Source organism: Lycium barbarum, chromosome 2 (assembly GCF_019175385.1).
Source record: "Lycium barbarum isolate Lr01 chromosome 2, ASM1917538v2, whole genome shotgun sequence".
Lineage (NCBI taxonomy): Eukaryota > Viridiplantae > Streptophyta > Magnoliopsida > Solanales > Solanaceae > Lycium > Lycium barbarum.
In genome coordinates this window covers 131,378,907-131,450,995 of record NC_083338.1, presented here as the reverse complement: position 1 = coordinate 131,450,995, position 72,089 = coordinate 131,378,907, and the positions used below count along the sequence as shown (strand labels likewise).

The 72,089-nt window shown below is 37.0% G+C and overlaps 3 protein-coding genes across 9 annotated transcripts; 2 read left to right on the top strand and 1 right to left on the bottom strand.

The window, feature by feature from the left end:
• Positions 1–10,993: 10,993 nt before the first annotated feature.
• On the top strand, positions 10,994–13,293 carry LOC132622380 (L-type lectin-domain containing receptor kinase S.6). The gene has a single exon (XM_060336991.1). The coding sequence runs from the start codon at positions 11,020–11,022 to the stop codon at positions 13,030–13,032; it is 2,013 nt and encodes a 670-aa protein (XP_060192974.1). The 5' UTR covers positions 10,994–11,019; the 3' UTR covers positions 13,033–13,293.
• Positions 13,294–14,953: 1,660 nt separating this feature from the next.
• LOC132627284 (protein PARALOG OF AIPP2-like) lies at positions 14,954–25,448 on the top strand. 5 transcript variants are annotated; one of them, XR_009577825.1, is made up of 9 exons: positions 14,954–15,090; positions 16,031–16,169; positions 16,693–16,908; positions 16,990–17,114; positions 17,193–17,369; positions 19,722–20,015; positions 23,600–23,899; positions 24,545–24,915; positions 25,040–25,448. XR_009577825.1 is itself a non-coding variant. In XM_060342538.1 (8 exons), the coding sequence occupies exons 2-8, from the start codon at positions 16,135–16,137 to the stop codon at positions 24,778–24,780; spliced, it is 1,383 nt and encodes a 460-aa protein (XP_060198521.1). In that variant the 5' UTR covers positions 14,954–15,090; positions 16,031–16,134; the 3' UTR covers positions 24,781–25,136. The 5 variants fall into 5 exon arrangements, 4 of the variants coding, with proteins under 4 accessions (XP_060198521.1, XP_060198524.1, XP_060198522.1 ...); XM_060342538.1 differs by having other exon boundaries at positions 24,545–25,136; XM_060342541.1 differs by having other exon boundaries at positions 14,958–15,090; positions 23,603–23,899; positions 24,545–25,136.
• A 2,128-nt stretch (positions 25,449–27,576) lies between these two features.
• LOC132627283 (cycloartenol Synthase-like) lies at positions 27,577–40,771 on the bottom strand. Of its 3 annotated transcripts, none has more exons than XM_060342537.1 (19): positions 40,631–40,771; positions 39,787–39,999; positions 38,652–38,837; positions 38,434–38,523; positions 38,102–38,296; positions 37,909–37,993; positions 36,934–37,100; positions 35,472–35,660; positions 35,000–35,113; positions 34,763–34,885; positions 34,533–34,655; positions 34,361–34,459; positions 33,209–33,265; positions 30,830–30,876; positions 30,578–30,721; positions 30,265–30,442; positions 29,857–29,937; positions 29,055–29,138; positions 27,577–27,856 (listed from the first exon to the last, which is right to left on the bottom strand). In XM_060342537.1, the coding sequence occupies exons 2-19, from the start codon at positions 39,982–39,984 to the stop codon at positions 27,746–27,748; spliced, it is 2,271 nt and encodes a 756-aa protein (XP_060198520.1). In that variant the 5' UTR covers positions 39,985–39,999; positions 40,631–40,771; the 3' UTR covers positions 27,577–27,745. The 3 variants fall into 3 exon arrangements, with proteins under 3 accessions (XP_060198520.1, XP_060198519.1, XP_060198517.1); XM_060342536.1 differs by lacking the exon at positions 40,631–40,771 and adding an exon at positions 40,233–40,391; XM_060342534.1 differs by lacking the exon at positions 40,631–40,771 and having other exon boundaries at positions 39,787–40,176.
• Positions 40,772–72,089: the final 31,318 nt, after the last annotated feature.

Here is a 72,089-nt window from a genome sequence, read left to right as displayed (position 1 = left end):
TTACGGGAATCATTATCGAATCTCCGAAGACAACTGGAGATGTCATATCATCAAGTCTCCGAAGACAACCGGGGGCATCATTCGGCTCTACAGCCTCACATGCATAAGCCATACGGCTACACTTTGACTTTACTCTCTACTTTATCATTTACTTTACCAACTTTAACAACTTTACCCTGAACTTTACAGGAATTATCATCAAGTCTCCGAAGACAACCGGAGACATCATCCACGTTACAACTTTATCCTGGACTTTACGGGAATCAACATCAAATCTCCGAAGACAACCGGAGAGATATCATCAAGTCTTCGAAGACAACCGGAGACATCGCATGGCCACACGGCCTCATACGCATAAGCCAGACGGCTATACTTTGACTTTACTCTCTACTTTATCATTTACTTTACCAACTTTAACAACTTTACCCTGAACTTTACAGGAATTATCATTGAGCCTCCGAAGACAACCGGAGACATCGTTTGACTATACAGCCTCATCAGCATATCATTGAGTCCCGACAACCATCGGAGACATCACCCGGCTGCACGGCCTCACGCGCATAAGCCAAACGGCTATACACTTATTTTACTCCTTACTTCATTCCTTTATTTCATCATCTACCTTACCACTTTAATGAATTTACCTTAAAATTCGCAGATATCATTTATCATCAAGTCCCGGAAGACAGCCGGAGACCTTATCACTATCATCTGCAAATGCAACTAGAAATATTATCACATCTTCAGCATACGCATCACGCATTCATTCAAGTCGCTGAAGACAATCAGAGACAACATTAGCCACACGGATTCACTTTCATTCCCACACTCATATTTACTATCATTTTACACTCTTTACAATTTTACACTTTCAACTCTATTACTAATTTTGGACATGAATTTCAGTTTTGGCAGAAAACACAACCTGCAGGGACGCAACACAACGTGGAACTTTATCTTACGCAGTGAACTGGGGCAAACATGCTGAAGAGGAATACCAAACTCACAAGCAAAGGTCACGGATCTATTCTCGAACTCGATTCCGCCTATGTCCACAAACACGTGATACATAGGTTAATTTCTTTTTCACATCCTCCGCTAAAACTCTACTGAATCTACTCTTTTTACAATCTCATATTCCTTCCTACATCCCCAGTGTCTCCATAACTCAACACTGGGGCATCTTTGAAGAATTTACATAGTGCCTAGTAGAGTCCTACTTATGAGAATGTTGTGCACCACATTTATAATTAGGAGGCTATAAGCATATGTTCCATTCTCGTCACCTGTCTACAACCCCCGCAAGATTATGAACTCACAAAAACTTTCGAACTACACATGGCCTGATTCTCGTGCAGCCCGAGATATGTAGGCAACTCGAAACTGAGATTCGGCCATAATTTCCCATAATTCCTTCGGTCCTCGTAATATTTCCCATCAATTTTCCTAAACCGTACTTTCTTACAAACCCATATTCGTCGGTCCAAACAAAATTGGCTACTACGTCAACTTCTTCGCCCAAAGATTCTTACATCATCTCCGGTCGAAGAGGGGCATCTGTTGACACCCAATTTTGTCCCTCCTTAATCTTATTCACTCGGGCGTCTAAATTTATTAACGAGCTAAATACTTTATTTTCACTATTATTATTTTCGCTACTTTTTTTTTATTAGGAGCATTACTTTATCATAAATTTTAAACAGTTAGTCATCGTTTCGTTTTCAGGTTCGGATTCGTTAAATTAATTACTAGACAACACTTTCTAAAATCCTTATTTTTCTACATATTAATTACTATTTATCTTCACATAACAAATATTGTACTAGTTACTAAATTAGAAGCCTGAAAATAATTAAAATAGCGGAGGAAGGACCAACAATTTTCAGCCAAATTAATGGCCCAAAATACCAATACAATATTATTCCCTACCCAAATAAACAACCCACATTATATTTCCCACATAACCAGCCCACTTGATTAAAGTATCCAGTCCATTACCCCTAAACTTTCGGACCAGCCCAATATTCACAACCAATATTCCAGCCCAATTAATTCCTACCCGACCAGCCCATACCCGTTTTGACCCGGCCCAACCCCTACACTTCAACTTCTAAACCCTATCCCTTTTCTCCTCTTTCTCTTTTCATCTTCTAGACCCGCCTCCCTCTTCTCTTATCCCCTTCTCCTCTCTCGTCTCCTTCCTCCGTCGCTCACCCCTCTCCCTGTCTCCCTCACGTGCTCCCTCTGCACATCCACTTACCCCCGCTCCCCACGTGCTCTGCCACCTCCACTCACCTTGCCCCCCACGCTCTGTCCCGCCTCCTCTCTCTCTCTCTTCATATTTTTCTATAAAAACAACGAAATTACTCAACATTGGGGGCAGAGGATCGTTTGAGAAAGGGGGGAAAAGAACCGAGCATTTCTTTAGAAAAGGGGAATTTTTGATATTTTAGGGATTTTTTTTTTCAGTATTTTTAGGGGATATGTCAGGTTTTTGATTCAATTTTTGGAGGGACAAATCATATTCCAAACTTAATTTCCCTTTTCCGGTGAACTATAGCCATAATCAACAATTACTCTATCTTTATTTTTTCGTTTTGAAACTTTAGCTACTTTAATCGGGATCGTTCGAGTTCGAGCATAAATCCGAGACCTCGACGCCTCAGTTCACTGCGCCAACAAAAGGTCAGTGCGTTTTCTCTTTTATTTCGAATTTGAAGTTTCTGATGTGTGCCTGTTTTATTATGTGTTTGGGAGCTGTTAGGATAGGATATTAATTGCTAAAATGAATTTGGAAGACGTATACTGTAGTTAGGATGCTTAGACTGAATTCCCAGGATTTAGAACCTATTTAAAACCGAACATACATATGATATACAATGGGTTACCAAGATAAGAAGAAGATATACATTCGATATACATCTGATATACATATCGTGGTGCATATATTTTAGGTATCATGTTTGTACTCTGTTGAATCTTATAATATTGTTTGAAGTCACCTGTTGATGAAATCTTTAGTCATGTGCCGTATGATTTAGACGTGATTCTGTATGTTTATTTCATTACATGTATATTTGTTTGCTTCTGTTCATGTCCGTTTAGCTGGAACTGATGTGTAGACTTTATGGGATTGAATAAATCTGAATGCTGTCTGATCTCAGTTCAGTAAAAGAACTTTCTGTAAGAACCTATGTGAAAAAGAAAGTTAGTCTCAAACATCCATTTCATCTTGTTTGATATTTAATCTTTGTTTTGTGTTCGTATGATTGGCTTAGCTCATTTGGTAGATGTTGTCTAGTTTGGCATGAAGTGTGGATCTATATGACTATAATAACATCTATTTCGCTTGTTCAAAAAATCTGATTTGAATTCTTGGGTTTAAGCTGGTAATTGTCCCTACACCATTCCTTGGCTATGTAACTCATATATCTCTGATTCTGCCCTGCTACATCAGAGTATAGTGTAATACCAAGCAAACACTATAAAAAATGTTTACTGACTGAGATATAAATAATATATCTCTGTGTATGATGTCTTATTGTTGAGGTGTCTGACTTAATGAAGAAAACACTATATTCAAATCACTTTGAGAATCTGGGTTGATTAACTTTGAGAAGGTTGACCTCTTCCTCAGTTTCTCTATTAATAAGTTGAGGTTTGCTTGACTTTATTCATATGTTGTTATCCTGGAAACTGAACTTGCTCTGTTCTTTTGGGTCGCTTGAATGTCTTGAACACAATTTAGATCTGAACCTGTTTTCCTCTAACTATTTTGTTGGTAGTGGGCCTTACTGCCCATTTCGCTATAAATCTTAGTGTTTTGCATTGTCAATATGATGAATATGAACTGAAAATGTGTGCCTGAACACCACAATATTCCCCTGGACTGCTGTAGTGTTTTAGTCGCTGTTGTGTTTAGTTTAGGAAATCCTGGATACTATTTGCTGTGTTGTTTGGTTCATTTGGTGCTTCATGTGTTTAAGCATTTGGATGCCTATTTCTCGCTCGGTATAGCATCATGTTGTTAGTCATGGCAGTTTAGTTCCTGCTTCTTGTTAGATGAGTTTATCGTGTTTAGGTGTGGCTTTAGATTTCTTGCTTTCTGTTTATAGGAAAATCGAGCATGTTCAGTCATAATGTTTCTTCCTATATTTGCCCTTTCATGTGATCTGCATATTTCTTTTGATAGCCTTTTTTTTCTAGAAAAAGAAAGAGTAGTTTCCAGTTTGTTAACTCCCTATTGTGGTTGTGGGTCTAGACTTTAACTCTTAATTTTAGGAAAAAGAAAAGAGTAGTTTCCCGTGGCTAGAGTTTTCTGTGTTCCTTCACAGTAAGAATTTTCATGAACCTTGCACAGGTACATGTTTCTAGTGTGGTTTAATGTATGTTTAGAGGCAGTTGGTTGTTCAATTTGCCTCATTTAACTGTTGCTTTCACTTAAAAGGAACAAATCTTTGTATTTGACTAAGGAATGGTTGCGGGTTAACATATGATACTACAAAAAATTTGTTATCTTCAAGGGGAGTTGGTTGCTGACTTTTGAAAGAGCTGGTTGCTCTTAGTTTAATGGCTCATAACTGGTTGTTGAACTGTTGCATTGTTGCTTCGTCTGCGGGGGTGAATTAAGTCGTATCCTCGAAACATTTTGGAGCAAGAAGTACTGCAATTACTGCAGATATGTGGTTGTAGTTTTGAGCCAATTTGCTATGGTGTTTCGAGAAATAATCTGCCATATTTTAGGCAGATTTGATTCTAAAATAACTGCAGAATTTTGGGTCATTTGTTGTTATGTCAGGGACAATCTTTCTTTTGTTTAAAGGCAAATACCTTCTATGTTTGTCTTACTTCTTTCTTATTGCTTGTTTGGGAATCATTAAGATATTAGTCACGGGCAGACCCTGTTTAGTCAAAAGCTATTGACTTGTTTCGCATTTGCATTTTATTTGTTTAGCTTTATTTATGGGTCATTTACTAATCCTTTCTTTTGTTTATGCATGACCATCGCGTGCGAGTCTCGGACTCGTCATCTCCCGCATTCAATGTTGGGCTAAGAGCCCAACATAATTTCTCTATCGAGTCAGCTACATAGCAGCAGCCAATCCGCAGCCAAACAGAAAAAAATAAAAATCTGGGCCGAAGCCCAATAGGCCCGACAACTGTAGCAGCAGTCCTAAATAAATGGGTCAAACCCATTTACTCTTTTACTCTTTTCCTTATTTTTATTGTTGTGTATATTTTTTATTTGCTTTGTATGACTAACATCTCATCTTATTTTATTAACTTAGATAAACTCTAGCGACATTAAGGGTTTAGTTTAGTAATGGGTAGTTAGTTCCATAAATTACATTCACTTCTATTTTTAAAACTATTTATAGTATCTATAACATTTATTTGAGTAATTGATTTTCAAAATAGCACGACTATATCTTTTGGCTAAGGGAATCATAATTTATGTTTACTACCTTAGAAGTTTAAAATGTCACAAATCTTACACTAACGTTAGCTTATCCTAAGAAATAAAAAGCAAATTAGTTTCAACGGATAACTTTTTCACTTTAGTTTCCTTTCCAACACTTGAAACAACCTTCGCACAACATACATTAAAATTAATAGTCTTTCTATGAAACTTTTAAAATTTATTTAACATTAATGTTACAATAACTCTTTCGATTTGTGAGTCGGCATAACTCACTTTTCCTTCAAATACATATCACATGTCCTGCTTCTTTTAGTTTATTTTAAACTCTTTATGCAACTATTATTTTCCTACAAGTTTTTTACTTTAAATAACTTAAGGAATATTTACAAGATATTTTCTTAAACATTTAAAACATTACATTTACACTTAGCCTAATTAAATTTTAGTCCGGTCGGTTAACCATTGTTAATGGGTCTTAAAGGGTGCCTAATACCTTCCCTTTAGACTAATTGAACCCTTACCTAGAATCTTAAGTTTCGCAGACCTTAAACAGAGCTAACTTTAAAAAATAACTTTAATAAACTTTAGGTGTCCTAATTCACCATAAATAATTAGGTGGCGACTCCTTAAAACAAACACAAAACAGGAATCACCAATACGTCGTACCTCTACATTAACCTCCGGGTAAAAAATGGGGTGTGACAAAGACTTTGCATGAGCTAACAACCAAAATAAAGAACTAAAAAAATCACAGCACTTTATAGGATTAAAAAGGAAAATTACTAACAAAACGAAATTTGTTATACTTAGTGTTACTAAAATTTCCTTAAATAGGTGTGCGCGTGTGCACGCTTGTGCGTGTCACGTGTGTGTGAAGGAGAAGTAGGGAAGAAGATAAGAAATATATTATTCTTATAAACGACAAAACAAAGATATGCAGTGAGTACGCAATAAAATAAATGCAGATCAAGCATTTTGCACGAACGACACTGACAACAAATCAGTGTATCCCCACAAGTGGGGTCTGGGTAGGTAGAGTACGCAGATGTTATCCTACCTTGTGGAGATAGAGAAGTTATTTCCGAAAGACCTTAGGCTCAAATGACACCATTTTGCACGAGCATGTGACAAAAATAAATAATTAAAGAAAAATGTGTAGCTTTCCCGACAAAAATGAAGATTATGTAGTTTATCCGCAAAATAAAGATTTGTAGCAAGTACACGATACAACAAAATAAATAGGTAAATGCAGAACAATTACTCAACAAAATTGAAGATTTTGCACTAACGTGAGACCAATATAAAGAATGATAATTCGAACAAGTGCTCAATCGTTAGTGCAAAATCTTCAATTTTATCGCGTAATTGTTCTACATTTATATATTTATTCCATTTTATTGTGTACTCGTTACAAATATTTATTTTTGCGGATAAGCTACAAAATCTTCATTTTTGTCGGGTAAGCTACACATTTTTTTCTTTAATTCTTTATTTTTTTTTCACATGTTCGTGCAAAATGGTGTGATTTGAGCCTAGGAATGCATCGATAAATCTTCAATTTTGTCCAGTAATTGTTCTACATTTATTTGTTTATTCCGTTGTATCGTGTACTTGCTACAAATCTTTATTTTACGGATAAGCTACACATTTTTTTCTTTAATTCTTTATTTTTGTCATATGTTCAATTCCCCCCCCCCCCCCCCCCCCCTCTAATTATCATTCTTTATATATGTGTCACGTTAGTGCAAAATCTTCAATTTTGTCGAGTAATTGTTCTAAATTTATCTATTTATTGCATTATATCATGTACTCAATACAAATCTTTATTTTGCGGATAAGCTACAAAATCTTCATTTTTGTCGGGTAAGCTACACATTTTTTTTTTCCACATGTTCGTGCAAAATGGTGTGATTTGAGCCTAGGAATTTGTAGCTAGTACACGATACAACGGAATAACTAGATAAATGCAGAACAATTACCAGACAAAATTGAAGATTTTGCACTAACATAGGACAAATATAAAGAATGATAATTGGAAGGAAAAAAAAAAAGCGATTTAGCGTATCAGAAATAAATGAAGATTTGCACCAGTATGCGAGAAAAATAAAGAATGAAAATTGGAAAAAAATGTAGCTTGCCCCAAAAAAATAAAGGTTTTGTAACTTCTCCGATAAAAGAAATATGTGTCGTGAGTACATGATAAAGGAATGAATCAATAAAAGGCGAACAAGTATTCAATAAAATTGAAGATTTTGCACTAATACGACAAAAATAAAGAATAAATTTTTCAAAACACAAATAATGTAGCTTATAAAGTGGAAATAAATGAAGATTTTGCAAGAGCTAACAACCAAAATAAAGAACTAAGAAAATCACAACACTTTATACGATTAAAAAGGAAAATTACTAATGATTATATATTAAACAAAATTTGTTATACTAAGTATTACTAAAATTTACCTTAAATAGGTGTGCGCATGCGCGAAGGAAATGTAGGAAAGAAGATAAGAAATATATTATTCTTATAAACGATAAAATAAAGATTTACAGTGAGTATACAATAAAATAAATGAATAGATAAATGTAGATCAAGCATTTTGCACGAATAACAACGACAACAAATTCAGTGTATTCCCACAAGTGGGGTTTGGGTAAATGGCACCATTTTGCAGGGATATGTGACAAAAATAAAGAATTAAAGAAAAAAATGTGTAGCTTACTCGACAAAAATGAAGATTTCGTAGCTTATCCGCAAAATAAAGATTTGTAGTGAGTACACGATACAACGGAATAAGTAGATAAATGTAGAACAATTAGTCGACAAAATTGAAGATTTTGCACTAACGTGGGACAAATATAGAATGATAATTAGAAGGGAAAAAATGATTTAGCGCATTAGAAATAAATGAAGATTTTCACCAATATGCGACAAAAATGAAAATTGGATAAAATGTAGCTTGCCCGAAAAAAGTGAAGATTTTATAACTTATCCGATAAAAGAAATATGTGTTGTGAGTACAAGATAAAGGAATTAATCGATAAATGTCAAACAAGTACTCAATAAAATTGAAGATTTTGCACTAATACGACTAAAATAAAGAATAAATTTTTCAAAACACAAATAATGTAGCTTATATCGTAAATAAATGAAGATTTCGATGAGCTAACAACCAAAATAAATAACTAAAGTAATCATTATACCAACACTTTATACGATTAAAAAGGAAAATTACTAACGATTATATACTAAACAAAATTTGTTATACTAAGTATTAGTAAAATTTACCTTAAATAGGTGTACGCGTGTGCGCGCTTGTGCATGTCACGTGCATGTGCGAAGGAGAAGTAGGGAAGAAGATAAGAAATATATTATTCTTATAAACGATAAAACAAGAATCTGCGGTGAGTACAAATAAAATAAATGAATAGATAAATGCAGATGAAGCATTTTGCACGAACAACAACGACAACAAATCTAGTGTATTCCCATAAGTGGGGTCTGGATAGGTAGAGTACGCAGATCTTATCCCTATCTCGTGAAAATAAAAACTTTGTTTCCGAAAGACCCTAGGCTCAAATGACACCATTTTGCACGAACATGTGACAAAAATAAAGAATTAAAGAAAAAAATGTGTAGCTTCCCCAACAAAAATGAAGATTTTGTAGCTTATCCGCAAAATAAAGATTTGTAGCGCGTACACGATACAATAGAATAATAGGTAAATGTATAACAATTACTCGACAAAATTGAAGATTTTGCACTAACGTGGGACAAAAATAAAGAATGATAATTGGAAGGAAAAAAAATATGATTTAGTGTATCAAAAATAAATGAAGATTTACACCAATATGCATCAAAAATAAAGAATGAAAATTGAAAAAATGTAGTTTAGTCGACAAAAATGAAGGTTTTGTAACTTATCCGACAAAAAAAATATGTGTCGTGAGTACACGATAAAGGAAATTATCATGTACTCTACCAGCACTTTATATTATAATACGTTTAAAGAGGAAAATTACTAGTGATTATCATGCACAAGTTCTATTTAAGAAAAAGGAAGTCACTAAACTACATACACAAGAAGTTAAAATGCTCAAATGATTGTGATTGATATAACGGAAAAGGGCCTAAAATACCCTCGAACTATTGAAAATGGAGGAAAAATACCCTCTATCCACCTTTCAGCCCCCAAATACCCTTACCATCCACCTATTGGGTCTAAAATACCCCTATTGCTAACAGAATATTTTGGTCAAACACGTGGCATTTTTTTATTGGTTGGCTTATAAAATTAATTAAACTAATTGATCAGATAACCCAAGTGCCCCCACCCCCTACCCCCCCGACCCCCCCCCCGGTATTTTTTTTTTTTTTGAAAAAAAAGTTGACATTTTTTTTCCACCCCACCCCACCCCGCACCCCTACCCCCCCCCCCCCCCGACGCAAAAAAAATTAATATTTTTGAAAAAAAAAGTTTTGACGTTTTTTTTGGATTTTTTTAGCTGGGAGGGTGCGGGGTGGAAAAAAAGTCAACTTGTGCCTTTTAGATTTTTGGGGGGTGGGGGGGGGTGCGGGGGAGGTGTAGGGTGCGGAGTGGGGTGCAAAAAAAAATTGTAGTCTACACTTGTGCCTTTTAGATTTTTGGTTGAAAATATACCATGTTTTTTAGGATGAGATATATTTTTTTTTTGGTAACTCAATTACATTAGACATTTTAATTTATCAAGACATTTCACAGTACTTGTGCTTTTTACTAGGAAGTTGAGAAGCGTAACAATATTTTTTTTGCGCCCCACCCCGCACCCTACACCTCCCCTCCTCCCAGCTGAAAAAAAAAGTTGACTTTTTTTCCACCCCACACCCTCCCCCTCCCCCCACCCCCCAAACCCCGCACCCTACGCCCCCCTCCCCTCCCAGCTAAAAAAACCCAAAAAAAACGTCAAAACTTTTTTTTTCAAAAATATTAATTTTTTTTGCGTCGGGGGGGGCGGGTAGGGTGCGGGGTGGGGTGCAAAAAAAAATGTCAACTTTTTTTTCAAAAAAAAAAAAAATTCACGGGGGGGGGGGGGGGGGGGGGGGTCGGGGGCACTATCTGGTCAATATTGCAAAAGTTAATTAGTTTAATTAATTTTATAATCCAACCAATAGAAAAATGACACGTGTTTAATGAAAAGATTCTGTTAGTGATAAGGGTATTTTAGACCCAATAGGTGGTGATAAGAGTATTTTAGCTCAATAGGTGGATGATAAGGATATTTGGGGGCTGAAAGGTGGATGGAGGGTATTTTTGCTCCATTTTCAATAGTTCGAGGGTATTTTAACAGTCAGCAACAACTAATACATAAGATTGTGAAAGTAATTTTCTAATTTCCAACAGTCAGCAACTATTATAAGTAACCAAAAAATAATACTGAGCCAAACCCAGTTGCAGTCTACCAATCTCAACCCGACCGACCCGAATTGACCCAACCAATTTAACTAACCGCTCAATCATCTCCCGCTCAATACATACAACTGCAAAACACTCTGCTTTTGCAATTCTTTAACTCAAGAAACCATCAACACACTATCAAAACAACCAAAATCCATCATCAAAATGCATTTTTCATTGCAAAATCTCATAAGGGTCACTCTCATTTTCATCTTAACCATCAATTCACCTTCACTTTCAGCTCCATTTTTACCTCTAAACAATGTAACTCTCTATGGTGACGCTTCATTTACTGCAAAATCCATCAACTTAACACAACAACACAACTGTTCATCATCATCAACACAAACATCTCCTGTTTCTGGTATTGGAAGAGCTTTTTACACATATCCAGTTCGTTTTCTTGATTCTTTAACAAATAACACTGCTTCTTTCTTATGTACTTTCACTTTTACAATACTAGCCACCCCTTCTTGTCCTTTTGGTGATGGGTTTGCGTTCTTGATCACTTCTGATGTTGATTCTTTGAGTATATCTGATGGATATATGGGTTTACCGAAGCAATATTCGGATATGGAAGATTCATATTTGGCTGTGGAGTTTAATACTAATGATAACCATATTGGTGTTGATATGAAAGAATCTTGGTCTTTGGGTTCTATTGATGTTGATTTGAAAAGTGGGAAAGAAATGGCGGTTAGGATTGAGTATAAAGATTCTGAGAAAATGATTAGAGTTTGGATTGGTTATGAATTGCAAATTAGGCCACCTAATCCTGTTCTGTCAACCCATATTGATATTTCTAATCAGTTGAAGGAGTTTATGAGGATTGGTTTTACTGCTAAAGGGTCTGCTGTTTATTCGATTAATCGTTGGCGGTTTAGAACGTTTGGTTTGATTTCGTCTTCAATGTCTTGGGATCAATCTGATGAAGGAGATTGTTTGATGTGTTTCCCTGAGGAAATTGGTGAGCATTCTTCTGATTCTAATCATAGTAAAAGTTTACTTAAATTGATTTTTGTATATGGAGGGATAGCTGTAATTGTTGCACTTCTTGGTTTTATTCTGGCTATTGTGTTTGTTTTTGTTTCAAAACGAAGAAAACGTGATAAAGGGGGGGAGGAGGGTGAAGGGAAAATGTGTAGATTACAAGGAAATAGAGTTCCTCAAAGATTGTCGTTGTCCGAAATAAAATCAGCCACAGAAGGTTTTAATCATGAAAGGATAATTGGTGAAGGTGCATCTGCTGTTGTGTATGAAGGAGATATTCCCTCTAAGGGAGCTGTGGCTATTAAAAGATTTGTCCAAGGGAATAGATTAGGTCCTTCACATATACCTTTTAATACTGAATTTGCTTCTATGGTTGGTTGTTTAAGACACAAGAATTTGATTCAGTTACAAGGTTGGTGCTGTGAGAGGAATGAGTTGGTTTTGGTGTATGAATTCATGCCTAATGGTAGCCTTGACAAAATCCTTCACGAGCGATCGCATTTGACTAAGTTTCTGACATGGGAGAGAAGACTTAACATAGTTCTTGGTGTTTCATCTGCTTTGGTGTATCTGCATGAAGAGTGTGAGGAACATATAATTCATAGAGATGTCAAGACTTGTAATATAATGCTTGATGCTGAGTTCAATGCCAAGCTTGGTGATTTTGGTTTGGCAGAAGTGTTTGATAATTCTAGGACAAGGGATGCTACTGTGCCAGCTGGCACAATGGGGTATTTTGCACCGGAGTATGTTTATTCCGGTATTCCAACTGTTAAAACAGATGTGTATAGCTTTGGTGTTGTGGTACTTGAAGTGGCATCAGGTAGAAAGCCTATCGATGAAGGTGGCATTTTGATTACTGATTGGGTGTGGGATTTGTGGGAGAAAGGGAGGGTAACTGAGGCTGCTGATCCTAAACTAATGGGACGATTTCAGAAGAACGAGATGGATAGGATGCTCGTCGTGGGACTTTCTTGTGTGCATCCTAATGATGAGAAGAGACCGAGAATGAGAGAAGTTGCGCGTATGCTTAAAGATGAAGCTCCACTTCCTATTTTGCCTCCAAAGAAGCCAACTGTGAGGATTCAATCTGTTTTACCAGAGGGGTGTGAAGAAATCATGAATTGGGCTGGAAGATTGGAGGATACACCATGGTCCACTCCAAAAACTCATTTTAGCAGGAACTAGCTTTGAGGAATGGATTTTTGGTACACCTGCTGAACTGCTTTCGTCACAAGGATTGATTCATTTCTTGTGCTATTCAAGATTTATGAATACTTACTATATTGAATTGCACTACTTGAAAATGTCTGATTTGCACTTCTGTTTGCAACAAGTAGTGCAGATATTGCTAAATTTTGATGCAGGTTGAATACAGTACTTGAAATTTACCTTTTTGAAATCCATGCACTTTCAGAAAGTCTATAATTAGGAGAAAAATTTACTTTGAGTTTGTGCCAAATGTGTATCAAGCAAATTCCTTCCTGCAACACTTAATTTTCCTCTTCCTTTTCTGATAGTAAATTTTGCTGTTATTGTTATGCTATACACTTTGGTTTGTGCTTAACAGGATTCTAAGCTATCATTCATGCATTGTCATAATCAGATTTCTGGCTATGGACTCTTTTGCTTTTTGAATTTTATGAGCTAAAGAAGACCAAAAATAAAATCATGAGATTTATGAAACATATCTACATAGAAGGTAATCAGCCCGTCGATTGTTTGGCCTAGTTATGTGTACATGGCCAACAAGATCTTATGTTCAATGATGGGAACTTGCCACTTGCAGCTCATAAACTGTTACATAGTGATAGTTTGCAAATTTCATATATTAGGATATGCCATAAATACTTGTGGTTTATTATTCCTACACCTTATTCATGAAGCTTTTGAGAGCTACTTGAATGCTAATAAAACTACACCATTGCCTTCATACACACATATACGCATATTATTATCTGAATCCTCCAACTCTTTACCAAAAAGATAAAAGAATAAAAGCTAGAGTAAGAACTTACATTGATTATTTTAGGTTCATTAATCAAACTAGTAAACTAATAAAAATGATCTGAAAATTTGACCAATAGGTCTGCTGTTGATTATAAGTTGCTAACAATTGATAGCGGCAATTAAACTACTATTAACGCTAATTCAAGGTTTGACTAACTTAAGTTTAACCTTATACAATATAGCAATTTGATTATTTCCATTGGATTTGAGCAAGTTCATATAGATTTTGGTTTGATTTTGAAAAGGACAGTAAATAACAATGTTTTTACACATGCAATAAATAATTTGCGTTGAACCATATACAGTGGAATAGATATTAACGTTAATAGTTCACCTACATAATAAGGTGAGACAAAGAAGATGTCTTTTTCTTTGAGATAATTCTAGTTTCAAAACAAAAATGGCACGTATCATTTTATATTTAAATAAATATGGAACCATCATAGTAAGACATTGAATCGATTAGTTCAACCATATACAAGTGGGAAAAAAAGTTTAATGTCTATTTAATAAGAAATTTTACCTTGTCATACACCTAACATGATAATCCCTTTTTGCCAATTCAAGTGACACACTTTTCTTTTTAGTCTGTCTAAAAAAAATATTTATCTTTTTATATTTAGAAACAATTTAACTTTTATGAAATGATTTATAGCCACACAAATATCTAAGACTTGTTTTAGACCACAAACTTCAAACGTCTAATTTCTTTCTTAAACTCCGTGTCAAGTCAAATGGTGTCACATATAATCTATCCGCACTCAGTGTTTATACCAACTCAATAGATGCATGATATGTATTTATAGATAGTAACCATAGTTAATTAACATGTATTTCCCTCATTAAATCAATCAACTATAGTAAATTTACGTGATTTTTGCAAACACTTAATATGTAAGTATTTATCCACCTAATATTTATGTAAATCATAACTAGTGAACTGATATTATTGATTTGATATTCTTTAAAAAAAAAATTGACTAAAAAAAACCAAATCATATACTTTGTATATCCATTATTGAGAGAATTAGAGGATTGACTCAAAGCTCACTTGTTTTAGAATTCCTAGCTTTAAATTATTTTTTAGTTTTTTACACAATCCTCTCCTTCCTCATGGAGAAAAAAAAAAAAAAAGCAAAAACAATGGAGAAGTCAAGAAAACAAGAATATACTTAAAAAAAAAAAAGAAGGAATAAATAATTGAAAAAATGGCCCTGGTTCACCTCACCAGTAGAGGTATAATTGGGAAATTTGGTGACCCAAACCCCCCATTCTCTTTTCCCCTTTTATTTATGCTATGATTTCTCCCCAAACCCTAAACTCACCCATTTTCTCAGTTCATCACTTCTTCTTTAACTCTGCAAAATCAGGTCAAAAACTTTATCTTTTTCTTAATACTGCTCTGTATTTTTGTAATTGAAGTTCATACTTACTTGTTTTTCTCATGGATTGTGCTAGTTTTGTAAGTAGTACATTTGGGGAAAGTTCTTCTTGATTACAGTTTTTTTTTTTTTTTTTTGGGGGGGTTCACTGAGATCGACCTTATACTTCGAAAAATGCAGGATTTTGATCTTCCACAAGAGTCTTGTTGATGTGCTAATTTGACCCTTTTCTTTTTTTAAAAAAAATATCATGGGTCTTTTTTTTTTTTTTTTTTTTGAGACTTAAAAGATCAATTTTGTTGGGTTTTTGCAGAAAGCTTCGTCTTTTGATCTTTGAAAAGGAAGAAAAAAAAAGTTGTCTTTAATTTCTAACTGTGTAAGCAGATACCATTTTGAAATTACTCAACTATAACCACTAAATGGGAAAGATGTCTTTTTTTTTTTTAATTCCTTTGGACAATGAACAACTTTTTGTTCTTGAAAAAAGTTGCAATCTTAGTGCTACTCTTGTATCCCTCTCTCTCTTTTATTTTTGTTTACGGTATAAATAAATTAGACGTGTTTAGAAAGCAAACATGACAGTATGACATAGTTTCTATGGTTATTTTTGTAAAAAAATTATAGAACATTGTTTGCTATGGTAGCTGAGATTACCCTGAGTTTGGTAAAGTAGTTGATTAATTGAAGCTTATTCATGCTATCAATCACAGACGCGATGGAAGAGGAAAAGACGAGGATGAGGAGATCCTAAAATGGTTGACTTTTTTCCTTTTTCTTTTTTGGTGTAAATACAGATTGTTGGCGTTGGACGAAAGCTTGTTAAAGTGACAAAAGACAATCTTACAATTTGAAAGAAAGACAATTTAAAGATTAGTGCTTTCAGCTCAACAACTGTGACATGGCTGCAAAACCAATTGCTGATACCATATGGCGGTACATTGAATACCTATTACTACTTTATCATTCTTTTCCCGTTCTAACTCTCATCTCTTCTGGATGAGGCATTGATGAAAGCTGCAAGTAGGAGTGTGTTTGGTATGAAGGAAAATGTTTTCCGTGGAAAATAAGTGGGTTTCTTACTTATTTTCTTGTGGTTGGTACATAAGCCAAAAATATTATTCCAAAAACATTTCTATATAATCTACGAAAAGTGAAGGGGTAGAGGTGTGAGGTGGTGGGGATGGGGGCTACAGAGGTGGGGGTGGGGATGGGCATGGGGCGTGTTAAAGGGTGGGGAGGAGACAATTAATGTGGAATGTCACTTGTGGAACTTGTTTTCCCTAATAGGGAGTTCATTGTCCTCATTCCTAAGGAACTTGTTTTACTAGAAAATATTTTTCAAAACATTTTGACCAACCAAACATGGGAAAATTGGAAAGCATTTTCTTCCATAACAAAAACACCCTAGTTCTTATTCAGTTCTATGTATGAAAATCTGGTTATTCTCATTTCACAGGGGTAGTTTCATGATCTCCCGTCCAGAGATGACTTTGAATCTTAAAGCCCATTTATCAAGTAAAGCATGCACAAAAGTATGGCTGGCAGCTAAAGATATGGCGGATATGCTCTATCCTGAATTGCTTCCCAAGCGTGATGTGTGGCCTAAGAGTTTTAAAACTTCTAAACTGATTGATGATAATATTGCCATTTATTTCTTTTCAGTTAAAGGCAGGTATGGTAATGAACCTAGCGTATAAATCTTGCTTTACCTGTTATACATACCACCTCTAATCTTGGTATGACTTTGTCTCAGAGACGATCCAGTTTTTGAAAATCTGCTGTATAACTTAAAACACTACGACATTGCTTTAAAAGCCTTGGTTGGTGATTCTGAACTCCTGATATTTACTTCTTCTCATCTGCCGGAAAAGCATCACAGTAATTCCTACCATCCCAAAGTCTTGAATAGACGAGCTTCTTCACATGTTTGTAGTACTAACCACACTAAATTTGCAGGATTTGAGGGTAAATTATATCTATGGGGCGTCTTCAGTGGAAGACAAGCTCCTCCTCAACACTCACCCGATGATTGTTTCATTCATAATGCCCGAGTCACACAAGCTTCAACCCCTAATTCAGCAAATGATGGAAAAGATAGAAGTTGCAAGGAATCCTCCAATAAGAAAGACTCTTGTAAGTCTTTGAGTAATTAAGCTTGTTGGCTTGTTTATATGCTCACCTGTGTAAGATAACGAATATCACCTTCATCAAGTATCAATTTAGCTGGATAATGTGGATTTCTAGCTATATTTGTTTGTTCTGTGCATGTACAAAGGAAAATATATTTGAGGATGCTACCGGTTAAACTGAAGTTTGAAGATAATATTACTATGGACATGCTGGGTACTATTATTTAGCAAGATGTTTTACTTGTTCATTTTATTACTTTTCTATTTTTAAATTTTTTTCTGATTTGATTTTTGTTAGAATCCTTGTGAATATTCTAGAATATGTGTAAATATAGTAAGTAGCTTAATTTACGCCTATTGTAATTAGGTATTGTATTGATTTTCTTTCCTTTTTAGGACATGTAAACATAGTTATTTAAACCCCAATAGCTTGAGGGAATAATCAAGCCGAGTTCCTCTCATTTTCTTCTCAGTTATCGTAGCAAATATTGTGCACCTCATCTGATGGAGTTATGGTCATTTTAATAGTTTCAAAAATCAGGGCCATCTTGAGGAGACAGGTAGTTCTTGTCCTTCACAATGAGAAATGATTGCAAGCATGTGCCGAGTAGTAAAACATGTGAAAAGAGAAAACTTAGGAATAAAAAGCTAGTGGAAATTAATAGTAGATGGAAAAGCAGAAAGGAAGATTATGGTTGGAGCTTCTCTGTGAGAAAATGTCATATAGTATGTGTAAAGGCCAATGGAGCATGCAAGAGATCATTTAGCCGCAACGCGAGCTCAGTAATCACTCAATACAGTTTTTTTTTTTCCTTTTTTTCTGGATAAGTTAAGATTATATTAAAAAACAGTATCAAGACGATACCGTGAAAGTACAAGGAAAAAGCAGGCTAGATTACATTAGAAACCTAAGTAGTCTAGCATGTCCACCATGATCTAAATTCATAACAATATTTCCATCTTTCCAGTAATACAAATGGTGCAAACTACTATATTTCACTCCTTTTTGCCTTCAAAACACCTCAAATTTCTTTCTTTCTATATAGTCCAAGCTATGCTAAGAGGAATAGCTCTCCAGATCTTCTTTCGTGATGCATCAGGACATGCAGTTTCCCAACACTCTAACACGTTCCTGAACGTCGTAGGACTTGTCCAATGAATGCCAAAGTTACCTATGAACATGGTCCACACCTGCCAAGTAAATTTACAATGCACAAAAATATGGTCCACAGAATCTCAATACAGTTGTAACATAGCCAATTGAAAATGACATTTCATCAGCCTAATTTAGTGCACCAGAAATCAGGAGTTTTGGTGCAGTGTTCCAATATTTAAGTTAGATATAGATCGAGCTTTTCCATCTTTCTAAAAGAACAAGCTCTGTTAGAAGTAAACAAATAATTTGTCTGTGGTCAGCTATGTACTAAATACCACTACTTTGACCAACCGTTCTACAGATAGAGGACCAGTGGTAATGTTTCAGAAAAAATGCCCCAACTTTCTTGTCATTTTTCTTTTCTGTATGAATCTAAAGTACTTCATTTTTTGGGGTTTTTATTGTACTATGTATATGTTACGATTGTTATATTAGCACCTTCGGTGCAACAACAACATAGTGACATACCCAGCGTAATCCCACAAGTCGGTTTTGGAGAGGGTAGAGTGTTCGCAGACCTTACCCCTACCCTGTGAGGGTAGAAAGGCTGTTTCCGATAGACCCTTGGCTCAGGAAAAGGACTTCAAAGCAGTTTTGGAAAAAAGAAAATACGGAAGTGAAGAAGCCATGGCAAATAATAAGGAAAGCATTACATATCATTCTATTGAAAGGAACAGTAACATCAACTAAATGATACGATAACTGAAGTACAAGAAACAACAGATAGTAACAGAAATCGAAGAACAAGAAACAATGAGAATAATGCTAATACTACTTGTGCAAGGTGCAATATCGATAATATGGAAGATGTAATTTAGTATAGCGGACACGTAAAATTGAACTGAGGGAGTAAATAAAAGTGTGCTCTCTCTAACAACTGCTGCATTCAGATGAGATGATCACACTCTTTAACAGATAAGATTACTTTTGAATAAAAAAATTGAAAAGAAAATGAAAATTCTCAACTATGGGTTACTTACCAATTTGTTAGTGTTAATTTTGAACTTTAGTATTGCTTCCATCATGCCCAATTACTAGTTTCTCCGCTTTTGTAACTCGTTTCTTGTACTTATTCCAGTGCAAGGATGACCTCTGTGTTTGTTCCATTTTATTCTGTCTTATTTATCCTTCTTTTCAAATCTGATTGAAGTAAGATCTTTTTTCTTTGGACATCCTCCTCTTGCTTCTTCGAATAAGCAGCACCTACCTCAAAATCAGCTAGAAAGGGAAGGCCGCTCGATGATGCTTGGCAACATGCTACTCCAGTAGATGGAAAGAAGCAGAGGACAGTTTGCAAGTATTGTGGATTTATCTCTTCCTCTGGAGGCATTACTTATCTTAAGACACATCTGGGTGGCGGCGATCCAACAGGTTCACTAAAGGGTTGTCCAAATGTGCCACCAGAAGTCAAAAGAGTGATGAAAGAATGGTTACAAGGAACTATACGAGCGGCGAAGGCCCCACAGCTAGAGGAAATCAGGACTGACTTTGAAGGTATGTTCTAAAAACATGGATGATTCTATATATCCTTTAATGTGGAAAATTAGTAATATGTCGACAGGAGTCTTTTTAGAAAGATATTGACTTCTATTAGAATGAGAGAAACAGAAGCATTCTGAGGCCTTTGTTTCTTGCCTGTCTCATAGCTTAATTTTGGATGACTTGGAACTGCACTTTTGTGGTTTGAACAGGGTGTGCAGTTGGTGAAGAGCTTGTGTATATTAACCTCAGTTGGCTTGTTGAAGTTTTTCTCTTGTTTGTTGATTGACTGGAGACACTTATATATTATTGTATATCTGCTGCTTCACACTTTTGATAGCAACCACAACCTGTGGCTTCAGTAAATTGAAGGAAGATCCATCAACCCTTGAGAATATCCATAATTGGAAAAACAAAATATAATATGGGATGAAGGGATATGTGGAATTTTACTAATTGTTGAAGAATAGCACAAACCCAAACATTTAAGACATCTTGAACTCTTACTTTGTTCAACCTATCAATCAAAACCAAAAAGAGATTAAGAAGAATGGGAGATGGAATCAAGAAAGACATGCAAGTAGTCTTTTTTTGATAAAGGTAGGTTAAATTTTATTAATGAAGTACCTAGTTGGTACAGAAATTACAACAGAAAGAGGAACTTAGACCAATCAACCATTCCATGCTTCTCCCTAACAACTCTAGGGAATCAAGATATTGATCCATATCCTCTAACAAGCCCTCCTTACACCAATAGTACAGATACTGGATACACTTGTTTTTGACCACTGAAATGTGACTCTTTTTGCCTTCAAAGCATCTCTTATTTTTCTCCAGCCATTGAGTCCATAAAATACAGAGTGGGATTGTTTTCCAAATCTCCTTCAGCCTTTTCGTTGTCTTCTGATTCTGCCAGCATGCCAACAGGTTCTTAACATTGTGCGGCATCACCCAGGCTACACCACATATACTCAAAAAGAGATTCCAACACTGCCTTGAAAACTTAGAATGGATAAGAAGCTGATTAACAGTCTCCTGAGCTTCCTCACATAAAAAGCATCTATTGCCCAATGCAAAACCTCTCTTTTGTAGGTTGTCTTGGGTTAAACAGGCCTCCAAAGAAGCAAACCATCCAAAGCATGCAACCTTGGTTGAAGACTTTGTCTTCCAGAGCATTTTCCATGGATACATCCCATTGCCCCTCTTGCTTCTGCAGATTTTTATAATTACTTCTAATAGAATAGAAAATTTCATATCCTTGCTAGCAGTCCAAATCAGAGTATCTGCTCTATCAACAAACAAGGAAGGATTTCTGGCTGAGTTCTACTCAAATTCAGGATGGCAGATCAATTTTAGGAGAGGATTAAATGACTGGGAGATAGAGGAGTTCTGTCCGTTATTACATGCAAGCAGTCAACCCCTAACAAATAAGTAAAAGACCTACTAATTAGCATTCCAACAAGAATTTAATTCATGCAAGAAAGAGAAATAGAAGGGAGAAGAGAGGCCTTATACTTAGGATCTTACCTTGAAGAATTCTAGTAGAATTTCAAGTGGAAGAAAAAAAGAATAAATTCGAATATTTTTTCCCAGAGAAAGCTATCATCCTTTAGGTTTCTCAATGGTATATGTATTCTGCTTAGGGTCTTAGGCAATAGCCTCAATACACCCCTATCAAACAACCATGTCCTCCCAAGAATAATGTGATTTGCATTCACTGACACCACTTCATATTCGAGATCATCCCATAAACACACAAAAGAAAGGGAAGATTTCATCATTTTAGATACCTTAAGTTCGTTTTCATCTTCAACAGTGTAATCTATTTGTTCTAGGATGCATGAAACCATGAAGCTTCAACTCATTACTAAGACAGTGCTTGCTAAATTCACACTACTAGCAACATCCACTACCTTAATATAAGTTTTACCCTTAACTAGACATCTTTCAGATAAGATATTGCCCCTTTGTGTCTCAATACTAGGTCATCCAAAGGACTTGTGCAGTGTTCTTCTGACTTTCAACTTGGAACTCCTCAATATAGGTCCATTTTGTACCAACAAGTTGAGTTGCACCATCAACTCCACTACTAGAACAATCAACTTGAAGTGCACCATGAATTGTTCAACCCATCTGAATGAAATGCAAGAATATACCCTAGACATGAATAACAACACTCTAACAATAATTCGATCCATATTAGGATGGAAGAGAGAAGTGGAACTTATACTTAGAATCTTACCTTGAAGCTGTCTTAAATAATCATAAAAAAAACTAAGTGAAACTACATATGATCTGAGCCCATGTAGGAAAGGTTCCAAGCTAATACAAGCCATACGATCTGAGCCCATGTTGGAAAGGTTCCTAGCTAATACAAGCGCAAAGTAGCAAAATAAAAAGCTGTTTGAAAGCTGAATTTTTGCGGTGAAACTCATTGTATACAATTTGTCTTACCAAGAATGTTACTATTTTTGTGACAACACTTCCTTGGTGCTGACATTTCGTTGCCAACCGAAATCCTATATTTATTGATTAAAAAAGATATACATCTCTTTTGGTCTGAGCAAAAAGGAAGGAATTGGGCACCCAAGGGTGCGGCCTAGTGGTCCATGAAGTAGGTTGAGATCTATGAGGTCTCAGATCAAATACTAGCGGGAGAAGCAACAACACTAGGCGATATCGTCCCATCTGTCGAAGCCTTGGTGAACAAAATTACTTGGTACTTGTGCCGGTGGGAGGTAGCAAGTATCTCGTTGAATTAGTCAAGGTGCGTGCAAGCTAGTCCTGAGGCTAAGGCTATCAAAAAAAAAAAAAAAAGGAATTGGAAAATTTTAGTATTGGTTCTATCCACTTCTGTTGTAGATTAGTTAATGGAAGAGAAGATCAGGCGACTAGATAGCGTCTAAAGCAAGACAGGATCTAACTCAATAATTTATGCAAGCAACTTGCACTCGTGTTGCACATTTAATATTCTTGTGGATCACTTACACTAGGATAGCACTATCCAGGTATGTCTAAAACTTAGTCTAAAGCTACTGCACATTAAATCTGGCCAGCCTGATTATGTTGTTGATCACCCCCAAAAAAAAAAAAAAGACGAGGGTTTACAGCACCATTTTCGCGTTGAAATTTGACAAGTATATTGTTGTTTTTCCCTCTTTCTGAAGAAATATGGTCAAAAGTAAGCAAAACAATTGGCTTAGCAAGATATCTAAGTATCTTGTGGATAAAGTGCCATTTTTCAGTAGCTTTCAGTGACCATCTTTAATTACACTGCATATGGAAGTGGCATCCTTTCCTGCAACTAGCATCTTCATATTGCTAAAATTTTGGATTACGGGTATGAAACAATTTGTTTTGTTGTGTGTTCAAATTTCGGTAGTGCTTCCATCACACACAATTATCAATTTTTTCTTTACTCAACAATAATCCCCCCAAATAGAAAACATCTCTTTATTGTAACAATTTTCTGGTAAGATTATGTGCCAGGAATGCTCCTGCTTTCTCTTTTTCTTTCGTTCAAACTTTTTTCTAAAATGCCCCCACTCTCAATTAAGATTTAATTCAGGATCCTGTTGTTTGTACCTTCTCTAAATTAGCAGCACCTGCATCAAAAAAATCAGTTAGAAGGGGAAGGCCACTTGATGCTGCGTGGGAACATGCTACACCCGTTGATGCAAAAAGGCAGAGAGCTGTTTGCAAGTATTGCGGTTTCATATCTTCTTCTGGAGGAATTACACATCTAAAGGCCCATTTGGCTGGAGGTGATCCAAAAGGGCCCTCAAAAGGTTGTCCCAATGTGCCGCCTGAAGTCAAAAGGGTAATGGCGGAATCGCTTAACAGAACAGTGAAAGGGGTGAAGGCCATGCAGCCAGAGGAAATCAGGACGTATATGAAAGGTATGTTTCTAGGGATATAACACATCTAGAACTTGCTTTGATGAGGAAATATGCAAGGTCTCCACGGAGTTTTTTTGCACCTTATAGAACCCATTAATACATCTTTTGGTCTCCAAGAAAAATAAGGGTACTGGAAAATTTTGAATTAGGGTGTGTTTGGTATGACTGAAAAGTTTCCATGGGAAATGTTTTCTTGGAAAACAAGTGGGTTTCTTATTTTCTAGTGTTTGGTAAGTAAATAATAAAATATTATCCCAAGAGCTGTTATATGTAATCTAGCAAAACACTATGGGGAGTGGGGGGTTTGGGGGTAGTGGGATGGTCAAGGGGTGGGGGTTGGGGGGAGACAATGAATTTGGAATGTCACATATGGAACTTGTTTTCTGTACTTCCATTAGGGATATCATTTTCCTCATTTTTTTGCAACTTGTTTTCCTAGAGAAAATGTTTTCCAAAACTTTTTGACTAACCAAACATGGGAAAATAGGAAAACATTTCCTCCATCCCAAACACCCTTAGTTAACTCTTTAGTTTACATAGAAGTTAGAATAAGTGGACAGGTTAGCAAGCAATTTGCACTTTTCTTTCTGCACAGCTTTACTTTTCCTTTCTGGATAAAGTAATTACTTTCCCCAAATGTTTCAGCGGAAAATGATTGGTCTCCTCCAAGGTCAGATGACTATTCGTTGAATCAACAGAGAGTTGTAAAGAATGCTCAGTACTCACATTTAGCGAATGGGGGAAATTCTGTAAATGATATGACCATGTCAAAGCAATCAGAGAAAGCACGTGTCGATAGTTATATGGAGGTTATGAGTTCTCATAATGCTTGTAAGTCGAGCTTTTTAAGCAAACCTACGTCTCGAGTAGGTTTTATTTAATATGTGCATCAGTAGGGCTATGAAGGGAGACTGCTTAATCTAATTGTGAGAACATGCTCCATAATTTATGACATGGCAAAACATACATGAGGACAGATGACGAAGTTCATTCTGCTATGCTTTATCAGCAACAAGGTTGGTTCTTTTGATGTACAAAATCTGTTGTGAATCACTTTTTAACCCAAAACTTGACAACGACAATATGGTGAAATTGCTTGTGCTTATTGTATCTATGTATTTGTTGCGATGTTCCCTCCAGTTGGAGTGATTTTGCAGATGTATTAAGCCGGGGACATTTAGTTGGTACTTGCTGAGAATGCCAAGTTGAAACTGAATTTGAATCTGACATTATCTAACACTCAGGTATTCACTAAACATCAAATACAAGGTTGCGTTAAGATGCAAATACTCTTTTGCAAATCAGTTGGAGATGAACTTACTTTAGATATGCATGCATAGGTTTCCAGTCTTTCATTTTGGTCATGATATTTGGCTATTATTCTCTGATTCCATCGTCACAGCTATATGTGATATGCGTAATATCTTTAGAATGCTTTTCATAAATATTTGTCTCTTGTATTACTTTTGAATGTCTAGTTCTGGAAATGCAAAAGGCACGAATTATCAATTCGATTTTCACTGATGAATGTATGAAGGTTTCTTTCTCATTTCGATGTTCTCAGTCAAGTTTCAAACTAGTGTTCTCACCTTCAATTGGATCACAACATTTCCTCAAGCAAATCTGCTTTGACATCAGATTTAGATTACTCAGCAAATAATTGGGGTTTTATGTGAAAATCTAAGACGCGGGAGTGTTGAGGAATAAAACAAGGTGGATAAAAGAAAGAAGGTTAAATCCGAGTGATTGCTTTTCACCTCTTTCCTCATTTGCTGGTCTGAATCTCTCATATGTTTATGTCAGATTTCAATTCAATTTACTCTCTTGAAAACTGAACCATAGATTTTAACTTTCCCGCATTTCTTTCTTAAACAGCAAAAATTGTCCTGGCATTCCACAAGGCAATTTATTGCTTTACACCTAAGGATTAAGAGCCTGTTTGGATGGGCTTATGTCTATAAGCTGAAAACAGCTTATAAGCTAAAAAAAATAAGTTGGGGTAGTCTAATTTTTTTTTTTTTTGCTTATAAGCTGTTTTCAGCTTATAAACTACTTTAGATAAGCTAAGTCAAGTGGGCTTAATTATTTTTTTAATTTTATTTTAAGCACAAAATGACTTTAAGCTGGTCAGCCAAACACTCAAAAAAACAGAAAACAGCTTATAAGCAGTTTATAAGCAACTTATAAGTCAATCCAAATGGGCTCTAAATGTTCTTATTATTAAGAAGTTTCTGTGACAAAAAATTGGACCAAGTGCATGCTATAAACCATGTTAATTTAGTATAAATAAATGAAAAGTTGAGATAAGAAAGTATACTGATAAATAATGATTTAAATGATAATTACATAAAACCACATGTAATGACGAGCTCAACAGATGATACTGTCCTCCTTGATTTACTACTGCAGAGTATTTTTTACTACATCATTTTACTTAACAATAAATCTAGGTTTATGCATCGTTAATTTTGCATTTGAACGAGTGGCATTTGTTGTCCCTAGTGTAGTTCAACGAAAGAGCTAGCTAATAACTTAAAGGCAATATATTTCAGAAATCTCCAAAATATTATGGCTATGGGCGAACCCATGATCAAATCCTCGTTACCAAATAAAAAGAAAGGAACCAAACCCTTGGCCTGGAAATTTCGTTTCATATTTTTGTGCGGATTACCCTTCAAATGCACTGGTCTTTAATTTTTGTCCCTCAAATTGGTGGTCTTTAATTTTTGGCCTTCGCCTAATACCATGAGGTTTGGGGTTCGAACTTCGGCCCAGTAAAAGTTAAAAAAAAAAAAAAAAATTTCGCAAGGCAGAGTTTTGTAGCAAAATTAGGCCTTAAGGTAGAGTTTTGTAAAATTTCAACTGAGTAAAAAACTTTTTTTTTTTTTTTGAAATTGGTAACTAAGCCTTGCGAATCCAAAACTTTATCTTGCAATTTTTTTTTTTTAATTTTTGACTGAGCGGGGGTTCGAATCCGAAACCAAGGGGTTCTAGCAAAGGACAAAAATTAAAGATCACCGATTTGAGCGGCAAAAATTAAAGACCACCTCCGAATAAGGACAATTGTGCAAATTGCCCATTTTGTTTTCCAATTGGCACCACTCTGCTCAACCACAAGGGCCGAGCTTAGAAACGTAGGTAACCCATCAGTAAATAATAAAAAAAAATCTAGACTCCCAAAACTTTCTATAATGTACTAAGTACTACTAATATATAATTAGCTTGAGGGGAGTGTAGTTGGTGGATACTCATAAGTTTACCCATATTTTAAATGGATAATATGGGTTTGACTCATATTGAACTCATTTTAAATGGGTTGGATGGGGCGGATAACCATGAATTTGACCCATTTTGCCACCCCTAGACCATCACTGCCTCGTAAAGGTGTCACCATAGCATATTTCAACGAAAATGTCGCTTCTTTCTCTGTGGTTTTGTCATACAACTGCCCACCTAAGCGAATAATTGACTATAATGTTCACACAAGATAAGCACGCTCGGTTAGCATGACTGTCTTAAATGCAAGACCAATGGACCAAAACTTTGGGGTTTGACCTAAAACAATTTTGGTGAATAAGATGCGTTTACTTCATACCTGACCATGTGTTGTTAGTCCTTAAGCATTTAATCAGTTTCCGTCTCAAACAATGCAGGAAAACTATTGAGGACAGCATGGGAACCACGAAAGAAGATTAGTTGCGAAAATAACTAAAAATAGAGCAAACTAACCAACTCAATTATTGTGCATCTAGCGAGTTAAAAGTGCACAAAAAAAAAAAAAAAAAAAAAAAGAGAAACACTTCGTGAAATAGTGATGTTGCAATATCATCAGGAAGTGCAACTCATTTAGCTTTTGAGTACACGAGAACGATATTCTCCCAATGCCCAAATAGAGAAAATGTTCCTATAGGCAGAATAGGATATCATGCAATTCCTGTTGAAGACCCCGCTGATCTCCTGAGAAATAAAAAGACATCCCATAAGTAAACAAATTATCCAGCCACATATGAGAATGCCTGAATCAATTTTAAGATTAAATAGAAAAAGAAAAAAGTCTTAAAACAAAAATTACGGAACGTCGGAATCACAGTAACAATAATGGTGGGACATTTGTATTTCGATTTTATTGGGCCAATTGAGGCAAAAACTAAGATTATTAAGTTCCACATGCAACAAACATAACCATGTACCTATACGATTATGATATGAAAACAGCTCCACTGCCAGTTTTCTGAATTCTATTACCTCAGAAATGTAATTATTAGGATTTCAGCCATCAAATTTATGTGCTCCTGTTTGAATACTTTATCCTCACTAACCCCAAAATTAAAGCAGGGTTTTGAAGTGAAAAATTATAATAAACCACATCCAAGTTTCAATCAGTATTTTAGGCCTCAATTCTAGGAGATTTTTTGTATAAAGGACACCAAGGTTGTTACACAGTGAAAACAGCATAAAAGAGGAAAAGCATATTACAACAAGATACCCAGTGTAATCCCATAAGTGGGGTCTGGGGAGGGAAAGATGTATGCAGACCTTACCCCTCCCATTGTGGGGTAGAGAGGCTATTAAACCTCTAAAACAATGAAACCCCTCTGTGCATTTAAAACCGTCAGTAATTCATAAGTGCAAATATTATCCTACATTAACCAAAACACCATCTTCTTACCCCAACCATTGTACTTGAATAGAATTTTTGCCTTTCAACGAGACGATAAGCAATGTGGATTTAGACCTATTCATTAAACCAGTCTTCACCAATTTTTTCTCTAATGCCCACTACTCCAACAAGCTTACTGTCCCACAAAGATTATAATCTCCAGAGCTCCAAATCTCTCTTCCTTCCCTGCCCCCCGAGACAATATACCCGACACTTACCAGATTCTGTTGAACAACGTAGTTTACATTTACATGCTTTCTTTCCAAAATGGTATGCAGCTCTTAATTCAACCTAAGTCCCAAACTCTATCCAGGAGGCGCAGCCAAACTAAATCAAAATCAAAGCTCTAAAGCAGGAGCTTAGGCAACCTTTTAACTTGAAAGTCCAAAAGTAAAAGGAGGGTAGAGTCTACAGTTTCAAAAATAACAACCAGGCACTGGCTCTTATACAGTACAAGCATTTTTAAGCTACAAAGCTTAAAGGCTTCAGAATTACCTGCTGAGGAAAATCTCCATTTTCTAGCTGAGCATTTATTAATACTTTTGCTGCAGAGTGTAATGGTGTAGGATTTCTCTCTGCCTGCAATTGTTTAAGGGGAAAAAGTAAACTTCAACGACAAAAAAGTGGCCAATTTGCATATATAACACATCTCAATAATCTATATGATGTGTTGTTGTGCAGAAAGGGCTGATAGCCCTCAGTCATTATCACAAAGAAGAAGAGTCCAATAGTAATGAAGATATACAAAATATTCAGCTGAGAGGTGTATGAAAATCCAAGAAGTTGGAAATTGGAATGTATTGATAACACTAATTTTCTGCCTGAACATTTCTACGTCTCAGTATCTCAAATTAGGAATAACCATGTAAATAACTAACTTGAAAATGCCAAATGCTTCATAAAGGTCTTTCATTAATATCTCGTTAAAAAGAACAATTTAACACTAAAGAATCTCCCAGCATTTCACCGCTAGTTCACATTGATCTCCAACCCCACCTCCTCCTCCCCTGCCCCCCCCCCCCCCCCCCACACCGATAGGTCCCTCCCATCTTTCAATTTTCATCCATGAAGGTGCATAGCAATTGTCATGAGGTCTTCATCTCTCCAGAAATTCCACAGGGCATTGGCAGAAGAAAGCAACAAACTAAGGTTTCAAACTAGTTATTTGATTTTCCTATTTGGATTTGAAAATGAAAAACATCTATTTCTTTTTTCAATTGAAACAAATATATTTTTTAACTCTTCACTGTTACTTAAAGTTCTGACGATCATGTTTAGGTCGAAACGTTATTAGTACCTGTCCAGCAGCAATTAGAGTCAGCATAGCCCATGCTGTATTTACAACATGAGATCTGTTGCCTTCAAGATTTGTATACACCTATAGAAGGAGGACGAAGAAAAGAGAAGACAAAAATGACTGGTAAGTTAATGGCTGTACAAGAAAATAGAAGGCAAAGACAACTCTCCCAACAGCATCCTTTAGGAGATATGACAAGCACCTTGATAGTATGAGGAAATATGTAGTTATTTAAGTCATATTGGTTTGTTTGTAAATCTTTTCTCACTGTATTATGAATATGAAATGACAATACTCCTAACCCAAGTCTTCATTCATGAATATCTATGAATTACTAACATAGAGGTCCTAGATATGCAAGGAACCAGAATAAGAATTAAATAAAATGATATGAGATGAAAAAAGTACCTTGTTTTGACATGACAGATAACTCTCCCCCCAGCCACCAGATGGGACTTGTTTGGACAGCAAAAAATCACAAGCCTTGCGTATGCTGGAAGAATTATTGTAGTTCCTTCCTGCAGCCAGCAAGCCAAGCACCCCGAACCAAGTGCCATAGGTGAAGCAAACTGCCCAAGAGCCGTACCTGAGAACGAACCTCAGACGCTAAATACAATTCTCATGATTTCACAAGAACACTATGGACGTGAACCAAGTAAGGATACCAGATGTCTTGGTAGTTCCACTGCATGTTCAGAATACAGGGATAACAAGAACTAACCAGGAGCCATCAGCTTCTTGAATTTTTTCAATGAAGGCGGCAGCTTTAGCAATACAGCGTTCCACTTCTTCTTTACGATGACCAGGGTATAATTTCTTAAATGCTGTTAAAGCTTGAATTGCAGCTGAGGAACACTCTACATAACTGTATAGTGACAAAGCTATGATTAATAGGAATCAATGGATGTATTCTGTACACATACATACACTGCTATACAAGAAACAAAGTTATACATAGGTGCAGATGACTTACGGGTAATCAATAACAATATCTCCAAAAGTCTCAGCAGGGTTGATAAGCTGAACAGGAAAAAATTAATTCCAAATCAACAAAGACTTGAAAAACTTGCATAATGCACGTCAAATAAGCAGCAAACCACCAATACATGCATGTAGCGTCATGTCATGTCCAAGTATTGAAAGAATGTTTTGTGCAAGATCTATTTTGATGATTTTCACACATCCTCTAGCACCTCAGCCCCAAAACTTCTTCAGAGAGGACAAAGCAAAAAGTAAAGGACAAGAGGTTAAAAATGTCATTGTGGGAAAACTAGTCATTTTCCTTACTACCCTTTTATGCTAGTCGTTAATTCGCAACTAGCTCCACCCCCCCCCCCCCCCCACCCCCCGCGCGCGCATAATACACGTTTTACTTAAGTATATTATGTGATATATATATATATATATATATATATATATATATATATATATAGAGAGAGAGAGAGAGAGAGAGAGAGAGAGAGAGAGAGAGAGAGAGACCTTTTGGGCCAATTTGCTTTTAAACAGCCATTGGACATTTCATCCAACATTTACAGCATGATCCCAAAGGTGATAAAGATAATAAGCAAGAGAATTCAAATCCCTTGTTAAATATATCATTTTCAACAAAAATGATTAGCGGGGTTAAATCCCAAAATACAAGGTTAAAACATGCATGAGCATAACTTTTTGACAAAGTTGAAATTAAATATCCCTAGCCAGGGGCATATCTAAGTGGAGGGTGTGGGTTCACTTGCACTCATGCTACTCTCCTAGACTATGTAATAAATGCTATACCTCTACAACACTACTTATATATATATGCACCCAAGCTCAAAGAGTCTTATGATGCAATGGTTATTGGGTGCATCTCAACAACTGGAGTTCAGAGTTCAATCCCCATGTCCATCTTGTGTTTTAATTAAGTACTTTCTTTCTCTATCTTTCTATCTTTATTTGGTTTAATCTTTCAAATCCGCGAGTCTGAGATATTGAAATCCATATTCTTTTCTTTTTATAATCATGGTGTCCAGGCCAGCTTGCGCGCACTCGACTAATTCCATAGGGTATTTGCTACCTCCAACCATCACAAGTACCGGGTAGCTCGGTCTACCAAGGCTTGGACAAATAGGAAGAAATCACCTAGTGCTTTTTGCCTCTATTGGAATTTGAGCCTAAGACTTCATGGTTCTCAACCCACTTTATTAACCACTAGGCTACACCATTGGGGGCCATTGAAATCCACATTCTCCTTTTGTAATCGTAAAAGTTTATGTAACTAAACCAAAATAGCATATTGTCAACGTGCTCAACTAAACCCATCATTTTGACATGGAGTACATATATATATGTAAAAATCACCAAAACTTCAAAAGAAAATAATTGTGAACCTATATTTCAAAAGTATGGGTTCTATGGTAACAATCTAAAGGTTGAACACATCAAATTTAAATCCTGGATGTGTCTATTCATAATAGTGCATCCATCTTCTTAAAATCCAAGATCAGCCCCTATCCACAACCCATAGATTCCAAAGTATCCCATGTTTGGCAAATTGAAACAAAATTATTTATTGACAACAATATTTCAAGACGTACTCTTTTTTTGATAACCTATTTCAAGACATACTCTTTTGAGAGTTAGCTGGCAGAGTTTCAGATTAAAATGGTCTTCCTAGGCGACAAAGAAGTTTACTTTTTTGATACGCGACAAAGAAGTTATCATCAATACCTTAAAATAACCAAAGCATCCTTTGGATTCTCAAAGAGTTCAAAATGTCTTGGCATATTAACAGACGATAAGAAGAGAATTGACCCTTCCATTTCATCAAAAAGAGAATTGACCCTTCCATTTAGGGAACCTCCTAATGTGGGCTAAGGAGTCAGAATGCACCAGACTCCCCCAAAGTGTGCAAAAAAGACTAGGGCAAAATGGTAGATGTGCATCTAGTATGGTCTATGACATTGAAAGGCATTAGCTAAAGGAAGCAGAGAGGTAGGTTAACAAGAAAAGACACAAGCATAACATACAACTTTAAGAATTAACGAGGACCATAATCTCTAGCGGATGTATAACACAAGCCAAGAAGAAAGAAGCCATTAAAATTCAGAACTTCCCCAAAGCAAAATAAGAAGAAAAAGTTATCTATTTTTCTTTTTCTTTCATAGCAGGAAACAACTTCAAAAGTAAAAACGAATCTTCTAGCCTTCTAAGCAAGAGCGGAATCACATTGAATAAAATGGTGTATAACTGTATATGACTCCACAAACTTGATAAAAATGTTAGACATGTAATAGCAAAAAAGAAATGACATGAAAGATAATATTTTCTAAAGAGAAACATGAAACTAATGTTAATTTTGCAAATGAAGTACCTCCAACCATGGATATGACCTTGTGAGTTCATATGTTGCAAAGCCGCCGCCAGTATTCTGCATATATACCAGGAAAAGCTTTCTCAGTGATTCACAAGACTGCACTTTCAGGAGTATCAAGAACAACCAATAACAAGAAATTATCTCTAAAACTTCAGAAAGACAGAGATTTTATTCAGCCGGATTTAAGGAAAGGGCATAAAGATGTGGCTAAATTAAGCTCACTGTCAACTGGTTGGATAACTTCAAATTGATCTGCTCAGAGCATGTTTCAATAAAGTATTTCACTGTTACTGGGTATGTTGTTGTTGTTGATGATGTAGTGTTTTCTGGAGTACGGATGCAGAGGTAATTTTTTTTTTTTTTTTTTTTGAAACTGGTAACTTTGTATTCCTCAGCATTAAGGGATATGCTGGCCACCTCCAAAATGAGAGCTATATGGTGATAAAAAATTTAAATTTCTAGCGCATCAACCAGAAGTAGCATTTACAATTACATAGAAAGGCCACAACTCACAAGAAGACCCAGATCATTCTTGTATCCAAAACATCTTATTTTATGTGAGACTACCTTGGGAGGTGGGAACTAAATAGAAGCTGTTTTACTTTCACATGCAGTCGATAGAATGTCTAACGAACTAACTTTCAAATAACAGGAATTAAGAAGAATGGTATCTAAGTTATCTACTGCATGAATTTGGAATGCAATCCTGCTTCAAGTCAAACTAGTTAGCTTAATTTAGCTTTAAGAAACCAAATTAGGTCAGCTTGCAGTAACTAATCGGCAGGGGCAGTTGACAGAAACCATAGCAGGTGCTCTTCCTGTGTTTTATTAGAATATGTACACAAGCCAGGGGTTAAAACTCCAAACGCCTCCTATCCCTTTTCAGTGCCATAACCTTAAAAAGATCAAAGTAGAGGCTTCCATTCAGATCCATACATACATGAAGATGCTAGATTTTGGAACATCTTGGGGATGCAATAAGAACCTAAAAGGCATCTTAGAAAAAGATTGAAGCAACTCTTGCAATTGTCAGTTCGTTTACGCACAAAAATGCAGCCTCAAATTAACATGATGGGAAGTGCCAGGCGAAGCTGAGACACAAAGAAGTATGGGCAATAATATGAAATAAGAAGGGGACAATGCTATTACCTGTAAAGAAAGCACAACATTTACTGCATCATAGAAACGCTTTGCCTCCAACGGATCACCAACTATCTCTGATGGCAGTTTTGATAATGCAAGAGTTGCCTGGTAGACAGAAATAGGTTAGCAGAAATGGAAGCATATCACTAGGTTGTGAATGGTTGTCACAAATACTTACTTTAAGTCCCTCTGCAGTACAATCTGAAATGGGCCACCCGTGATCCGCAGTTGAAAAAGGCCAAGCACCTTTCGAAATATGACGATACCAGAAATCTAGATTGCCAGGGCAATCATCTGACACCTTCAATGTAAAGAAAGGATCTTGCAAATTAGATCAATATCAGAGGTAAAACCAAGATAATATGGAAGGTTACACCATAGATGATATGAGCCAGCAAAAGGTACTACTTGTGTATTTTTTACGAATGAATGTGCTTTTCTCAATGTTGAACCATATTCTTCGCCAAGCCCTGTTGCAATGATTGCTTGAATTGCAAATGTCGTATCCCAAGATTGACTTCCATTGTACCCCTGTAATATTGCAACAGATAATCTATATATCATCAGACGTAAGCAAAACAGGGCAAATAAATGACCGACGCCTATGGTAGGACATCTATAATAACATAATGATATTTTGTAGACCTTCATTTTCATGCCATCTTCAGCAACCCAAAAATAATCATAAATTCTTGGAAGATGCAACTTGAAAGCTTCTGAGTTAGGATCTTCAACCCAGCAGCAAAGCATATTCAAAACCTGCAAATGGAAGGTCAGTTTTTCAGCAAACAAAGGAAGATTATACCCATAGTAGTCATGTCATCTATCAGGAATAGTTGAAACATGAAGGTGAACAGAAGAATAACAGAATTTCTATATAGATTACTCTTTTGCCTAAGATTGAACGTGAGGAATTAAAGCTACAGAATTGCTGCAGAACAGTAAAAATCATCTGCAAACTGTATTTTGACACAATCTTCAAAAAGACCATCAGATCTTATAGCTAGGTAACTTTGAAAGACAATTACTATAATGTATGGATAAACAACGACCTTCACCAACACCGATCCAAAAAGAATACCAAAGACCTTCACTAATGAAAATTAAGGACCAAGACCTTGTTTACAGGTCCTATGCATAAGTAACGAGTGTTTTCATCTTCATAATGAATGTGCTCCATCACGGTGCGCAAAGCTTTTTCCCTCAATCTTTTCCCTGGCCAGCGTATCAAAATAGGTTCTACAACCTTGTGAAGTGACGCCCACAGGATATCTTGTACTAGAGGGTGTGGGTAGTAAAGGTCTTCCTGCAGAAAGTTTATATAAGTAAAGAAGATACAAACCAGAAAAGAGAGAACAGTATAAGTTGCAATTGACATGTCTTAGTGATGCAAATGAAGAAGCTGCATTGGATCTTGCTTCAAGTTATTAGCCAAGTTCATACGTGTGACTTGCTCCAAGAATGGGACTTCTTATTTGTCTTGTGTTTTCTTAGGTAGGTGTATTACATCCCCAGGATAACTCCAGATTTTTCAATGTCTCAAAAGGATGAATGTCTGCAAGCATACATGGATAAAAGATCTCTCAGTGACATTACCATCATTGTCTACCAGTCTGGTAGTACAAGAATATATGCTTTGATCTTTGGGACATGTTTTTGGATAATGATGGTTTGTGGGCCAATGTACGTGCACCTAGACTATTTCACCGAGAACCTGCTACACCCACCAGCATGGGGTAACTCTACCCACCATAGTTTAACTAGATCTTATGTTATAAAGTTGGTGTCAAAAGTGATCTTCTGATGAAGATAAAATAAGAAAAAGATGGAAACTTTTGGTAAACTCTACAACAGAATTTTACATTATCCCTGAAGAAGAGTGAAATTTGTGAGCAAAAATCTTCTCAAAGATCACCTGGAAAATATCTAAGCTGAAAATCGGGATACAAGTTCTATCTCCACTAGGTGTTGATATAATGATAGAATAATCCTTAAATTGAAAATGGATAGAGAAGATGTCATGCATATAAGCAAGCAGCTCGATCAGCTTGAAAAATAACCATAATGGAGCCTATGAATTTTGAAACACTTCCGAGAAAAAAAAATTGGTACTGCAATCTTAAGTAAATAAAGAATGAGCTAGTGAGATAAGCCTGCCGAAAATCAGAAGCTTCACCTAAAAAAAACTTCTCAAAAAGGGTATCAAAATTCACTCTCTTAGCAAAGTTAGAATAGAATCTTCGCCATGGAGATGCCTGCCCAAGGAAGATGTCAAATAAGTTTTCATTTTCAAACAGGAAGGAGAAAGGATGTAGAGCCCAGCAGGCAACAAGAAGAGAAACAAGATACGCGTGAATGATTTTGAACTTTGGTTCTTTTGGGTCTTAAGAGCACAAGTAACATATAGGTGCAAGAATTTGGGCAACTCTTAGGTTGCAAGTCAGTTGGTCTTTAATTGTTTAAGATCAGCTCACCAGAAGCTCTTCATGAAAAGCTGGTGCGTGGCTCTCATCAAAAGCTCTTCTCAAGATTGTCCAAAAATAGTAAATAAACATAAACAGATTACTGCTCCTACCAACCTTTGCACACTCATTGCGAGCTTTATCCCAATCTACTTCATGATAAGGGACTGTAAAGAGCTCCTTTCTCAAGGATAAAACTGTTGGCGTGATAGGGCCAACAAAGCGTTTACCATAAAGGTAGCACATAGGAAGATAAACCATCCGGCAGTGGCACCACATTCTTCCTGAAAAAATTGGATGAAACAAGAGTTTCCATTTCTTAGAGAAGACAAGAAGCACACATTTCTTGAGAAACAGAATCAGTAATGTATGAAATGTCATAATACAGTCAATACCATAATTTGACTATTTAGCACTATTGCTTCAAATTTCAAAGGCACCAATAATTAATGTTATCAAAGGCGGAAAGAGCAACAAAAATCTAAGGTCCACTGGGGGTTTAAGCACAAAGAGCGAACAAAGCGTAGGTTTTAATGAAGAAAGGTGCAAATGGAGAAAAAAATATGTATGATTAGTCCAAGACTAATAAATAAAAGCATGAATAATAAAAATATAGTCTAAAGACATTGAAAAAATATTACAATGAAAAGAAATATCAATTGTTAAGTGTCGCCTCTTCAGGCTTACACGCATTGGCAGGAAAAATATGTCCTAAAGCCTTGATGATGACACTGTAGCGCCTGCTAGGCGAAGCAAAACGCTCAACATGTAGTGCCTCATTTTAGGGCTTAAGAGCGCTTAAGCGCGCCTTTGACGACACTGCCAATAACTAACACAAATGGAAGTGAGTAATGATACATTGACCTTACAATTTTTTCTATGAAATATTAGATCTGCCAACATAATCAGTTTTCTTTTATCCATTGGTTTTTATGAAGACATTAGCAATAGCGTATGTTTCTCCAGTTTACCCACTTCGCCACATTCACTGATAGATTGATTTTCCCATTATTCTATTACAAGCATTGATTTTCCAAAAGAAATAAACCGAAGAAGTTGAAAAGTAATACAAGAAGTAAAGGTGAAACTAACCAGGATGGATTGGAACGATATAGGGGAGAAGCCATATTTCCGGAGGGAGTGGATTGTTCCCAGACCAGTCAAATGCTCCAAGCACCTTATATTAATTTAGAAGAAAAGAAAGTCTATTAAAATATAAATTGATACTGATCTATCTAAATGGCATGCTTTCAGACCAAAAAATGAAATCTAGAAGTTACTGAACTGAGAGCCACATTTTTCCCCATGACGTAATGGCCGTGGCAGAACCATGATCCAGAATCCATTTACGGCCCTTCTCCATGGCCCCTTCTCCGTCATTAGCTCCTTCCCCAAGCAACCTCAGAGTAACATAGCTCAAAACAGAACCAAACATGGTGCTGTGGCTCTCAATATGCAAACCCCACCCACCATCACTGTTCTGCAATTCAACATTGTTACAATTAAAGCTTTTTCACCAAGCTCCAACAGGTGAATATCGAAGGAAGAAGTGCCAATGAAATAAACAGCAAATTAAAGACGCAAGCAGAGATGCGAGTATTATCAGAAAGGACTTGCCTGATGGTTATAAAGATATCGAATCATCTCACGCTTATGCTCACTTGATAATACTGCATTGAGTGCCCCCGTAATAGATAGAGTAATAACCTGTAAATGATATAAAAGAAATCGAAAAATAATCATTAAAATAGAAGTTATGACCCAATTCTAGGGAGCATAAAACAATTAAAAGTATCTAAAGTTAGGCAGCTAGTAGTAGCAATAGAAACATTTACCAGGCCAGGCATTAGAAACATCGGGCCTCCATAATCTCCAGCCCAGTGACCGTCATGAGTTTGAAGAGTGGAATAAAAACTTAGCGCTCTTCTCAACGTGGTGGCTACAGTATCTTCTGTAATATCTTCATTGTCTTGTACTTTGACTTGGGGCAAGATACTAACTCCCTGATTCTCCTTTGACAACTGATATACAAAAACAAAAGCAAAGGGCGGAGTATGATGACGTGAACTAGAGAATCAACATATGCTCAAGAGCTAATCACACAGTTTTTCATGCATGTTTCCATCATTTAGTCATTCCCCATTCATGTGGAGGATGGTTAGGTATTTTTGGTGCGAATGGGAAATAAAGGTTTTACTCCTCGCGCCTTTTCTCGTAAAGTAAATTATTTTTTGAAAAAGCACATGCCTTTTAAAAAATGTGCCTTTCAGAAAAGACACACCTAATTTTCTGAGGAGACACCTATAGTTGGCTATAAATTCAGAGGCATTGCCTCAGATTTTACACACTAAAATTCGTACCTATCTTCCCCTCTTCTTCTCTACTGTTTTTGAAAATAAAAGCAAGTGTCAAGTGTGATTCGCACCGTGCTGTTGAGTTGGCCAGAGTTCCGTAATTCGAAGTGCCGCTATTACAGAACTGATTTTTCCTTCCTATCCTGGGAAGAACTAACCCAAAACCTTGAGCAACAGTGAGGGGATTAAATTCCTTAAGGACACACAGCGTAATCTGTGATCTCATAATTAATTTAAGTTATTGTATAATTACAATTTTTTTTATTACAAGTGGTTAAGGATACATAAAGATAATAGTATTGGCCCTCTAAAGTTATTGTGCTCTAATCAGACCCTATTAAGAGGATTCATCATAGTTATTTATACATTAACAACAACTATTGAGCCAAAATGCAACAACTCTTTCCTTTTTTAGTCAGCCCCATTCTGTATTCAGTAACAATTTAAATTTAAACTGCCTGTTTTTGTTTTACTCTTAGTGAGATGAATTTAAAGTCACACAAATATCTATGACTTATTTTAGACCACAAGTTTCAAAAGTAACTCTTTTTTTTTCCTTCTTAAACTCTGTATCCAGTCAAACACCTAATCACATGAATTGGGACGAAGGGAGTACCTGATAACGCATAATGAGATCAGCACTGTGTTTTTGCTCCAATCGATGTTTACTGAAGTGCTCACGAAACTTGTCGATTTCCGCGAGATCTTCAGGAGATCCAAGGTTTGGATCAAACTCCCATACTTCCCTTCCTACATGATTGTTCGTTGTTCGCAGCCATGGATTCCCTCCTTCTGCTATCTTCAACTTCCACATTCTTCACTCCGATTACTAGAAAAATAACCAATAATCACAAATCATACTCAGATTTTACTGTTAAGATTCTTAAAAACCTTGTATTTTGGACTACATTGAGATAAAATAAATGGAGGACTTTACTAGGACCACAAACTATATAACAAATAATCACAAATCATATTCAAATTTTGCTAATAAAAATTATTGGATCATTAACAGCCTTGTATTTTGGACTACATTGAGGTAAAAATAAATCGAGGACTTACAAGGACCACAAACTATGTGAAAATAACAATCATGAAAACTACTGATAGAAACTGGTCGGCAAGGAACAAAAATGAATAGATGCTGAAGATTTGGGGAAAAATGGAATTAATTGAAAAATTAACAAGATAAGGGAAATATGTATGGATGCCAGAAGATAGACAAAAAAAAAAAAAAAAAAATATATATATATATATATATATATATATATATATATATATTAATTAAAATGTGGGGAAAAATTAGAGCAAAATGTGCGTGACTGAGATTACAATGCTGAAATTAATATGTAATTAGTTAGAAGAAGAATGCAGAAATCAGTGGGAATAATAGAACAAGTAAATATGTATGAATATGATGAGAATGCATTAAGGCAATCATAGTGAATCTGATGTAGCACCTGTATAGATTGATGGACAGCTTGAAAGTCAGTGATTTGTGGTATAGTGTTAGGTATTGTGTATTTATTGATTAAAAATAGGAGTAATAAAATAAAGAGTGTATAGAGTGATTTTCTAGAGTTGAACCACGTGCGCTGCAATTACAAATGACAAATATACAGACCACCTGTCAAATAAAATTAAATATTACAACGGACGGCGGACCCACCAGCACGTGAAAGAGTCTAGAACCTAAATGATCCCAAAAAGAAAAAAAAAATATTCCAAGAAAAAAAAAATGATATCAAAGTATCCTTAATACATTAATTTACTGCATTATTGACTTAAGTGTAACTTAAGTCTAATAACGTAATAAATATACTGCGTTAATGATGTCATTTAAAAAAAATTATTCGAATAACACATTAAATTAATGTGTTATGCAAGTCCCATAAATTTTTAATCCACTGGATCTGTTTGCTTAAACGCCAAATTTTCTCGAAAATTTGTTAGCCACAGTAATTGCGGGTCCAAGATGGATGCCATCTTTTCAAAGGATAATTTAAACAAGCCAAAAATAATAATAATAATAATTATACTTATAGAAATTTTCAGTGGCTGATTCCCCTTGGTAAAATGATCAGTTTTCCCACTTTTTTGCAACAGTGTGATGCTACAATTGACGTTGACTACGTACGTCGGCTTAGTTAGCATATTTAATTTTCGACCAAATTTTGTCCCGAATTTGTTTGACCAAGTACTCTTCCATTGACATAAAAGTCACAGCTTCGAAATGAGAGTCTGCAACTTTTTTAATCGAAAAAGTATTTAAAGTTATCAAAATACCCCGTTAAAAAAAAAAAAAAAAAAAACCAAACTATCATTTGCGCACAAATTTAGTGCATAATAGGATCAAATTGCAATTTTGCAGTTTTATCCTATTGCGCACTAATTTAGTGCGCAAAGGCCTTCAATAAATTCCTCCCAATTCTTTTTCCAAGCTACTCTTCTTCACCTCCTCTATTTTCACTCTTTTAACATACTTTAGCCCTCCTTAAAACATATCTCAAAGCTCTGAAACGTCAAACTTTGCTATAGAACTCGATGTTTGTGAATGTGATCATTATTGTAAGCTAAAAACATCAAGGACCGAAGATAATCTTGGGCGTCATTTTTGGCGTTGTAAAGTGCCCGAAATAAGTGTTTTTACATTTTTTTAGGGTTTAAATTATTTTCACATTATCTACATATTATACGTTTAAAAACTGATTTTCTTGTAATGTTTATAGGATATGGGCAGTTGCAAACATTTTCGTTGGAAAGATAGCATTCCCGTGCATAAAATGGTGGTGGCGAAGATTAAAAAGCCTCTTGTTGATAGAGATACCGCAACTTCACGTATCTCTAGAGATACCGTGAAGTTTGACTTGCAATTTAAGCTTAGGGAAGCTAAAGAAAAGATTGACCTTTTGGAGGTGTTGCTAAAAGAATCCAAAGAAAAGCAAAGTTTTCTCAAGGCCAACCTTAGAGAAACTCAACACGAGAAAAATGCTTTGAAAGAAAAACCGAAATTTTGGAAGACTATCTGTGCTATGTTGTTGTTGTTTATTATTTCTATGTATTTTGTTTATTAATTTTAATATTTCTATGTAATTTGTTTTTCTATGTATTTCTATTTATTTTGTATTTTTATGTACTTTGTTTCTGTTGTTTATTATTTTTATGTACTTTGTTTTAAGAAGATTATTTAAATTAATAATAGATTATAAAAATCAATGCAAATTAAAAACATACTAAAAATATTCAAATTGGTGACTTCATCATAAACTAAAAATACAAATTAACCGCATGAGTCCGAAACTTAAATTACCCAAAATATAATAGAGTGAACCAAAATAACCCCTAATCATCATCAGAATAGAAGTCTTGAATATCATCCTCAAAACAACATTTTGGGTTTCTTAAGACATATCTTTTTTATGTAGATGTTAATTCTCTACTTGTTAATGATGCTTGTTCTTCGGCTAACTTTAGCATGTAAAATCTACAACGTCTTGCTAGCACTCTGTTATTTTCTTTTCTAATCCTTTGTACGGCAAGCTCGCAAGTTTCTCGACCTACTCGAGGCATGGTTATTGAGTACCTTGTTGGGATTTGAACGTTGAGATTTTCCAAGTCACGAATAAGACGTTCTGATTCGGCAAGCCGATGTGCCCATTCTCGGCGTAACCCGCAATAATATTCTCGTGGATCTGAATATTTCACGCTGCAAAAATCATCGTTACGCTCTATAAGAAGGTGGGTTTCATATAGTCTAGTTGGAAATCATTGTTATTAAGAAAACTTGATTCACTGGAATAGCTGCTATGATTTGAACTATCATCACCACTACTATTCGAATCCTTTGGAAGGAATAAAGACCAATCTACATTTTTACTACTCGACATTCAAAATTCTGTAGTCTAAGAATAAATGAAAGGCTACTTATATATATGGAAACCCCTAAGTACCCTCGGGGGTTGGTCATTATGACCTTACCTACTTACTTTATGTTAAAAAAATATTAATCTTCATCGGACATCTCACAGTCCGAATCCCACTTGGATCTGAATCTTGCGTAACCATGTTGACCATATTCTACCCTTAGGCAACATATTTTGATTCGATTGTTCTCTTTGCGAAAACGATTAAAGCAAAATTCAACTCTTGTGGGGTGTCACGAGGCATTGATATAACATTTTTTTGGGCGTTTAAGCCCTAATGACCTCAAGTTTTGTTCAAGCGATGCAGCCTCCCTGACACGCCAATCCCACTCCTCACTCATTGTGTTATTGTATTGTCGATTGAATCTGTTGTTCGGGTTATTTGAGTATTTAAAATCATCATCTAGTTCCTATGTCCTACCCATTGCTTCAAATATGTCTTGTAGGGTAAAACATGTAATAGAACCAATATCAGCAAATTGGGTATAGAATGACATGATAACTCGTTTTAATGTGAATGTCAGTTTTTCGTCAATCATGTTATATACTACTCTTTATGACACTAACTTGTATTGCGCAACATTTAAATGCGCAATATAGTGTGTCCGCTTTTTATGACACACTATGCTTGATGTGACAACACAATACTACATAATTTGACTATTTTTTATGATGCTAACTTGTATTGCGCGACATTTAAATGCGCAATATAGTGAGTCCGCTTTTTGTGACACACTATGCTTGATGTGACAACACAATGCTCCATTATTTGACCGCTTTTTATGACATTAACTTATATTGCGCAACATTTAAATGCGCAATATATCAGCCATAGATGACACACTATGTTTGTCCGCTTTTTATGATACACAATGTTTGATTTGACAACACAATGTTTCATTATTTGTCCGTTTTTTATGACACACTATGCTTGATTTGACAACACAATGCTTCATATTTGTACATTTTTTATGACACACTATACTTGATGTGACAACACAATGCTGCATTATTTGTCCGCTTTTTATGACACACTATGCGTTGACAACACCATGCTGCATTATTTCAAAAATCTTATCCTATTGCGCAATATTTTCATGTGCAAAAGTATTGCGCAGTATTTTCATGCACATTAGGGTTCCCACGTTTTTTAAAAGTTCACTTTTGCGCTCATATTTTGCCTATTTAATATGAATGTTGGATGAGGTAAAAACTCATCCATTTCATAAGTTTAAGTCTTTTAAGTTCTTGAAAAAACTCAATCTTGAAAGAAAAAATGTCATTTTCTTCTTCTTCAACCGTTAGGGTTTCTCTATTTTGGGATGGAGTTATACTTGATGTCAATAATATCGTTCGTTATAGTATCAAACCAAAAGCCCATGTTAAGTTTCCAACAACCTTAAACTACGAAACATTAGTCACTTACCTACATAAAAAAATAAAAACTGATCCCACAGAGTATGGATTATCTGTAACTGGCAGATATCCAAACACCGTTTCACAAGGCTTAGTGCTTTATGATGTGTGGAATATCAATGATGATGACTCTTTGAGGGAGTATTTGAGGGCGCCTGAAGACTATAGGGATGTAGTCGCTATTTATGTTCTTGAAATGTATATAGAAAAGACGCCTGAAGAAGTCCCTCAAGTCCAGCCTACTCATGATAACACTTATGGGGACTTTAGTTCTTATACACACATTTTGAGTGGTCAAGTCCCGCTGGAAACTCTAAGCCAGCAATTTAATCAAACAAACACTGAAAATTGGTAAATATTCATTTTTAAATTATTATTTTGTGTAGTAGCACGTGTTTATTTTATTTATTAGTAATATCCTTTTTTGGTATCTTTGTAAGGGTTACACACCTGATATGAGTAATATTGGGCAAAACTCTTAGTTTGGTGGAGTTGAATATTATTCACAAAACTCGCCAGTGGTACAAATGGTCAATCCACTCAGTTCGGTGGAGATGATCTTTCTCCAAACCATGTCAATATAGATCAATATTGGTGAGTTCATCACCTTGATATTAAATAATCCATATATATTTGATGTTGGTATTTAAAATATGTTACCTTTCATGTAGGAAGAGGCCTTTCTTAGATGGTGATGATTGCCCAAATTATTGCGAGACATCATCAAGTGATAGCGAGCCGAATAATGCAGAACAAACCGATGATGATGATGAAGACGAAGAGGTCGATGTTCAATCTCGTGGGCAGCAAGCAAATTTAATAGCATTGATGCAAAGTCCGTTGCCGGAAAACTCAACTCCCGAAAGCCCCCTGAAAGCCCAATGCAGTGGCATTCTGAAAATATTTCATATCTAGATAATCTTCAAGGTCGGGCTGATGCCTTTGTCTTCACCAGAGAAGATGATCAATGTCGTCAAAAAAATTTGGAAGAAACGACCGATCTTATAAAAGACGATTGCTACCTTGAAAAAGGGATGGTGTTCGGATCAAAAAAAGCATTGCAAAGGGCAGTAAAATTTATTGTTACAAGGATATGAGGGAGTATAGGGTTGATGATTTAACCAGAAAAATATGGAGACTAGTTTGTAGACGACAGTATCAAGGTCGTCAATGGATGCTTCGGGTAATTGAAAAGCCCGATGGCATGTGGGTTATCACAAAATTCCACAAACGTCACATTTGTGATATGGGACAGAATCGAGCAGATCATTTTAATTTAGATATAAATATGATTGCTCAAGTGCTACTTAAAGACGTTGCCGAAACCCCAAGGTAACCTATTCGACCTAGTTCATTCTAATTCTTACATCAATTAAATTGTCATTGCTAAGTGTTATTTGTTTAAACTTGTGCAGGATCCCCATCAAAGATTGCATTATAAACGTTAAATAGGTATATTAAAAAACAATAAGCAAGAGAAAAGGATTTCTTAGGCGTAGGTATGCGTTTGAGATGATTTATGGAAATTGAGAGGGCTCTTTCAAGACGGTGCCGAGGTATGTGGCAGCTCTACAAAAATTCAATGTAGGAACTGTTGTAGAGTGGAGGCTTCAGGGCGGTACATTTTTTAACTATGTGTTTTGGGCATTCAAAACCATCTATTGATGGTTTTGGTCACTACCGGCCAGTAGATGGCACGCATGTATATGGTGCATACAACATCAAACTACTTATTGTAGTAGGAATGGATGCCAATGGGTCGATATTCCCTTTTGCTTTCGCAATTGTCACTAATGAGAGCAACGACATATGGGTGATGTTTTTGACACATTTGAGGCGACATATTTTTAAGGATCATATGGGCATATGCGTGATATCTGATAGACATCAAGGCATAATGCACTGCATGGCTACTTTGGAGGGGTGACTGCCTCCCTTTGCTTACTATCACTATTGTTTAAGGCACATCAAGGCAAATTTTCAAATGAAGTTTGGAAACGGCACACTCAATAAATTGATGTGGGCGGCTGTGATGGAGCATCAACAAAAAAAAGGCTTGCGAGGATGGAGACGATTAAGGAAGTGAGTCCAGAAGCACATACTTGGTTGAAGAAAATCGAAGTTGAAAAATGGACATTACACGCTGATGAAGGCAGGAGATGGGGGATGCTCACAACAAACAGCTCGGAGTCATGCAATGATTTGCTAAAATCTGCTCGGGGACTATCCGTTACTGCAATGGTAAGAATGACTTTCATGCAAGTTGTGGAGCGGTTTGTGACAAGAACCAAGCAAGCCAGAGCCATATCAGCAGAGGGTGGGAGATGGATGCCAAAACCTTTCAAAATGATGAGCATCACAGGCAAAAAAGTCAGCTGCACAAGATGACCGAGTATGGCCTGATTGAACGTGTGTATGAAATCTCAACAGGTTATCACCATGGTAAGGGAGGAAATATATATACCGTTTATGAGGGCACGAGAACATGCAGTTGTGGTAAGTGGCAAACATACCACATGCCGTGTTCTCATACTGTCAAGTGTTTCAAGACAATGGGAAATACGGTAACAAGTTATGTGGCATCGTAATACAGCGCCAAAAGTTACGCTAAAACATATGAAGGCTGCTTCTACCCACTTGGTGATCAAGCTTATTGGCCAAACGAGTCATTTTCAATGGTTGATAACAAGGAGTATATCCGTAAAATTAGGGTTAACGCACGAACTCGAATTCCTAATCAAATGGATGTTCTGGATAGGACATACTCTCGAAGGTACTCGACGTGTAAACAGTTTGGCTATGATAAGGGTTTGTGTAGCCTACGAGGCTGTGGTGGTGCAACTGCGTCTTGTAATACAAGAGCCTCCTGTACTTGATGTATTGTTTTAAATATTTTTTTATTGTAAATAATGATGTATTATTTGGTTATTGCAATGAATTATTTTGAACTTCTCGTATTGGATGAATTATTTTGAACCTCTTGAAAAAAAGTAATGCCTTGACTAAAAAATAAAACACTTGAAACAAAATCTTATAAAGTAAAAAACTTAGACCTAAACATAACAAGATTCAAACAAACAAAACTTACTTCGAGGCACTTTACAACCCCTAAAACGACGATCCAAACATTTAGGTAAACTTGATATAATGAGCCGACATTATTGTCCGCAAAAAAAGATATCAAGTTCTATATAAAATATTAATATTTTGGAGTTTTGTAACATGATTAATCTTGCGTCAAAGTATGAAAAAAACGTAAATTTGAGAGCTTTAAAATTGTGTGAAAAAAAAACCTAGCTATTGCGCACTGAATTAGTGCGCAATAGGGTAAAACTGTAAAATTGCAGTTTGGTCCTATTGCACACTAAATTTGTGCGGAAAAGGTAGTTTGGTTTTTTTTTTAAGCAGGGTATTTTGGTAACTTTAGATATTTTTTGGGTTAAAAAAGTTACGGACTCTCAAAATGACAAGCAACACATATTGCATTAGATAGTGCATCATGGGAAAAATGGCATCCATTAAAATAAGATTATTTGGATTACTTACTTACCACACCCACATATATACACTCAAATCAATATTTTTCTAAATTAATTCCGGTTAATTTTTAAAGGCCCTTCATGTGTTGTTTAACATGTTTATATGATCTTAGGAATACGTATAACTACAAGGCCTTGAATGTGGTAGACAGACGCTAATTCAAATTACGTATAAGTCAGTGAGTATATAGAGTACCATTACATTTATTATTCGAGAAAAGAAATAAAAACCTTCAAAAATTGTCTTGAATTTCAAGCTACATACTTATTATTTGTGGTGCTTCTATAATTACCCTGAACTTATTCAAAACGGAATATATACCGTATGAAAAGTCACACTCAAATATGTGTTAAATGCTGATATACACACATTGCCACATATATATTTCCTGTTTTTTTTCCCTATATATATAACTTGTTTAATTTCAAAAATTATGAAGTATATTCGTAACTTAGTATATTTAAAATATAATTAGTCAAAGTCAAACTAAAATTATAAGTAATTTTTTTATGTATTTAATCTTGTGAAATTTAAGAGGATAACATTTACGGAAAAGGGACAAATATACCCCTGTACTATTGGAAAAGGGTTAAATATAACTCTCGTTATACTTTGGGTCTAAATATAACCCTGTTGTTATACTATTGGTTCAAATATACGCCTTTTCCATTAAGTTTGTCCAAGATGGACATCTAATCCTACGTGACACTAACATTTGATGACGTAGCATGCCACCTCACCACCCCAACCCATTTTACCCCTCCCCTCTATTTGTTCTTCCACCATTAAAATGTTCTTCCTCTCCACCACCATTGCCACCATTACCACCACTAAAATTTTCTTTACTCGCATATGGTGGACTAGAACTCCTGCTCGCAAACTAGATAAAAGTTTTAAGGTATTTGACTAACGTGCCCATCTGATTTGTTAAAACGCAGGTCGAATATGAATTGAAATTTTATTTCGAACATTCAGTAGTGATGACAATTGTCGTTCCAACTAACTGGTTCACTTTTTATTTTGATGGAGGCGATTTGGGATATATCGAAATAGTATAATTCTCTCTGAAATTAAGTACACTCCCTTCTTCTAAAAATTTAAATCCTATTTCATTTTTAGGCGATCATTTGACAAGCTGTTGATCCTATATATCAGGCATAAATTAGACTTTGAATTAAATTGGAGTATATAAACTGGAGTATATATCTGCTGTTAGTACTTGGTAGCTTTAGGAATTAGGGCAAATTGGAAGCGAAAAAAAAAGAAGTAATCTCCATTTGAAACAACAAATTGGAACGAACAGTTGTTTTGTTGTTGTTGCTTTGAAGTTTGAAGCAATGGTGGTAATAGCTGCGGAGAGGAAGGAAATGTTAGCGGTGAAAGAATAAATAGAGGGGAGAGGTAAAATAGGTTAGGGTGGTGAGGTGGCATGCCATATCATCAAATGTTAGTGCCACGTAAGATTAGATGTCTATTTTGGAGAAGTATATTTGAACTAATAGTATAACAGCAGGGTATATTTAGATTCAAAATATAACGAGGGGTATATTTGAACCTTTTCAAATAGTACAAAGGTATATTTGGCCCTTTTCCGTAACATTTATTCGTGCAGGATTCAGAAATGTCTGGCTTGTACTTGTTTTGACTTCTGGTCCATTTGGTCAGAACAATTGAGCTAGTCATGCATTTTTGTGATCAAATGTGATGGTACGACCAAAAATTTGGACTGTCTAGTAATGCACATGCAAATCCGTAAACTAGACCTAATGTTAGAATTCAGAGTCAATTAGTTGATCAAAATCGTGTTGGAACTGGAATTGATGTATTTTAGGTTGCAGATCAAACGCACTAAATTAACCCAAAATTCTATTTATGAGTTATGCAGAGTTGGAGTCTACTGGATAAAAAATTTATGGGAATTGCATAACGCATTAATTTAGTGCATTATTCAAATACATTTTTTTTATTTTTTTTTAAATGACGTCATTAACGCAATAAATTACTGCGTTAAGGAAACTTTGGTATCACTTTTTTTTTTTTTGTGGGTATTTTGGTTCACTTGATCTTTTTTTGGGTCATTTAGGTTCCGGACTCCACGTGAAACACCATATATTTTCAAGAAATAGACACTCTCAGTTGATGATTCCGTATGCTAGGAAAAAATGAGAAAAAAATACACTATTCGGCTATTGAGATGCAAAGAAGGAATTGTTTCTGAAAGAACTCTGTGTTATTATAAGTACCATACAGTCAAATCAAACAATAAAAAATGTTATTGAACTGCAACAAACAATACAATCTATTCAAACATTATATTCATTAATACAATACAGTACAATACAATATTAAAAAATACGATACTTTACGATATTGTATATTATGAAACCATGGGTAACGACCATCCAGACAGAGTATTAAGCAACGTAGCCTGTTGGTTGAAGATTTAAGGGTCGTTTGGTTCACAGGTAAATTATCCTAGAATTATAGTCTTGTATTATAATTCGGGAAAAGAGTAAAAAATACTCATATAATTTTATTTATTAGCTCATTTTGTCCTCCGTTACAAGTTGGGCTACTTATAACCCTGCCGTTATAAAAGTTAACAAAAATACCACTCAATTTTAGATTCCTCAAATCAACCTCACCCGTTGGTTGAAGATTTAGGGGTCGTTTGGTACACAAATTATATTATTCTAGAATTATAGTCCTGCGTTATAATTCGGAAAAAGAGAAAAAAATACTCTCGTGCTTTCATTTATTAGCTAGTTTTGTCCTCCCTTACAAGTTGAGTTATATAACCCCTACTGTTATGAAAATTAACAAAAATACCCCTTCAATTTAATAGATTCTCCCAAATCAACCTCAATTCCCTAATTTCACTTAAAATTGCCTAATTTTCCTCTTTTAACCCGACCCAATCCACCCCTTAATGAAATTAGATACAAACCTGTGGAAGTGGAAGAACAGCTAGAATGTCAATGCTCACCCCTATCGAATACTCGAGAAGGAGCAATAAAGCAAGTACGGAATTGCAAGCTTATATCGAACAGAAATTGGGATCTTTAATGTGTGATCCAAATCAATGGCTACTGAAATTATGCAAGCCAAGACAAATATTTTAAGTGATCCGTTAAATTGAGGGTCGGTCGGATCGGGTTAAAAGAGGAAAATTGAGTAATTTTAAGTGAACTTATGGAATTGAAATTGATCTCTGAAATCCGTTAAATTGAATCATATTTTTGTTAATTTTCCTAACGATAAGGGTGTAAATAGCCCCAACTTATAACGAATGGTAAAACCAGCTAATAAATGAAAGTTGAGAGATATTTTTGACCCTTTTGCCTTATACTTCTTGGATTAATTTATTCCACTTGATAGATGGGATAAAATAATCTCAAGCAGTGTTTTAGAAGACAGTTTTGGAACTCGCCTCGGAGTGGGGCACTGGCAAAACGCCTCAAGGTTCACGTGTGGGGCTTACAAATTATGTGTCAATTTTCTTAGTTAACATTGTTAATGTTCATAATTCTTTAATAAATGAATAATGTTGTAGTGTTGGATATTAACTACTTGAGAACATTGTGAGGGTGAATATCACTTAATATTTCTTTAAAAAATACATAGCCGAATTTTACGTCTTCACTTGTCATTGATATTCATGTTTTTGCCATATATCTCAAAATTATCATATTTTATTATTTCTTTATTTGAAAGTAATTTTATTTTTATTCATGAAGAAGTGATGTTTTAATTATAATATTAACAAAGTGTATAAATTATTTTCTTTTAGGGAGGTAAATTGCAGAGTATGATAGTAATATATTTTAAAAATTTGTGATTCTTTTATTGTTTGAAAGTTAAGAAGTTAGAGTTGATTTGCATCTGATAATAACTTTTATATCGTTGCATTAATTTATACTTGTAAAATCATATTAGAAGTTTTGTTTTCTACGAGTTTTTTTAGTCATGTTTTTTATTTTCTTAAACTATTATTAATGTATTTTTTATAAGTTGTGTGTCATTATACTATTTCACTACATTATAAATTAATTTTTTGAAAATTCTTTCCCATGCCTTAGGGCATACACCTAGCTCCATGCTAAGTAAAATGCCCCGTCGTTTAAGACACTGATCTCAAATTTGATGGACCTGGGAGGTGAAATAAAATAATTTCAAGTTTCATGGGACAATTTGTAGTAATGGTATATTCTTGTATATCGCACCTTATCTGGCATTCCAAACGACCCCTTAAGATATAAAGTAATCTGTGGTGGCTGAAAAATGTAAGAGAGGCGAGGAATCTATATGATTATGAGATGATTTCACATTTTTTATGTTTTTGGGGATGAATTACGAAAAGATCGAAAAGGGATTTATTTTATCACACCAAATATTGTACTCCTATTTGCTCATTGAAGTGGTCTCCTAGACACCGAAAGACGGATTATAGGGCTATATGAGTGTAAATAATGAACAAAAGTGGTATATTTATGTAATCTTCAAAGGAAAAAACAACTCAGGTCCCACAAAAGATTAACGTAAGTTTACTACTTCCTTTTTTTTTTTTTTTTCTTCTGAATATTGATAAAGAAATCAAAAGCTTTTATTTTTATTCTTATTTTTCTTTATCAAAATTCAGAAAAAGAAACGTGGAAAAGAGAAGGAAGGAGACTAAAAATACAACCTTAATCTCCTTGGTGTTGGACGATGAAAAAGTGTGTAACATGTTTGGTTTAGTAGTTCGTTCTTTTCTTTTTCTTGAAAATTAGTGAATTTATGTAAGCGATTTCAAAATTTTCTGTTTTATTACTGCCTCACCCGAATTTTTTTAACTAAACCAGTTGACCAATTCTACTTGTAGTGCCAAACAATTTTCTTATTTGTAGCCTGAAAATGAAATTCAGAACTAATTTTTACTTTTGCTACTATTTTGCTTTTCTTGGAAAATTCCACGGCCTGTTTGCACTTCTTGTTATTTACTTATATCCTAAGTATAAATTTTGTTTTCCTCCACGGTAAGTTTCTTTGCACCTATACTCTTTGCCATTGCTTCTATTTTGATATTTCCCCCTCTTATTAAACTATGGTAATTTCCACCATTTATAAAGTGATTTCAACTTTATTAATTTACAAAGCGATTTTCAAGGTCAACCTGTTTAACCGCATGCCAGACCACTAAGTGATGAGACCGTGCAAACAAAGGCAACAGGGAGCGCTAGCCAGAACTGGACAATGGGTGGGTGTCCAACAAACATTCCTTAGCTAAAAAGGATTCATCCTTATAGGGTAAGAAGGCTTAGAGAGGACACACTACAAAAGCCTCAATAAAGTCAAGAAAGTTATCCAATTCGGCCTTTTCTAAATTATTATGCAAGGCGTCCCGGCCAATTGCATTTCAAATGATCTGTTTTAAAGTCTGAATTGAACCCAACATAAAGGTTGATGAGATTAATTGTGTTTGACTTTTACTTGGAATTAATCTTTGCTTTTTAAGGCACACCAAAATAGGATCAAGGGATTTAAACTTATGAATTGAAACACCCAAGACCATGACAGTCGTTTGTGAGATTCCTTTGTGGACAATATAATACTCCCTCGGTCCAATTTTAATCGTTGTTTTAACTCTTTTCACGCCCATTAAAAAATAATCAATATATGATATAGTTTATTAAGTTACTCCTATTTATGAGATGATTTGTTAGCATTGAGCAATATTAAAAAGGACTACTTCATTAATGTTAAGACTTAAAGAGTATAGTTGGAAATAATTGCAAATTTTGGTTTTGAATTCCTAAAGCGACACTCCTTTTGGGACAATTTTTTTAAGCTAAAGCGGCAAGGAGGGAGTACATGAGAAAAGCAAACATCCTTTTACATGCAACTTCAATCTTGTTAAAATTTGATTGTGTGATATGTTGTTGTATCATATATGCTCTTTTTAGTAATTATAACGTGATAGCTGAGTCAGTTTGCTCGCACCCTAATTATTTCATCGAGTACCTGCTAGTTTCCACCAACACATATCTTAGGTAGATCTGCCCGCTAAAATTTAGGTAGATGAACAAATATCTCTTAGCATTTCTGGTCTCCGCTAAGAACCCACCGTGTACCTTCCTTGTTATAGTATTTTCCAAAGTTATTCAGAGAGAAAACTATGGTGTCTCCTTATATTCATTCGTTGCTAGTCTAAATTAGCAACTTTCTTGCTTGTGATAGTTTGTGAATTGCAAAACTACCAGCTTGGTGAATTACAATTATGCATGGGTGTGGTCTCCTTAGGTTAATAGAGAAGTATTTCATCTATGTACCAAATGTCTTTTCTTCTTTAAAACATTTTGAAGCATCTTAATTAGAGAATATCGTTATGCAAAATTGAAAGTTGGTTGACTGTTGAGGACTCTTGTAATCTTGTTTGGTTGCTCAAAACTTATTCTCTATAATTTTTCCAAACAACATAGAAGTTGTATATATACGTGACCACGAGAAACTTTAGTATAACATGTACGTACTGCACCATCCGTTCACTTTTCTTTGTCCACTTTTAACATTGCACGGCCCTTAAGAATTAATAAGGCTAAATAAGTATATATTTTACTATATTGCCCATATTAATTGTGTATTGTCTCATCGAACTTGGAGAATGATTTAGAAATGAGTATTAATGTCAAGGTTAAATAAGAAAAAAAGTTTGTCTTTCCTTGATATGCTAAAGTGGACAAATAAAAGTGAAAATTTATTTTTAATATAGTGAATGAGTAAAAGTGAACGGAAGGATTCATTAAGCTGAAATATTAAAGCTAGCATTCCATTCATGGTGGCCAAGAATATAAAGAGCACAACCTGTTATTAATTCTAGGGAAAAGGTGCAAATATACCCCTCAACTTTGTGATTTAAAGCAGATATACCCCTCGTTACAAAAGTGGCGTATATATACCCCTGCCGTTATAAAATGGTGCAAATATACCCCTGCAATTACAAAATGGTGCAAATATACCCTTTTCGTTGATGAGATTTTTTTTAAAAAATCATTTAGGTTATTTTTTAATTAAAGAAAATGCCACGTGACTTTAAAAAAAAAAGTCTACCCATTTTTTTTAGTAGACATATTTTTCTAAAGCCACATAGTAATTTTTTTTGTGGGTCGAGTCTAGTTCGTTTAAAAAATTATCCCCATGGCTTTAAAAAATTAAGTCTACCCATTTTTTTAAACGAACCAGACCCTACCAGCTAGAAAAAAAATTACTATGTGGCTTTAGAAAAGTATGTCTACTAAAAAAAATGGGTAGACTTTTTTTTTTAAAGTCACTTGGCATTTTTTTTTTAATTAAAAATAATCTAAATGATTTTTTTTTAAAATTCCGTCAGCAAAAATGGTATATTTGCACCATTTTATAATGGCAGGGATATATTTGCACCATTTTGTAACGGCAGGGATATATATATACCACTTTTGTAACGAGGGATATATCTGCTCTAAATCGCAAAGTTGAAGGTATATTTGCACCTTCGCGCTTAATTCTATTTGGAGAGGTCATAAACATCTCATGTACTTCTTGTTTAGGCAGAACTGAACTTTGTGGCATTGATAAAACTTTGCATTTTTGTTGTAATTTGGCTGACGCGCGTAATTTTGATAGACGAAATATCTCCCGTTGATCCTTTGATGTTTGGTTTTTAATAAATAGAGGCCCCCGTGAATGCCCAGCTCATTTAATTTGTACTCCCTCCGGATCAAAATAAGAGTTCACTTAGCTTTTTTTTTTCTTGAATAAAAAAAAGAGTCTACTTAGCAAATAAAAAAAAAGTAACCTTATTTTTCATATTTGCCTCTATTAAGTGTTATATGATCAAGTCCCAATGCCTATTTAATTAGGGGTAGTTTAGTCAAATTACCTATTTTTGTCTAGGAGTTAGTATTTTCTTAAGGGGTGTGCAAATCGCTAAGTAGACTCTTTTTTTATCCGGAGGGAGTATCTTATTATAGAAAGAAGAAGATTGTACTGATTCCAATAATTGCAACTTTTCAGGAAAGAAAAATTAATAATATTAACTTACTGAAAGAGGAGAAAAAAAAAAAAAAGCATAATGGTGAAAGACTGAAAGTTAATTAAATTTGAAAGATATAAAAAAAGCCAGAATGGGGCATTCCGAGAATTGAACTCAGGACCTCTCACACCCTAAGCGAGAATCATACCACCAGACCAAATGACCTTTACGTTTGAATTATCCTAACCATTTTAATTTAACTGAAAGTTCATAAAAAATGTATTGACAAGTTAACTTTGGGAAGAATTTGAACCCATTCTCGTGTATGTAAAACTTTCTCCTAACACCTACTCAATAGTTAAACTAAATAAACTGTTGAACTATGTAGGAGATATTCATATTTTATTCAAAAAATCTGCTCAAAATAATAGGCAAACGCAAAATAGAGAGTAATATTGTATACGGTAAAAATCGGATATATGCAAGACCGGTGAGACCGGGGACCGGAGATAAGAAGAGACAGGCATGATCACCGAGTCTTCCCTTAGAACTGGTGGAATTGCACCAGTTGCGGCTGACTTAAGAAAAGTGAAGCAAATCTGTTTGGTCCGGTATCTCCGGACCAAACTCCGCATCTCAGCCAGTCCGGTTTCTCTATGACCAAGTTGATCGTGGCCCTTGGTCCGGTTTCAGCATGACCGAGTTGATCGTGGCCGTTAGTCCGGTTAATCAGTTACAAAATCGCCACGAGTCAACATCGTTCTGTCACTTTGTACTGACAACCGTACGGGTGTCAGACCGTACGGGTGTCAGACCGTACGACCCAACCTTATCCTTTTAGGATTTACTTTATTCTAAAAAGGCTTTATGTTAGATGCAAGACCCATAAGGCAAAACTATAAATAAGAGGCACTTCCCTACTTTTAAGGGTTAGCCTTTTGGGATCTAGAGCGTTGTAATAGCAAATCAAAATATCATTTTTCTCTTTGGCCCGAATCAGTGGAATATTATTGTCTTTAGCTTACTCTTCTAACATCATTTACTTGATCATCCATAACAACATATTTATTCAAGTTATTAACGCATATATTCATATATACAAACCATTGCACACGAATCCATATATATATTCCACAAAAAACCAAAATAGATTAAACTTTGCCCACATATCCTATACCTCACTTACAAATTCAATTGATTACCTAAATTCGGGGTAAACAGTTTGGCGCCCACCGTGGGGCAAGGATAATAGTGGTCTTTTAATCTTGGCTTCTATCTCTCACCCGTTAAGATAAAAAAATCTTTTGTTCATCTCTGTGAAAACGGACCAAATGGCAAGTAGTGGACAGTCTGGTCACGTCAACAACGAGATTGTGGCCGAAAATGAGAACAGTGAGCTTCGGCACTTATCAGCAGATCCCATCGACCCAAATTCCGTTGATTCGAGGGAGGGCCTCAATCGGCAGAACACCGTGAACCAGGAGAATGCCGCCCAGCCGGCCACTGATCCCTTAAATACTCACAATTCAATTACTTTGTCTCGGGCGCAAGACCGGAAAGTACCGGACACCCCGGATGAGGTTAACTTACGTTTAATTTTTTTAATGCTGCAGGAACAGAGAGCTGCTATTGCCGAACAAGGAGTCGCAATAGCCCAGTTGCAAAGCAAAAATGATGAAACGACCTCGAAGAGGACGAAAGGTGCTGCCGAACCCAGAAGGGACGAAACACGGATGGTCAAGAGTAATGGGTCCGGAGCTGGTTCATCCACCGAAGTTCTAAGAATGCTCGAAACATTGGCGAAGCGTGTAGACTCAACTGAGAAGAGGGTGGAAACATATAACTCTCGAGTGGACCAGATCCCAGGGGCTCCGCCTATTCTGAAGGATCGGATTCTAAGAGGTACATTCAAAGGCCTTTTCCTCCGAGTGTGGCTCCGAAATTGATTCCGAAGAGGTTCAAAATGCGGGATATCCAAAAGTATGACGGCACAACGGACCCGCAGGAACACGTGACTTCATACACCTGTGCCATAAAAGGCAATGGCGTCGAAGAGGATGAAATTGAATCCGTGTTGCTGAAAAAGTTTGGGAAAACTCTGTCGAAGGGAGCATTAACTTGGTACGATCATTTGCCCGAGCATTCAATCACTTCTTTCGAAATGCTTGCGGATGCGTTCATAAAAGCTCATGCCGGTGCCAAAAAGGTGCAGGCCCGTAAGGCGGATATTTTCCGCATAGCCCAAAGGGATCATGAGTTACTACGTGGATTCGTCAACCGGTTCCAAAGAGAGCAGATGGAGCTCCTTCCGGTTCCGGAGGAATGGGCTGCGCAAGCTTTTACTAAAGGGCTTAATCCTCGAAGCTCGACGGCCTCGTTCAAGCTAAAAGAAAACTTGCTGGAATACGAGGCTGTGACCTAGGCTGATGTTCATAACAGGTATGAATCAAAGATTCGGGTAGAGGATGACCAACTTGAGCTCCCCCAAGACCTGTAAATATGAGCAAAATCTCTGAGAGATCGAGGAAAAATTACGAGCCGGAGTCAAGACCATCGAGGGAAAGGTACAGGCCATTCTCTCATTCTGAAAAGCCAAGCTTCAGGTCGGAAAAATCGAGGGTTGGTCCCAGCCAATTCTCCGGTCGGGGTGATAAACGGACCGAGCAGCCATCGAACAGCCGAGGTCTGTCATTTAGAAGTGATGCCGGGAGCTCGGCTACCAACAGAGGCGTGCCGAGGATATCGAAGTACAACTTCAGCATCAATACCTCGGATCTCGTCTCGGCCATAGGCCGTATGGGCAGAAGCAAGATGGCCGAGACCATTGAGATCAGGTTCCGGTCAGCGGGACCCGAACGTGATATGTGAATACCACGGAACCCATGGGTACAGAACTGAAGACTGTCGCCAATTGAGAGAGAAGGTGGCCTGGTTACTGAAAAATGGTCACCTTTGTGAATTCCTGAGTGAGCGAGCTAAAGGCCACAACAAGGAAAGGGAGTCAAATAAACGAGCTGAACCGGTGGAACCTCAGCATATAATCAACATGATAATAGGGGGTATGAATGCGCCTCGAGGCCCGGTGATGAAACGGACAAAGGTTTCCATTATACGTGAGAAGCGCAGCCGGGATTACATGCCCGAAGGTTCCATCTCCTTCAGCAACGAGAATGCAAAAGGCATCATTCAACCGCACAATGATGCTTTGGTAATTTCTATTCTTATTTTCAAATCACAAGTCAAGCGTATTTTGATTGACCCAGGTAGCTCAGCCAATATCATCCGGTGGAGAGTGGTCGAACAACTGAGACTACTCGATCAGATCGTACCTGTGGCTCGAGTACTCAGTGGGTTTAATATGGCGAGTGAAACCACGAAGGGGGAGATTTCTTGCCGATCAATATTGACGGCACCATTCAGCAGACGGTGTTCTATGTCATCGAAGGAGACATGAAGTATAATGCTTTGCTTGGTAGACCATGGATACATAGCATGAGGGCTGTCCCATCGACATTACATCAGCTGCTGAAATTCCCAACACCTGAGGGGGTAAAAACCATCCGAGGAGAACAACCCGTTGCAAGGGAAATGTTTGCGGTTGAGGAAGCGCCACTCATTCCCAAAAAACCGGATCCGAAAGAGGACGAGCCAATCGGTGGCAAGAACGCTAAATAGCAACTAAAGTGTACGGGTTCGACAGCGGAGCAGCAGGGGTCGGACCCGGGGTATGAAGAAGATGATTTCGGTGTACCTATATCTTTCATCTTACTGGATGACTTAGATGCAACCAAGTCTACAGTGGAGGAGGTGGAGCAAGTCGTCTTGTTCGAATATCTGCCGGATAGAAAGGTATACCTGGGCACGGGGTTAACCTCGGAGCTCAGTAACAAGTTAATTAAGTTTCTTCAAGCTAATGTCGATTGCTTCGCATGGTCCCATATAGATATGACAGGTATGCCACCGGAAGTAACAACTCACAAACTCAGCCTCGACGGGAGATTTCCCCCGGTGAAGCAGAAGCGGAGGCCTATGGCAGAACCGAAGCACACCTTCGTAAAGGATGAGGTAACAAAGCTTTTGAAAATAGGCTCTATTCGGGAGGTAAAATACCCGGATTGGCTGGCTAACGTAGTGGTGGTGCCGAAAAAAGATAATAAATTTTGAATGTGTGTTGATTATAAGGATTTAAACAAAGTATGCCCGAAGGATTCATTTCTGATGCCTCACATCGATAGAATGATCGAGGCGATGGCCGGGCATGAGATGTTGAGTTTTCTCGACGCCTACTCCGGGTATAACCAAATCCGGATGCACCTGGAGGATCAAGAGAAAACATCCTTTATTACCCGATACAGGACTTACTGTTACAATTTCATGCCCTTCGGATTAAAAAATACCGGTGCAACTTACCAATGCCTAGTTAATAGGATGTTCGAAGAACAGATAGGAAAACAATGGAAGTTTATATTGATGACATGGTTGTCAAGTCCCTGAAAACAGAGGACCATTTAAAACATTTGCAGGAAACCTTCGATGTGCTCCATAAATACAACATGAAGCTTAACCCGGAGAAATGTGCCTTCGGTGTCCGGTCGGGCAAGTTCTTGGGTTTCATGGTGCCCAACCGAGGGATTGAAATTAACCCGGACAAGATCAAAGCAATCGAGGATATTGAGGTGGTAAATAACGTCAAAGGAGTGCAAAGACTCACTGGAAGGATAGCAGCGCTGAGCTGGTTCATATCGAGGTCTTCGGATAAAAGCCATCATTTCTTCTCCTTATTAAGGAAGAAGAATGACTTCGTTTGGACACAGGAATGCCAAAAAACATTGAAAGAATTGAAAACGGACGAACCGAAAGCGGACGAACAGTTGTTTCTCTATCTTGTCGTATCCGAGGTCACAGTAAGTGGTGTTTTGGTCCGAGAAGAATCAGGTACGCAATTCCCTATATATTATGTGAGTAGAACTTTAGGGGATGCGGAGACCCGTTATCCCCACCTTGAAAAGTTAGCATTAACATTGGTAAGTGCTTCTAGAAAACTCAAACCCTACTTTCAATGCCAACCGATATGCGTAGTGACTACTTACCCTTTAAAGAACATTATGCATAAACAGGAATTATCGGGTAGACTAACTAAATGGGCCGTAGAGATTAGCGGACATGATATAGAATATAAGCCTCGGACGGCCATTAAGTCCCAAATTTTGGCCGATTTCGTGGCAGATTTCACTCCGGCCATGGTCCCTGAGGTTGAGAAAGAACTTTTTCTAACCTCGGGAAGAGCTTCGAGTATTTGGTCGTTACACACGGACGGGGCCTCGAACCTCAGAGGTTCCGGGCTAGGAATCGTCCTTAGAACTCCCGCTGGGGATGCCATTCGACAATCCATTAGAACTATTAAATTGACTAACAATGAAGCCGAGTATGAGGCTATGATTGCAGGTTTGGAATTAGCTAGGAGTATGGGGGCCGAAATAATCGAAGCAAAATGCGACTCTCCCTTGGTCGTTAACCAGGTGAATGACGTCTTTGAGGTTAAGGACGAATGGATGCAAAGGTATCTGGAAAAAATTCAAGTGATACTACACCGGTTTAAAGAATGGACCATGCAGCATGTACCCAGGGAACAGAACAGCGAAACCGATGCATTGGCTAATTTGGGCTCTTCAGTCAAAGGGGAAGAAATTAACCCCGACACCATGGTACAGTTAATGAATTCGGCAATAGAAACCGGGTATGCTGAAATAAACACGATGGGTCTAACATGGGATTGGCGCAACAAGTACGTCGACTACTTGCAGGATGGAAAGCTCCCGAGTGACCCAAAAGAATCACGGTCACTGAGGGAAAAAACAGCATGATTCTGCTTAGTGGACGGCCAATTATATCGACGGTCTTTCTTCGGGCCCTTGGCCAAATGTTTGGGTCCCGGAGAAACCGAGTATGTTATGAGAGAAGTCCACGAGGGGACCTGCGGAAATCACTCCGATGCAGAAGCATTAGTCCAAAAAATTATCAGAGCCGGTTATTATTGGAACCGGATGGAGGAAGATTCGAAGAATTTTGTCCGGAAATGTGATGGGTGTCAAAGACATGCCCCAATGATTCACCAATCGGGGGAGTTGCTACACTCGGTGATGTCGCCTTGGCCCTTCATGAAGTGGGGAATGGACATTGTTGGTCTACTGCCATGGGCACTAGGTAAGGCCCGTTTTATTTTGTTTATGACTGACTATTTCTCTAAATGGGTTGAAGCGCAGGCCTTCGAAAAAATTAGGGAAAAGGAAGTTATTGACTTCATATGGGACCACATTATCTGTCGTTTCGGCATCCCGACCGAGATAACTTGTGATAACGGTCCTCAGTTCGTTGGCAGCAAAGTCAATGATTTCATCGAGGGGTTGAAGATCAAGAGAATTGTATCAACTCCGTATTATCCGAGTGCAAACGGACAGGCAGAATCCACAAATAAAACAATAATTCAAAATCTAAGGAAAAGACTTGAAACATCGAAGCATCACTCGAGGGAGGTGCTCCCGGAGGTATTGTGGGCTTACAGAACCACAACAAAATCAAGCACGGGAGAAACACCTTTCTCGTTGGTCTACGGGTCTGAAGCCCTCATCCCCGTAGAAGTTGGCGAACCGAGTCTCCGGTTCAGATACGCCACCGGTGAATCAAACGAGGAGGCCATGGCCATAAAACTCGACCTCACGGATGAACTTCGCGAAAACACGTTGGTCCGAATTGCAGCCCACAAATAGAGAATGGAAAGGTACTACAACCGGAGGGCCAATTTTCGACATTTCCAAGTTGGGGACTTGGTGCTTCGGAAAGTTATTTTGAACACCAAAAATCCCAACTATGGTAAGTTGGGTCCGAACTGGGAAGGGCCGTACAAGATAACCGGAATAACGGGTAAAGGGTCGTATCAGCTGGAATCCATGGATGGACAACAGTTGCGCAATAACTGGAACGTGACACATTTGAAGAGATACTATTGCTAAGGTATGGACACTTTCCCTTGTGCTTATACTTTGCTAATCTTTCTTTTTTGCAGGAATTCGAGTACCGGATGAAGTTAGATGTTAGGTCTGAAAACACGTGTTGCACTCTTTTCCTTAGTACGGTTTTGTCCCAAATTAGGTTTTCCGACAAGGTTTTTAACGAGGCAACAAGTACGACGTGTTACTTGATAAAAACGAATGTAAGTATCCAAAAATTCGGGGGTACCCTACGAGTGGGACTGGATAGTGCTTACCCGATCATGCAGCTCGGATAAACACTAGCGGACTACTATACCCACATCGAGGCTTACCCCGGTAAATAGAAAATGAAGCAGCTCAACAAAGCAGAACTCCATTAGGTCCTCGAAATTTTATTTCTCACCTTCGTCCAAAATCGAACCTTCTGTATTAGGTTTCGATGTAAGGACCAAACGATCGGAATGAATCGTGTCCACTTAGTATTTGGTACAGCAAAAACAGAAGGAAACGGACGAAATCCTCATATCATGTACGTACAAATACTTGCAATACAAAGATTATTGAAAATTCAGATTATTGCATTTCGGAGATGACTTCTTGTTAAACAACCTACCCCGGTGATTACCGCCGAATTTCGACATTGCTTTATTCAGATACCCTACACTGGGTACTACAGTCGAAACTCGACAAAGGCAACAAGGTCACATTGAACCGAGCCAAAATTTTTAACACCCTCGAATGGGGACTGCTATATCAGAATTTGCTAAGGCTGGGATTCAAGTGTCCGAACCTAATCCATGATGAATGAATTGGTGAAAAAATATCGGCCCTAAAATGCCTAATGTGATTCAGAGACGTCTAAATTCACAGAGCATAATTAAGTCCCATGGGCAAACAACTTGATCAAATCCCCGGACAAATTATACCGGACAAAGTGAAAAGCCGATAACGAGGCATAAACCGGAAAAATATCTCCGAGCAAAAGTCATAATAAACACAGATCGAAGAATAAAGAAAATCAACAAGGAAAATGCGCATTCCATATATGTAAGGTTTTTTACACCTAAAATTCCTACGAAGATAAAAAAAAAAAAAAAAAAAGGCAAAGGTAAAATAAAGGCTAGGTACAGGCCCTGATCTATCCGGTGCAGCTGGAACCAGAACTCTCGCATACTGTCTGCTCGGAATCCTCGGAATCGGTATCAAAGATTCTCTTGGCTTCCTCCTCGGTTTTTTTGTCTTCGAGTATCAGGGCCGGGAGGTCCCCAAAACCTTGTTGAGCTTGCTCGAGGGTGGCCCTCCGGGACTTCCACCGCTCATACTCCACCGTAATCGTAGTATGGGCCTCAGCAGCCTCCACGTTCCTCAGGGCTTCTGCCAAGTCGGCCTCAGCCTGGGCCAGTTTGTCCACCAATTCGGATCTCTTAACATCGAGGATTCTTTGAACTTGAGTAGCCGACTCGAGCTCGGCCTTCAGGAGGTCATTGGCCTCGGCTGTCTCCTCGAATTTGATTTTGAGCTCATTGCATATCCGGGCCCTATCCTCGGCTTTCTACTCGAATACCCTCAACTTGTCCTTGTACTCGGCATTCTCGGATTCAAGCCGCCGATGCCTCTCGGCCATGTTCACGGCATCAGTCTTGACCGAGTCAAGCTCCCCCCGATGTTGAGAGATAGTGGCCTCGAATTCACCAAGCCTCGAAGAAAAACGAGCATTATCTTGGCTAAGGCCGACCTTGTCCGCTTCCAGGAGCTGGTTCTTCTCAACCATCCAGGCCAACTCATCCTTTAACCGAAGGTTTTCAGCCTTCGCTTCTTCGAGCTCGGGTTGAAGGTTGGAAAGGGCAGCTGCTCGGTTCAACTGATCCTCCTTCACTTGCAAAATATGCTGGAACTTCTCCGTTTCCCGACCCTAGGTGTCCAGCTGGCCCTTAAGGTCGTCAACCTCTTACTGAGCACGGATGAAGGCCTTGTTGACGAGCACCACGCTCTGTGAAAGAAACGAGACGTTAAAAACTTGGAAAGCAAAAAGGAAAAATTCACATCGAGTTATGGAAAGATAGGCTGATAAGCTTACTCGGTTGCCCGCGTGCATGCCCTCGTTAATAAGACTCTGCCAGGGGACTCCGGTCATCTTCCGCTTATCTGAGTCCGAGACGAGGGGCCTCAGATAGCTTGCAACTCCCACAGGACGCGATAAAAAACTGCAGTCCTCGCGGACGTTAATCACGGCCGATCTTGTCCTTCTAGTTTCCACACTCGGGGCCGGGAAGATGCGCACCAGGCTATCTCTTGCTCCAGTTTCGGTGGACCAGCTAGCTGCCCTCATGACTCGTGGGATAGGGAGATGTCCGAAACCGTCGGCTTCCCCGGTAGCAGGAGGAGTATCTTAGAATATATCATCAATGTTATCCGACCTCGAAGCTGGAGTTGGAGAAGTTGGAGCTGCCTCAACAGTCTCAGTAGAGGCAGGGACCTTGAAGGTTGCAGCAGTTTCGTCACCGGGCATTGGACCAGCATCCATTGGAGCCTCGGTCTCGGGGACCGACTCAACCCTCTGATCGGCTTCGGCAGCTGGTGCATGCCCGGACCTTCTGGTCCTTTGCAGGGGGTCTCCTCGAATGAAGCATCACTGAAATGTCAACATATTCAATCGACCTTAGAGGAGTTGGGTAAAGAACTTCTTCCCCACCTGTATGCAATACCGAAGCTGACGGTCCTTCCCGGCTGAAGGAAGAGGTGGAATGGTGGTATCCTCCTCCGGAATAGAAGCAACCGAAGGAGTCACACCGACCTTCCGAACGAGGAAATCGGACTTTGTTTCATCTCTTAGAGTCCGAACGACGCTTCTTGCCCTCTTCTTCGGTTTCTGCCCTTTATCCGAGGGCTTTCTTCGCCTTTTGTTGGTAGTAGCAATGATACGGGATGTACCCGCTGAATCAAATTCAGGAGCCGGCGCAGCTGGCTCGGCTGCTGGCTCCGGTCTGGGCTCCACTGAACCCTTGGGTAAACCTGAATACCGAAGAGGTTATGAAAAAGGGGAAAGGAAAAGGTAGAAAATGCGATAAATTCCGACCCAAGCATAGTATTATCGTGGTTTTGAGCAACCCATCGACCACGCGACAGGTGTCCCCATGTCCGTGCTTCATGGGTGTGTTGGCTAAGGAGAGCACCAACACATTCATTCATGTTTCGGACAGCCGGAGGTATCTATGCAACGGCTGATATAAAGAAGGGGAGAAATCGTGTTAATACGAAAGGGCAAGCGTTTGACAAAGCATTCAAGGGTAACTATTGAAAGAATTGAGAAACTTACGATTATAATTCCACCTCTCCGGAAAGGGCATATAGTTGGCCGGAATAATATCCGCGGTCCTCACCCGGACGTAGCGCTCTATCCAACCTCGGTCTCTGTCTTCATCCATCTTCGAAAAGATCGGGTTCCGGCTTCGCTTGGTGAGCTTTATCACACCCCTCGGAACAATCTCGGGGAATATAATCGGATGAAGTGAGCCATCGTAAACTCCTTCTTTACGTCGTTGGCTAACAGCCGGAGGCAGGCTACGGTCCTCCAGACTATCGGACCAATTTGGGCCAAGGTCACATTATATGTCCGGTACATATCCAAAATAATCGGGTCGATTGGGGGGTCTAACTTGAGTGTAAAAGGATAGGTATAAACGTACAGAAAGCCCTCCCAGTGATCGGTGATCGATTCGTCGCGCCCGGGGGCAAACACTTGCACCAGACGGTTATCCCATCCGCAATCAGCACGGACTTGATCAAGTTTGTCCTCGGTAATGGACGATAGATATCGCCTTACATCAAACCTTCTATCAGCAACCGTAGAAGGCTTCTCAACTTCAAACTCTTTGTTATAGTTGGGTTTGGACGGTACTATGTCCAAAGCAGTGGGCTCAACGACGGTTTTTCCCTTGGGTTGTGAAGTTGGCTCGGTTCCTTGAGAAGAAACCGAGGGAACATCCTGGGAAGTGGTTTCGGTGTTGGCAGACATTTGAATTAGATAATGAAAAAGGAGATTCGGTGAACTCGATGAGGGAGAAAGAACAAGTTATAAAAAATAATAAGAATGTAGAAGCAGTTGAGAGAAAATTTCAAAATCGCAAAGTGAGAGAGGAAGCAAAGTAGCACTTTCAGTCAAAAGAACAGCAGTAGAGAAGTTGACAAAGTTGGTCTTTTTATGATCGAAACAAATAGGAAGGGGGATGATCACAATCAAAGAAGAAAAATAGAGAGAAAAACGATCAGTGAGTGAAAGAAGTAAAGAAGGAGAAGTGAAAATGGTAAAATGAGGGGGTTAAAAGCGTTATATAGGCATGGGGACTGAGACGGTTACAGAGCCCAGCCAACTGGGGGATGCCACGTGTCCCACCATTAATGAGACGTGATTTGAAATGAAGTGCGTTACGGCGGTTACCAAAGTTGGCCGTTCGGGATGAGACACGTGGCTGATGGCAGAGGGACATGACATAACTGTTCCTGCCGAAATGAAAAGATAAGGACGAGCTTATGAAACTGACGGTTTGGTGACTCATCTACTTCCCGCTACTCCGGTAAAACTACGGTCTGGGAAATGTGGGGACTATCTGTATACGGTATAAACCGGATATATGCAAGACCGGGGACCGGAGATAAGAAGAGACAGGCATGATCACCGAGTCTTTCCTTAGAACTGGTGGAATTGCATTGGCTGCGGCTGACAAACTCCGCATCTCAGCCAGTCCGGTTTCTCCATGACCAAGTTGATCGTGGACATTGGTCCGGTTTCAGCATGACCGAGTTGATTGTGGTCGTTAGTCCGGTTAATCAGTTACAAAATCGCCACGCGTCAACAACGTTCTGTCACTTTGTACCGACAACCGTACGGGTGTCAGACCGTACGGCTCAACCTTATCCTTTTAGGGTTTACTTTATTCTAAAAAGGTTTTATGTTGTATGCGAGACCCATAAGGTAAAACTATAAATAAGAGGCATTTCCCTACTTTTAAGGGTTAGCCTTTTTGGGATCTAGAGCATTGTAATAGCAAATCAAAATATCATTTTTCTCTTTGGCTCGAATCAGTGGAATAGTATTGTCTTTAGCTTACTCTTCTAACATCATTTACTTCATCGTCCATAACAACGTATTTATTCAAGTTATTAACGCATATATTCATATATACAAACCATTGCACACGAATCCATATATATATTCCACGAAAAACCAAAATAGATTAAACTTTGCCCACATATCCTGTACCTCACTTACAAATTCAATTGATTACATAAATTCGGGGTAAACAAATATAAATTTGGACACCAAGGTGTATTTATTTAGCATTGATATGGGAGTTGATATCGTAGGATAGACTAGAGGAACGTAAATTTTACTAGTCTTCCCTGTGGCAGGATGGTAACTAATTTATTTTACTTCTACCTCTTACTTTGTCTCACCAACTTCTTTTGTTCCTCCAACCTCCCTATAGTCTTCATCAAATATAAAAAAATAAACTTTAAATATTCAACTATGGGCATAGCCAAGTGCATGCCTCAATATCTTTGTTTTCTATTTGGTATTGTTTTACAATGTTAATAAATTTAAATTTGCATTAAAAAAAACTCAATAAACATAAGGTGTTCTTATCAAGATTCATGCCTCAATATCGAGTGCAATAAAACCTTGATGTTGTAAAATATATATATGAATGTCCATATAGCCTAGGTTTTTCACATGTTCTAAATAAGGATAGGTACATGTACATTTGGTGGCATGTATGAAATGAAGAAAATGAAGCAACACAAGTTTGATTTTAACTCTTGGTGTTGTCATTGATGACTTCATCAAGAGATTTACCATCTCTATAAATAGAGATGGTTAAGTTCTCAATTTGTGAAGAGATATCAACAAGAAGTGAAATACAATTTCTCCCTCATTTCTACAAAGTTATTAGTTTGCTTCTCTTGTTTATTTCCAATTATGTTGTTTTATAACACGTTATCAGCACGAGTCTCTAATCTTTTATTTGAGTTTAGCCCATATCGGTACTACCGTCTTTGTGTCATCCATGCCTTACAGAAAATCAAGGTATTGTCCTACCCATCTAAAATAATATACTTATGCAGAAGTTTTTGTTATTTAAGGGGTTGAAATTATAAATCATCCGGGAAACGGTTCACGACGGTGTATGTAATCAAGTATTGTTTGCAATTCTTCATGAGGTTTGGGTATCTAGTAAGTTATACTTGTATCTTATAATAAAAACAGTTTCCATTGTCACACCCCATTTTTTAACCCCGGAGGGTTAAATTAAAAGTATGACGTATTGGAGATTCCTAAATATGCTGTTTTTTTAAGGAGTCGCCACCTAATTATTTACGGTGAATTAGGACACCTAAAGTTTATTAAAGCTATGTTTAAAGTTAACTCTGTTTAAGGTTTTCTGCGAAACTTAAGATTCTAGGTAAGGGTTCAATTAGTCTAAAGGGAAGGTATTAGGCATCCTTTAAGACCCATTAACAATGGTTAACCGACCGGACTTGCGAATAGTTATGCTAAGTGTAAATATTATAGAAAAAGAAAATAGTTTTATAAGTATTGCTAAAGTTATAGATAAATATGTAAGAATGCTATTTAAAATAGAACTTATAAAAATAATGATAATTCGTATAAAAAGTGCTTTTAATGCTATTTTGAAAATACGATTTATAAATGTTGTTAGGGTTTAAGACGAAAGTATAATAGCGTTATTTAAAGTAATACTTATAGAAAATAGTAATCGCATAAAAGAGTTTAGTTAAAAATAAACTAAAAGGAAAGCGGGATATGTAATGTTCGTATATGGAGGAAATGACTAAAATTTAAAAGAGTTATTTAAATAAAAAAAAGTTTTTAAAGATTATTCTAGACAAATATGTATTTCAATATGGTTTTGCTTAAGTGTTGGAAATGATCTAAGGTGAAAGAGTTGTTCGTTGAGTTAGTTTGCTTTTTGTTTCTTAGAATAAGCTAACCTAGTGTAAGATTTGGAGCGTTTTAAAAATTTCTAAAATAGAAAGTATAATTTGGTTCCCTTAGTCAAAAGTATATAGTCATGATACTTTGAAAATCAATTATTCTAAAAGATAAATATTATAGATAATAAATAATTTCGACATAAACTAATGGAGCTAATTGTTAGTTTTCTCTTTGAATTAACTACCCACAACTAAACTGAAATCCCTAATGTTACTAAAGTTTATCTAAATTAGCAAACACAATGTTAATCATACAATACGCGTTAAATGCACATAAAAGAACAAAATAAAAAGGATGATGGAATAGATATAACGGAGATGGGCCCAACCCATCTCCTTGGACTGTTACGATTTGCTGATGGCTGGGCCTCGGCCCAGATTTCATTTTTTGTTTTTTTTTCTTGCTGTGGACAGAGGATAGGAAAGGAGAAGATCCCGTTGGGCTATGGCCCAACACCAAATGCGGGAGACGATGAGTCCGAGAGACCCGTGTGCGATGTTCATGCATAAAATGAAAAGGAAAAGATTAGTATACGAACCATAAACGGATTCAAACACGCGAGATAGAACGAAAAAATGAAGCAGCCGATTATACGTATATGTCACGTATATTTTAGTATATCTCATGTATACATAGATATATAAACAACTGTAGGTGCATTGGAAGTATTCCAACCAGCTAATTAAGCTATTATGATCATAATCATAGTTCCCAAACAACAAACAAAAAAAACCCAGCAGATAGGGAGCACGGCAGATTAGCATTATTTGTTCCAAAGAGAAGATTCAAACATAAAGCAAGGCAAAACAGAACCTTCATCAGGGATTGGTGATCAACAAAGGTGCGCAAACAACAGTTTTGTTTTCCCTGATAAGCAATCTCAATATTCTATTCTATTATAATTCAAATGGCTCAGCAAAAGAAAAGAAAATATGAGCACCAATGAAGGAGTCCATACAGAGATGAAGCCAGTTGAAGCTGGCTGAAAACTACAGCAGTTGTTTTTTTAAAAAAAAAAAGGCAAGGGACATCAATTCAATACTCCACAAGACATTTATCGAGCGGAGCAATCCATTCGCAGTTTAGTGGCTTTAATTTAATCAGGAACTGCCTATAGCTATTCAACAACTTCTAAGCAAGCAGGAGAAAAGAGATTGAATAAGTAGAGTCGAAGTCATGGCAGCACACAAATATCTGGAAACAGCAGAATGCAGCAAGGAGGTAAACATAACATACATGATAGATTGCTATAATTAGGATAGGTTAATTAACATATAGCATTCAAGAGGATGAAAGGGAAAACACAAATAGATGAGTTAAACTTCCTACAATGTTACCAAAATTCAAGTATAGGACCCAACTCAACAAACCAATATGCGACTCTTTGGACTATCACCTGTTTGGCAGATCTATGGAAGGAATTTACAGGATGTTACGCTGAGCATAAATCATTTGTGAATCTTATTTTCTAAACCAACATTTAATAACTACAGATTAAAGGAAAACTGAAACATGCTTTCTCATTCTTTAATTGGCAGAACTTACTGTAAAAGAGAGAAAGACTGAAACCATACAGGGATTTTTAACTTCATTCTAGGTGAGACACATGTAGCATATAGCATTTTCCACAAGATCATTTGTAAATTTAGAAACCAAGAAACTGTTTTAATGGAACATGGTGTATGCATATTTAACACTGATGGGAATGAGACAAAGATCAATGATAGGTTCAAATTCTGAAAGTTCGACATACAAATAATGCTAGTGGATATATAATGCAAGCAAGCTTGTCATAAACCTTAAATAAAATGGCCAGTCACTGCAGAAGTCAGATATTTGTAACCAGATGATGAAGGTAAGAAAGGGACAGGACATATTTTTATATTCTACTTCTTCTATATGGGTCTTTTCGCTGAAATAATATACTTCTGTAACAAAACTAGTACTAGGCCGTACCAAATTAACTAGCAAACATACATCAACATGTCATACAACCATTTCATCATATCTAACCCCAAACAGGCTGCACTCGTGTCGAGTTATATTACT

What these genes read in the sequence shown, in the direction of transcription:
- LOC132622380 (XM_060336991.1), top strand. Translation starts at nt 11,020, where the DNA reads ATGCATTTTTCATTGCAAAATCTCATAAGGGTCACTCTCATTTTCATC.
- LOC132627284 (XM_060342538.1), top strand. Translation starts at nt 16,135, where the DNA reads ATGGCTGCAAAACCAATTGCTGATACCATATGGCG. An exon ending in ATTGCTGATACCATATGGCG is followed by an intron (nt 16,170 to 16,692) that starts GTACATTGAATA and finishes CTCATTTCACAG; the next exon opens with GGGTAGTTTCATGATCTCCC. An exon ending in TCTGCCGGAAAAGCATCACA is followed by an intron (nt 17,115 to 17,192) that starts GTAATTCCTACC and finishes CTAAATTTGCAG; the next exon opens with GATTTGAGGGTAAATTATAT.
- LOC132627283 (XM_060342537.1), bottom strand. Translation starts at nt 39,984, where the DNA reads ATGTGGAAGTTGAAGATAGCAGAAGGAGGGAATCCATGGCTGCGAACA. An exon ending in GATATTGTTATTGATTACCC is followed by an intron (nt 30,722 to 30,829) that starts GTAAGTCATCTG and finishes GTCACTATACAG; the next exon opens with TTATGTAGAGTGTTCCTCAG. An exon ending in CAAGAAGCTGATGGCTCCTG is followed by an intron (nt 30,443 to 30,577) that starts GTTAGTTCTTGT and finishes GTTCGTTCTCAG; the next exon opens with GTACGGCTCTTGGGCAGTTT.